At 36.9% G+C, this 54,688-nt stretch overlaps 2 protein-coding genes across 7 annotated transcripts; both read left to right on the forward strand.

Moving 5' to 3' along the window:
- The first annotated feature begins 11,394 nt into the window (after positions 1–11,394).
- On the forward strand, positions 11,395–46,780 carry LOC126374840 (synaptosomal-associated protein 25). 6 transcript variants are annotated; one of them, XM_050021581.1, is made up of 9 exons: positions 11,398–11,745; positions 28,940–29,033; positions 30,109–30,150; positions 34,157–34,205; positions 35,036–35,153; positions 35,535–35,663; positions 36,185–36,329; positions 41,327–42,901; positions 43,403–46,780. In XM_050021581.1, exons 2-8 carry the CDS (start codon positions 28,941–28,943, stop codon positions 41,390–41,392), a joined length of 642 nt encoding a protein of 213 aa, XP_049877538.1. In that variant the 5' UTR covers positions 11,398–11,745; position 28,940; the 3' UTR covers positions 41,393–42,901; positions 43,403–46,780. The 6 variants fall into 6 exon arrangements, with proteins under 6 accessions (XP_049877537.1, XP_049877539.1, XP_049877538.1 ...); XM_050021584.1 differs by lacking the exon at positions 34,157–34,205 and adding exons at positions 32,412–32,460; positions 37,667–39,654 and having other exon boundaries at positions 11,399–11,745; positions 41,327–46,780; XM_050021583.1 differs by adding an exon at positions 37,667–39,654 and having other exon boundaries at positions 11,401–11,745; positions 41,327–46,780.
- A 1,920-nt stretch (positions 46,781–48,700) lies between these two features.
- Positions 48,701–54,471, forward strand: LOC126374842 (synaptosomal-associated protein 25-like). The gene is made up of 8 exons (XM_050021585.1): positions 48,701–48,959; positions 49,263–49,350; positions 50,016–50,057; positions 50,553–50,601; positions 51,378–51,495; positions 51,670–51,786; positions 52,292–52,436; positions 53,249–54,471. The coding sequence occupies exons 2-8, from the start codon at positions 49,264–49,266 to the stop codon at positions 53,309–53,311; spliced, it is 621 nt and encodes a 206-aa protein (XP_049877542.1). The 5' UTR covers positions 48,701–48,959; position 49,263; the 3' UTR covers positions 53,312–54,471.
- Positions 54,472–54,688: the final 217 nt, after the last annotated feature.

Consider the following 54,688-nt stretch of genomic DNA (forward strand, 5'->3'; position numbering starts at 1 on the left):
TATAGTCTTCAATATAGTTCTCTTTTCTTCAACTCTTTCCAGCACTTTTTCATTTGACACCATTGCAGTCCAGCTTATACCCTTCATTCTTCGCCAACACCACATCTCAAACGCTTCCTTCAATAGGAAATCTAATGTACTTACTTAAATTAAAAATGATGATATCATACCACACGGTACACATCACTTCTGACGACATTTTGACAAAGGATTCAATTGCGGTTCTCCCTTTAGCCACATTCTACGCTCATGATATTTTCCTCAAAATCTGTAACGGGAAATTACAATATACTTACTTATTAATGTTTTTTGCTTTGACAGATGTTTGCCTTTTGACTAATAAAAAAAAACACTATTAAAATTCCACTTGATATCAACTCAGAATCAAGGTCTGAATCATCCTTCAGAGTTGTCGAGGTTCTTCTCTCGTGGGTTCTTATCTGGCTACTCATAGCAAAGCTGCAAATTGTTTTGAATGATTATATTGGGTGGTCTGAATCATCCTTACAAGTTTTCGAGGTTCTTCTCTCGTAGGTTCCAAATCTAGCAAAGCTGTACACAGTTTTGAATAGCCGATCACATTGGGTACAGAATAACTGTCCATCTGAATTAAATGTGTTATTGTAGGAGGGTTCGGGACGAGTCTTACGTCTTTTTCGTCAAGTATAAGTACGAGTTTAGTTTGTGTGTATGTAATAAATGATGTATCCGACCCTGGGATCTCACCGGACGTTGGTCCGCCGGTACCTAGCCTGTCTGCAGCTAAATTGGTCAGGAATCCTGCTTCAAGTCAGGCAAGTTTTTGTCCAGTCCTCATTTTGGCCGCAATTTTCCTGATTGCATACAACGAACTCTGGTGCGGTTTTAAAACTGCATTTTACCACTTTTTTTTGAGTTGAAGGGTGTCTTTAAACATAAGTTTAATATACCTACAAGATCTTTACCTATATAATTTTAGGTAGGAATGGGCAAATTTCAGAGTACCGGAAATTACCCGTTGGGGCCCGTTACGTAAGTTGTAACCAATTAATCAAAAAGACTAAATTTTTTACGATATTTTTGAATGATATTAAAAATTTTCAGCGAATCACGGCTCAGGGCGGCGTTATAAGAATTAGTCGACCCGGAAATCCGAATCGTGTGAGAATCGCCTAAGTAATATTAATAATACATATAATAAATCTATTATGTTACTCAAGGCGAATTGCGTTTGACAGGGATAATTATCTTCTTTATTCACCCCTTTCCACGGATAGAACACGCATTAGAGTAGAACCGATTCATCTTTTTCGCCGGTAGATTAATTATTCTCCCTAAAACACTATGTAGGTTCTTACTGTGTTATTGTAGATATGTTACTATAATAAAATATTATACGTCAATGGTAGACATAAAACACAGAGAGTTCACTTTGTGAGACTGTCCTTTGTTTGGTAAAGACTTTTCAGGCTTGAATCACCAGATTGTCCGAAAAAGTAAGTTGATTCCGTGCTTCGGAGGGCACGTTAAGCCGTTGGTCCCAGCTATTAGCCGTAAAAACACCTCCACCAACCCGCAGTGGAGCAGCGTGGTGGAGTATGCTCCATACCCTCTCCGGTTGATTGAGAGGAGGCCTTTGCCCAGCAGTGGGACGTATATAGGCTATTTATGTTATGTTATGGTAGACATGATCTGTCTTCGTGCCGCCATCGTCCTAATTCGATCTGCTTCCATCTGGCAGCTTCGTTAGAACGGTAAACATTGTGGAACGGATTCTAAATGTATACGTCCTTTCAAGGGCTTGTTAAATCCACGATCTTGTTAGTTACAGAGATGAAGTTTTCAACTAGGTTATAAAGCACACAGACGCAGTATCACGATTGTGGTTGAGCGGAATTTTATTCATCGACCTGAATTTGACCCGGATGTATGTATGTAATAATTATTATTAGAATTGCACAATATTCGTATACTAAAGGTATACGTTGGTATATGTGGGCTAAACACGTGTGGCAAACACAGGTTATGTGTATGTTTGTAAACGCATTTCACAGAAACTACAAATCGTACTGCAATTAATCTTTCTTAGTTGGATTTTGTATTATCTAACTTACGGAACAGTGCAAGTTTCATCAAAATCGGCTCAGTAGTTTTAAAGTTATTTGGAAGGCGTGCGTGGGGCCGAAGCCAACATGTAGAGGCCCTTTAAGACAATTTAAAGCGATTTCTTGCAGACAACCACAAGATGAGGAAAAATGTAAAAATTGATATTGAAAGAATTGCGGGTACAACCTATAAGTATAATATCTTTATTCAGTAGGTAAAATAGTTACACTTTGAATCGTCAATTTTTACATAACGAACGTCTCATCCGCTTAAAGCTACTGCAGCTTCTCACAACCTGTATAGCCGGGGAAAAGAAGTTGCAAGAAAAACCTCGGAACAGGGCCCTAGACGTTCTTTTTTTTTTAAATAAACATAAAATATTATTATACAATTGAGTAATTTAGCTGCCTAGTATCAGTTCTCAGACAGTTAATCCCATGCATTCATACCTTCTAAATAATCACTAACTTTATAATAACCTTTTTTGTAAAGTTTTTGCTGTCTTAAAACAGAAAATTTCTGATTCAACTGTACGAACTGAGCCGAACGTCCTGTATAGGTAGATAAAAGTTTACAACATGAGTAGACTTTATCAACCTGTCAAGACAAAACATGATATAGAAATCTAAAACGAATAATTGGAAGGTTTTTGTTAGAGCACGTGTAACGGATAATAGAAAGTAGGATTACGAAAACGATGTATCACGGAGACGGAGAGACGGAGATTTTCGGAACGAACAAAAAACGAGAATCTGATGATGATGAATGAAGCAGATGAATGTAGGGAAGCAAGAAAAGCTGTCAAGGAAGTAAATGGAAATATAGGTATACTCTCTGATTACCCCGTTGAAATATAAGCATGAGTTTACATAATTATATGTGTGTGTTTTTTTTAAACATAAGCTCACAAGATTCAACCTCATCATGCTTTCTGTTAGACCTACGCAATGGTGTGAACATAGGTTGTGAGCCCTATCGCCGTCTATAAATGTCGACTTAACTGCGTTAGTGAAAACTACAGTTAGGATAAAATTACTAACTCATTGGAGCTGTCGAATTCGTTTTCGAATTCATGTTTGGATCATAAATGATTATCACGTACTCAGCGGTGGAGGAAAACATCGTGAGGAAACCCACATCCCCGTGAAATGGATTTTCGGAGGTATGTGACTTAACCTGTATTGGGTTATATTACGTTCGTATTACTTACATAATAATTGGCGTACATCCTCTTCATCTACCCGTGCTGCAAATGAGAAAGTCCCATTCATTATTTAGCTATTATTTAGTAACATGACTAATATTACACCATGGGCTAAGCACAAACTTGCCACTAAATAGGTACCTTACATAACGGTCCACTAAACCCTTTTTGGACTAGAGCCAAACTCAATAACATACACATACACACATAAACTCACGCCCGTATTCCCCGAAGGGGTGGGCAGAACTACAAATAATCAAGAAACTATTTGCAGCCACTTTTGATACACAGTCCTAAGGTGGTTAATGATAAACCGTATGATGATAGGTGATCAGTCTATCGCTCTTACAGATGATCCATCATGTTCGACAGGACGCTGTTCCTTCGGTTTACGACATGCACGGAAAGATAGGCAGCTGAACGCATTCTATGTTTTTTTTTTTACTCCCAGTCCAGCAGAGGAGTTAATTCTCAATAAGACTGGTAAGATAAGCATAGATAAGCATAGATTTACTGCATCGCAGAAGACATGAGTCTAGAAAAGTATTGACGTTTCATCATGTAAGTAAAGCCTACAAGCTTACATGGATTTAAAATCTTTAATTAGGTACGAGGTTAAACAGATTTCTATCGCATAATTGTATTTCTTATCAAGAAAGTAAAAATTCAAGTAAACAAGTCATTTAAAATGACATTTATCATGCTTAGAATCACGCATAACGACTGCAAAGCCGCGTGCACAGTCACGGGGTGTAAAAATGTAAAAAAAACAGTCTGATCACGCTCGTTATCGCCCCGTATCGTTATCATTATCACTGACGTCCGTTACCGCGGCTAACGGCCGTTATGCGGATAACGACGCAGACGCAATCGTTATCAGATAACGCCGTTATATCAGCATATCGCGCGACGGTATCAGTAATCCTCCAAGTGTACTGTCTGATAGCGTTCAATGGCACTCCAAAGATAAAATAACGAAAACAATTCTCGTCAAATCGTATTACAATATATAGGCGTTATTAATTCGCTGATAAATAACGAACGTTATACATATAGCTAGTTTATCTAAATATATAAAAAGAGAAACTGTCTGACTGACATATCAACGCACAGCCTAAACGGCTAAACGTAGGCACTTGAAATTTGTAAGGGACATAGCTTAGGTACCGTAGAGATGTACTAAGAAAGGAATTACCGGAATTCCCACGGGAACGGGAATTAGCGGAAAAAATCCTTCCACGCGGACGAAGTCGCGGGCAAAAGCTAGTTTTATATAACGGATTATCATCATCATCATCACCAGCCCATTAACGTCCCCTCTGCTGGGGCACGGGCTTTCTCTATGGATGGATAGGAAGATCGGGCTTTATACCACCACGCGGGCCCAGTGCGGATTGGTGGTTATTAACGACTGCTAATGCAGCCGTGACCAACGCCTTAACGTGCCTTCCAAAGCACTGAGGAGCTCGAGATGAAAACTTTTTTTTTGTTCACCCATCCTATGACCGATATAACGGATGTGTAGTCAATATCTTTCGACGTTAAATATAAGAAGCGTTATCAATATAATTACACGGTTGCCTAATGATTGGGTAATTTGCATGTTGTTAATTGCATTTTGTCTGTTTATGTACCCACCTTATTTAGGTGGTGTGAGAATTCAAAGTGGCGACCCTTAGCCCTCAAAATACAAAACCCAGTCGCTCCCCTCTGGATACAGGGCTGCTGGCCAGGGTGGACCAGTCTATTTCACTTTGGCGCCAAATTATAATAGTACAAACCTAATTTATAATTGGTAATCTCTAAGGTCAATGATAAATTATGAAATTCTGATTACTAAATAAAGGCAAAAAAAAGTTTTCTTTTTTCTTATTTTGATTTTTTTTAATAAAAAAAAATATAATAAGTGCAACATTTTGTCACGTTGTTTATGACGTCATAGTGTGCTTTTTCGTACAAATTCCACAGTAATTTCGTGTTTTGACGTTTAGTAAAAAGTAACTGATTTGACTAGTTGGAAACTGCGCTATTACGTTTTAACGTGAAAATAGGGTAGTTTCCAACTAGTCCAATAGTTGGAAACTACCTTATTGTCACGTTACAATATAGGGACCAGGGGCCTGTTTAATAAAACTTACAATTGTAAATTACAATGACAATTTGATGTACATTGCGGAGTATGTGATTACGAATATTTTGGAGTTTCATATTAGCTACGCAATGAACATCAAATTGTCGTTGTAATTTACAATTGTAAGTGTTATTAAACAGGCCCCAGATATCTCCTAAATAAGTATGTAAGTAAGTACTCAGGTTTTGAGTATGTCAGGATCGTAGCAAATAGAATTCCATAGTCTCTGCTTACACCCATGGGAAAAGGGTATCAGTTTATGTATTTGTACTTACATTGTGTATAGGTACCTACGCTATTTTACACGTGCACCTAATTACAATATGCTCTGTAGTTTCAAAAACTTCATAGTTTACGTAGAATGGGATTAACTGTCTGAGAACTGATATTAGGCAGCTAAATTACTCAATTGTATAATAATATTTTATGTTTATTTAAAAAAAAAGAACGTCTAGGACCCTGTGCCGAGATTATTCTTGCAGCTTCTTTTCCCCGGCTATACAGGTTGTGGGAAGCTGCAATAGTTTTAGGCGGATGAGACGTTCGTTATGAAAAATTGACGATTCAAAGTGTAACTATGTTACCTACTGAATAAAGATATTGTTGAATTTTAATTTGAATTAGACTACTTAGGAAAATAAACTTAGACTTTAGACTTTTCGTCGGCTGGTCTATATCTTTAGTTTATAACGCGTTATATTGTAAAGTTGATAAAATAACGACTTGAAGAACACAACGGGCGTTCGAGATCTTATCATTTCAAAATAATATTGTGATAAAAGTATTCTGATACATAATATATTTGCACTCAAATGTACCAGAGACGATTATGTCAAATTCGTCTCGCGTTAAATGACGCAATCGTAGACTTTATTTACTTATCAACAGGAAATTCCGAAATTTTCAAGTAGTCTTTTTTTTCTGGAATTTTCTGGCCTGGTTACATAGACCTTTAGGCCACAAGTAAGTAGTCGAATATTGAATTCGTTTTGAAATTAGAAGAGTTTCGGGAATTCGACACTTGGGGAGGCACTTCTTGAATCTCAAGTTCTACAATAAATTTCGAAGCAGCAGGCTACTGAGACAGCGACAACCACAGCAAAGGCAACAGTGGCGGCAGTACAACTTTAGATTTGGAATTATTCTTCTTCTATCGTGTGGGTTGTGAAGTGGATTACCAACCCCATCAACCCTGGTGTCAGGGTACTATTGAGCCGCCAAAGGCCCCTGACATAGCTCATGTAACGACTACTAACTTACACCAGTAAGTAGTAACCGGAACCAACGGCCGGCCGGACAAATGAGGAGCGCTGAGGACTCTCACCTGGTAAGGTGCTTCTTATTTTACAAAATACTCGTATAAAAATCTCTAAAAGAAAAAAATCTTCAATGTCGTATTTGTCCCTAGCAAATAAGAAGTAAAACCCTTCATTGACTCCACTATTGTGGCATTGTCCGGCTAAGTAGTTAATGCCTCATGCAGTATATCTACGATAAGTTACGTCATCATGATCTCTCTCTCCCTGACACCAGGCAGGTCTGCATGACAACCGCGCCGCGCGCGGCGCGATTTATATTGAGCGAGCGCTTAACGATACGAATGCTATCTACGTAGATGGATGTCAAACGGCTATTGGTCGAAGGCCATATATAATTCGCGCCGCGCGCAGCGCGGTTACCGTGCAGAGCCTACAGGGTTGATGGAGTTGGTAATTCACCTCACAATCCACACGATAGAAGAAGATGATCTCTATAGCTATATCCCGTTTTTATGGGATCCGCTTACCTAATTGGCCGATCAGGGTGGTTAAAAAGGCGACATCAAAGCAATTTATTTAAGCTGTAGTTTTAATTAATGCCGAAAGTAATATATACTATTACCTATAGGTACATCTACTACTTAGTTCAAATTTGTAACAAACACAAAATAACACAATGAACCTTCTATTCTATATACTTAATAAAATAAAAGCATAATAAAGCTAAAAAGCAATATTGTAATTTGACCTTTGCAAAAATAAATGCCCAATGTCAACATGGTTCCTGTGAAAAACGGAATAAAGCTAGGAAGATGATGATAAGTCACGTCAAGTAATAAAAGCCGAGAGAGGCGCGTCGCAGCTTCACACTCCATACAAACTTCTTCAATTGCAACGCTTTGAACATTTCTAATATGAATATTAGTGTCACGTTCTCAAAATGAAAATAAAAAGACGCATTCAATATTCCAAACATTTCTCACGGCCCGAGCCTCTTGGCACCACTACAACTGTGTCATAGTTCACACGCGAAATATTAATCGTATATCGATCGAATACAAATGTATTCAACAAAAACAATTCCCAATCGTATTTACATAATGTGTTGAAAACCATACCCGCGTATATCTACTTTAAATTGTTCTTCGTCTATCGTGTGGGTTGTGAGGTGGATTATCAACCTCATCAGTCTTGGTGTCGGGGTTATTTTTTGAGTCAAAACGGGAATACGTACTTACATCAATAAGCAGTGACCGGGGCCAAAAGCTATTGAGCTGCCAAGACCCCTGACATGGCTCATGTAACGACTACTTACTTACATCAGTAAGTAGTAACCGGGGCCAAAGGCTTAGCGTGCTTTCCGAAGCACGGATCATCTTACTTTCACAAAATCAGGTGATCAGCCTGTAATATACTAACCAAACTAGGGATCAAAATGTAATTTTTGTGATATTTCCTCACTGAGATTCGAACCTGGGACCTCTGAGTAGTGAGCTCAACGCTCAACCACTGAACCGCGGAGGCCGTTAACAAATTGTTAATAAATAAATACAAATAAGTAGTAGGCAGTTTCTACCTACCAAATAACATGACAAGCAATATGATGACTAGTTAAATATTTTAAAGCCGTATTTGCAAAAGAATGAGGACATCTCCCGTACCCACTCAACTCTTAAGAGGGAAAGTACCTATCTACTAGCAACTTTGAAGTGCGGAAATATCTTATCTAATAGGTAAATCAACAAACTGCCTACCTACATTCAGACACATAAACTCACCCAGTTTAATTAAATTTGTTCTAGAAAGGTACTTAAGTATTACATTATCAGATGTAAAAATAGACCGTCACCGTCTTTTTTTACATTCCACATACATAAGTACCACTTTTTTTTGTAAGTACTGTCCGACCAAGATGTTAATTCGGCAAAACAATAAGTTAGGTACGTAAAAAGAAAATGAATTTGTACCTAGTCCTTTCCAAGCACGGAATAGAAGAAAGAGGTTGGAAGGGCCAAGTGAGCACGAAACGCGCGCCATGCAAGTATGAGCAAATAGTTCATACTCCAACTTCGCACTCCACTCGTCCGCAAACTTTACGACGCACGGAGCTGCGCGATAGTATATTAAAAGGTCGTCTTATGGATTATGACTTGCTCGGCAAAAAATCAAGTATCGACGATCATGCAAGTAGATACCTACTTTTCACATAAAAGCTAAAAACCTTAGTAAGTATGATTTATTTGTTTATAACTATGATTACAACTGTAAGTTACCATACAGGCATGCGCCCAAGGCGGTAACTTAGACTAACATACCTACATAAACTTAGAAAATAACACATATTCACATAATAATGAAAACATAATTAACAATTTAAATTAACACAAAACACAAACCATAATTTAATTACCGACTTCAAAAAAGGAGGAGGTTCTCAATTCGACCGTATATTTTTTTTTTTTTTTTTTTATGTACACATGATCGACTATTTATCAAAAAAATACTGTTGTATACAGTACCTATCTTACGAAAAATAATAATGAAATTGCAGCCTTTCACATAAAATATACATTGCCGGTATAGTGGCTAGAAGCAGTAGAGCTATCGTAGTTATATGTTTGCAGGAGTAGAAGTAAAAGAGAGTGCGGTTGAATCGGCGACAGCGGTTCTCATACAAGATGCGCGTTAAGGCCTTTCCACTATTTCTTCTATTCCGTATTTTCACGTATAATAAGGCCGATAAAGCTAGTATATGGGCGGAAGGCAAGAGGGAAACCACTACCCTATTTTTCCCTAAAAAAGTAGCATGAAAAATGCTGCACCGACAAGAGCGTGGCTGTTAAATTGATGGTGATGATGATGAATAAGGCCGATATTACCGCCGACGTATTCTGAGAAACAGACATTAAGAGTTGCCATAAACCTAAATCCATTTGTAGGCATTACGTTGCATAATAACAATGAATCATAACATGACACAGAACTCGAGCAAGATCCCGCTTTCACACTCTCAGGGATTCCCTTGCGCTAAACTAAAAGTGAAGTGAACGAACACAGACTGGCTCAATGGCATCAATATGCATGAGATCATTGTAATTCTGGACCTGGTACTTCACTAACCAGGCACTACGTTATCAAATACACTCGAATACAACTTTATAATAATAATAATAAGTCACCGCCTGCTCATTGTATCCATGTTACCAACATTGGTCGGTGCCATAGTCCCGCATAGCCCCAGTATCCGGTCCACTAACCCCCAACCCAATAGCCCAGTTCCCTTTGTTCCCATAATCTGCAATAGTCCTACACGAACCGAGGATTGTCTTTGGGTGCACTCCCATAGTGTATACAGGGATAATCGCCGGTTGGTGTCACTTCACATTTAAGTAGATTAAACGACAATGCCGCCATTTGCCATGTACCTAGTTAAGAGTCTTTTGTAGGTAATGATTTCTTTTTCTTTTTGTGCAATAAAGTATATTTGTATTGTAGAAGGTATAAGGTAACGTCTGACTGCCCCAATCGGGGATATAGTCGTGAGCTTATGTTATATTATGCTATTCAATTCAAATTCAAAAATATATTTATTTAGTAGGTAACATAGTTACACTTTGAATCGTCATTTTTTACATAACGAACGTCTCATTCGCCTAAAACTACTACATTAAAAAAAAAAAGTTTATTCAGGTAAAATCCACGACACACATATACATTTAAAACATGAAAATATACACACATTACATTAATATTTAGTTGGAAAACATAAAGGTATATGGGTGCCGCAGCTCACCAAAAAAGGCCAGGGTTCAGTGAAAATTTACCCAGAGGGCAACACTGATTTTCAACCCACGCCGATCGGTGAAACGCGAGCTTCTCACAACCTGTATAGCCGGGGAAAAGAAGCTGCAAGAAAAACCTCGACACAGGGCCCTAGACTACAGTATTTATACAGATAATCATATTATAGCGTTCATATGTCACTATATAAATTCTTCTCTACAGCGATTACACTTACTCTATGACACACCACATCTGTATTAGAAATATCGCCACAAAGTAGCTAGGTACCTACTTAGAGGAGTACGTTACAAACCTATCGTTACTTTACATAACGTAACGGCTAATCTGTAATCCTTTAAAACCTTCATAATATATCAATGTACTTACATACAGATTAGTATATTACATTGAACTAATATAAAATACGTTTTTATTGGTGTTATATAAATTCGAGGATTTATTGCGCTGAATTGAACAATGTACTTACATAATTATTTATTATTACCTACCTTACAATCGATAGTATATTTGTACCTACCTACCTTTGTTTTCGTAATAATAACTACGTACCTCTCTATAAGATAGTCGTGGTAAAGTATGATCGAATGCAGAGATCGAAGAGATTCATGCTCTGGGTCCGGTTGCTTGAGGGCTGAGGGCGACCTGTGCCCGGCAGTGGGACGTATATAGGCGGCTATATTTTATGTTATGTTTATAAATATGTAGTTATGCTGTTTAGAGTGTCGAAATCCCAGATCTTGCGCCATAAAATGTAAAGTAAGCTACTATATTTTCTGGACAAATTTTGAGTAGCGACATCTAGTATTGAGTAGCTGAAGTTCTAAACATAATGTTGTTTTACGCATGGTATCATGGTTTTGCGGTTAGACTAAAGTTTCATTCTACCTGATAACAGATGGCGCCGATACAGTATTTCAAATGTCAAAAGTCATAATAAATGGCCCTTCCTTTAATTTTTTATCAGTATTTTAGGGCGTTTTTGCTTACATTTCGTGAAACAAAAGTATCTTTTTAATTTACAACATAGTTAGGATTACACAATTATTTCAAACTATTGGCGCGCATGCTTATTCCTTGGAAGGTCAATGCGCATAGTCAAAACATTGCGCATTCCGTTCGTGGCTAACCTCATCAACTCGATCGACCTGCTACCAGCCTGCTGTCAGTGCTCGCCAGTGCTGTATTTTGGTGCCTAGTGGGAGTGCTAAGTGTCTTCGACGGCTTTTGTTTTACTTAGGTGCTAGTTAAAAATAGAATTTCAGGTGAGTGAACTGTTGTTTTGTTTCCGGCATTTTATTTCATTTCTTTCACCAGAAACTTGAAATTATCTTACATTTTACTTTTTCTCTTGACGTTTATTCTAACTGTAATGTATGAAAGTCTTATGTTATGTAGGTATGTAGAACGATAAACTGCAGAATTTGTATGTTTAGAGTGTGATGTCATGGAACTGTTTGTCTGCTTTCTATGACGGTTCTCGATTTCCACTTATCTAAACGATATGCTCCCCTACTTTGTTATCTAGAAATTGATATTCATCTTTAGATTGAATCCATTACAGAAGTAACACTCATGTATTTTAAGAATAGAATACAAGTAATTTATATAGGTACGTAAAAAGATCCTATAGGTACCTACCTACCTATGTATTTATTTATGTAGAAGTACAACTAGAATGTAAGACAACTTTTTAGGTTTATAAAATTGAGACACTAAATATAAATAAAGTACAATAGGTACAATACACTATTCTTTATTGCACAGACAAACAAAAAAAATAAATATACAAAACAAGGCCTTATTGCTAAAGTATCAATTTTCCAGACAACCATTGGGTGGTAGGATATAATTAATTAAATAGCATAAAAGTGCCCGTTTGAAATATTTAAAAAAAATATGTTTCAACACAATTAGGTACCTATGCGCAGCAACGCTCCTTTGTTTAAGAAAAGACTATAAGGTGATGAAAATATTTCCCATTTGTTCAAACTAGGTAAGGTACCTTTATATTCCCCCTTCAACCTTAGTCACTGACCACATATTTTCCTGATAGTATTTGTGTTTGATTACATACAGCCGTAAACATTCCTGCCAAGTACCTAATAATGCCATATGAGGCAAATCCACAATAAAAAAGAAACATACCTAACAAACAAAAGAAATGTAACAAAATACTAATTATACTCATAACACCTCATAACAGAAAAAGTCATTCAGAATTATTTATTGTTTAAAGTTTATTTATTTTTATTTATTAGGCACATAAACAGTACAAACACACAACAGTTAATATAACTTTCTTATAACTAGTGCTAGTACTAATTTATTTTGTTTATGTAAGTACTTATTTGGTAAAAATAACCAAATATGAAGTGGTCTAAAATTCTGCACTCTTAAACCAATAGAAAACCCAGGTTACAAGCCTATACTGTTTATAAAAAAATATACCTATGAGTAAGAACCGTCCGAGATGAATGAATCACTGATGACGTCAGTAGGTATTCAGTATGTTCACTCTAATTCCATAAGGACAATGGTACAACATTTTTCCAAATAAGTAGATTGGTGGTATGCTTTCATCATTAATTTTTACCATTACTAACCATTATGGTAAATAAAATATAAAATATGCAAAAAAAAATTCTAAAAAAATCTACATTTTTAATATAGGTTGCATAAATCGATTATATTAATAATAATCTAATCATAAATAAGTTTATAATTTAATAATAATAAGTGCTTAAAATTTTTATAAGCAAAATACTGGAACTAAAAGAAAAATTAACTTTCTAAAAATTATCTTTCTAAAAGAAAAAATACTCATAATAATCATCACACACTGTTTTATTGAAAACATACTTATTATAAAAGTGTTCTCCTTAATTAAAGGTAATTAAAAACAAACCATACTTACCAAAATAAAATAATTACCAACCAGTCTCGAAGCAAAACATGTTATTATAGAGTAATAATAAAATTGATCCGACTTTCTTGGTAAAGTTTTATTTCATCATCATCAGCCGTACGACGCATGTCTCACGTAAGCGTTTATTGCACTACCAATCCATCGGTCATCTATCTCGATGCGTCAAGGTCACGAGCTCGGACATCGGGATCGGGTAGTGTAGCTCATCTGTGGGCCACGATTTCGCCATACATTTTATACCTATGTCAAAAGTACTCTAAACCGGCGAGGGTACATGAAGTCTTTGATGAAAGTGGAAGAAGCGAAAGTGGCGCGTAAGGATCGTAGTAGGTAGAATTACATGGTCTTTGAAAACCCCAACGGGAACTCGACGTGATCGTATGTATGTATGTTATTACCTACACCTGATGCGAGAGCCCACGTCCTTGAATCTTGTGTTTAAACCCTTTAGGGATATTACCTCAATAGGTACAGTTCACAAGTTCTACGGCCGCTGATGATGACTTGACCGGTGAGGTGGACGATTTCTTTCCTTCAGCCTTTATAGGTAACTCTTAGCGCATTCCTGGCTGATTCTCATGAGCAGCTTCACCCTTGAAAATGTCATCTTAAACATTTTACCGCATAAGAATCCTCACCTTTTGACGAAAATCTACAATTAGTCACTTGAAATAATTGAAAATAGTTTATATTTAAATAGAGTTTTCGATGAAAGTTATGAGTATGACGATTGAATGTGCATATATACGTAATATAGGGGTAAGGGACGACCCAAAAAAGTGTGGGTGGATTGTGTAAAGAAGGATATGTGTGTGAAAGGTGTGAGTATCGAGATGACGACTGACAGCTGAATGGAAGAGGAATACACGTACAGTCATGAGTAATATCATGTACCCATCTCGATGCGTCATCTATCTCGATGCGTCAAGGTCACGAGCTCGGACATCGGGATCGGGTAGTGTAGCCCATCTGTGGGCGGGGCCACGATTTCCCCATACATTTTATACCTATGTCGAAAGTACTCCAAACCGGCGAAGGTACATGAAGTCGTTGATGAAAGTGGAAGAAGCGAAAGTGGCGCGTAAGAATTACATGGTCTTTGAAAACCCCAACGGGAACTCGACGTGATCGTATGTATGTATGTTATTATCTACACCTGATGCGAGAGCCCACGTCCTTGAATCTTGTGTTTAAACCCTTTAGGGATATTACCTCAATAGGTACAGTTCACAAGTTCTACGGCCGCTGATGATGACTTGACCGGTGAGGTGGACGATTTCTTTCCTTCAGCCTTTATAGGTAACTCTTAGCGCATTCCTGGCTGATTCTCATGAGCAGCTTCACCCTTGAAAATGTCATCTTAAACATTTTACCGCATAAGAATCCTCACCTTTTGACGAAAATCTACAATTAGTCACTTGAAATAATTGAAAATAGTTTATATTTAAATAGAGTTTTCGATGAAAGTTATGAGTATGACGATTGAATGTGCATATATACGTAATATAGGGGTAAGGGACGACCCAAAAAAGTGTGGGTGGATTGTGTAAAGAAGGATATGTGTGTGAAAGGTGTGAGTATCGAGATGACGACTGACAGCTGAATGGAAGAGGAATACACGTACAGTCATGAGTAATATCATGTACCCACTTTAGAACCGTGTCGCACTATCATATTTGACATTTAGGCCGGTCACATACATGCGGAATTCCGTTTCGGAATTTCGATTCGAAATACTGTTTCGGGATTCCGTTAATATATCACACACATACGTTTATTTCCGTTCGGAATAACAAGGCTCAGTTGAGCGACTCTAGAACTTGAGTTCAGACATTTGGCATTATGGACGACGATTTTCTTATCGCGATAGCACTGTTGCTATACCTATCAAGGAAAAAAAAATATGTCGCCGTTACTGGGCCATGCATAGGCATCATACGGTATTCCCAATCAGATTAAATTTCGAACGGAAAAAAAACTGTAAGTATGTGGTTGATTCATAGATGTTGTATGGATTTAATGCATTCGATATTTCGAATCGAAATTCCGAAACGGAATTCCGAATGTATGTGACCGGCCTTACGGTTTAATTTGTCAAAAAAGTTAATGTAACATGGTATCAAAGTGTATACATATTAGTGCTCGTGACCGTACTGCCGATCTCACTTAGAGTGGGATAAGGGCAGGTGGATGATAATGGTATGGTGATGCTCTAACAATGCTGTATAGTGTACTGACACAAATGAGCTTAGTTATCCGCGCGTAATCGGCTGCGACATCCTAATATTCCTTTCTCTGTCTCGTCAAAAAGTAATTGCTATTGATGACGTACCCACGCGCAGACATCATAGTAATCAGCTCCAGACTGCATTGTCATTCAGTCGCCCTCATATTCTGACGAACTCTTTACCATATTATTATATGCTGACATTACCGACTAGATTCCTTCACGTATCATGATATACTCATATCACTATGAATGATATGTTCAACTAATTATTATTAAGTACCCGCGTGCCTCTTGCAACTGATATTGGTTTTTATTCAAAATGTCCTTAGTGAATTCTGAGACTTCTGAGTCACTATTTTCGACGCCAACGAGATATGGCTAGTTATGAGTCTTTTGGAATTATTTCTTTTTATTTTGGTGCAATAAAGTATATTTGTATTTGTATGGCAATATAAAAATCTCTCTTTATTTAGGAGCTGCGCTCTTGTCGGTGGAGTAATCGCCTTCAATACTCCATAGATAGGGCGTGTAGAACGGTGGTTGCCCCAATCGCCTTCCGTTCCGCAGTACACCGACCAATTTCTCAATCGGTGATGTTCTAGATAGAGCCCTACCAGAATCCATTTCCTCGGCCTCCAACCAGTACTGATACCGCTGCTGCTCGGCATCAGGGGTGCGCTTTTGAAGTAGCGGCGCCTACTCGCTACGTCACAAAATCGTCATAGAACCTAAGTAGCATTTTATAGGTTAGCCCGTTCCAGTGAGCTACCCACTAGGTTAAAAAAATATATAAAAATAAAGAACTAAAATACGCAACTACGTAGAAATCTAGTTGTCTTCTTTGTCTTCTGAACTTAGCGCTTACCGTTTTGAGTCTGCTTATTTGAAATCAATACTTCTGCGTCTTCCGAAAAACAAGCTTAGGACTTATCGATTAGTAAACAAAGCCGAGGATAAACAAATAGGTAGTTAAGTCCAATGGCTGGCAGATCGCCAATACGCTACGGCGGTTCCCGTAACTCGGGACACGAAGTCACATGGACGAACGTAATCCCTACTATAGGTAGTAAGCTATAAGGCTCTTTATTGTGTATTGACAAACAACTTCAAATAACCTTTGTAAGGTCGGAGAATTGTCCTTTTTGTGTGGAATATTGTGTGTGCTGATCCGTATTACGTATATACCCGCTACTTCTAAGCATAATGATGAAGATATCATGGTCCCAAGAGATCGAAATATACTATAGCCCAGCGTTAGATTGTACGCCTCAAAGTGCGTTGTTTACAGTTTTCACATCCCCGGCCTTAGGGCATTTCGCTCGACTTAACTACCAACAATTACTTTTAATAGCATGGAAGGACAGCGCAGCGGTATTACCTCGTGAGTACCTATACAGAGTGTTAGTGACATCGTAACGAAAACTTCTAGGGATGATTAAACCCATGATTTTGAGTCACAAAAGTATGGAACTGAAAATAATTTAATTTTTCGACAGGAATTTCCACTTGATACATAACAGTAAAGTTGATATTAACTCAGAATCATAGCCTAAATCATCCCCCTCGGTATTCGTTACGATTTCACTAACACCCTGCATAGATATCCCTAGAGCTCGAATCGAGCTAAATGACCTATCCCGGAAATAAATGACCTATCCAAACGTCATAGAAACAAGTACAGGATGCCTGTCTCATCGATCGAATGGATCAGGTGCTTTATCCACCATTTCAATGCGGGTTGTTGGAAATATTCCTCCCGTTTAGGGACGGCACTGAAAAGTATCGGCGCCCGAAGAACCTAAGATACTGATAATATACGTGGATGTATGTAGGCGGCCAATCAGGTCGCAAGAACAAACCTTGAAGACACCGATACTGCCCCTGTCAGCGGGGTCCATAATTTATCGTTCAGCGCTTATCGCTATCGGTCCACTAAGAGTCGATTAATTCTTTCTTAAATATAAGTAATCCGCTCAGATGACGTCCTGAGCCGACGTTCGCGTCCAACTGGGCACCCTCAGGCCTGTTGTGTTAAAATTTGTACCGCGTGAGAGCCCTCAGCTACTACTATTTAGTTCGCAAGACATGCTCCTTTCGATTTCCTTTTTATACCTAATAAAGCCAGTCATACACGCATATTCCCGGTACGTGGGTAACTAAATAAGAATCGAGCGCTACTCGCCAAGATACTACCAGCTTACGAGGATGTTTGTTAAATTACGTCTTCATTTATTTGTTTATTTAATTATTGTGCACAGGATAACACGGAAACATTACTACAACACAATATTACAACATGAAGGTGCAACTTCTTTCCAACAGATTTTTTTTCCAGTAGGCCTGTGAATGTGAAAGATTAACGAAGAGGGCAGATACCGTGTAGAAGCATACATATTAATAGATACACTAATAAACAAAATACGCTATACATACTAAGAATAAGTTCAGGAAATTGATGAAAAAACAAATATTTCCCAGAATTTGCGTCTTATGTAGAATCAAGCAGTCAAATATAAATCTGCAAAAGGTCACACTTGATAAAACTCCCGTCCGGATATTGGTGTGGGCGGCATACAATCACGACGACAACTACGGTCACTAAACTTGAAATCACGCCTCCTTTTTTGCTTTTGCCTTGTTGAACGAGTTTCTTCGAGAATTTGCCATTGGACCGAAAAAAATTCGTTCCCGGGAATGTTCCTGTTGTAAAAAGTCTTTAATAGTATGGAAACAGACTGCAATTTTTTTCAAATTGTTCTTTCTTGTCCTCTGGTCCTATAAAAAGGTCACACCGAAGCAATTGACAACATTTCAAATTTTTAAGCCGTGGTTTTTTTGTGCTATTTCGAAAGTACTTGTTTAAATAGAAGACACGTATTTTTTCTTTTCAAGATTTTTCAACTAGAAGTTACAAAAAATATTTTTTGAAAATTGGATTCTGCCATTGATAGAATGAAGGCAGTATAATGTAATGTACCTTTGCATGCGTATTTAAAACAAGTCGCAAACAAAGTGTCATGTTATGTATGGCATTTACTTTTTTTATAATTTTTATGTAAAGGTCTGAACTTATTATGCCTTCCTCTTCTGACCTCGTGGATTTTTCAATATATTTCTATTATTACTGAATTAAAAAATCTGAAAAAATGTGTTTTGTGTAAATCATAGAAATATCTCGAAATGGTTTTCGATTTAAGGCATCTTAGTAAAAATGAAATGTTGTCAATTAAAAAAAAATGCTATTTGACATTTGCGCATATAAAAGTATGTGCGCAATGCACACAAATGTCAAATGGCAATATTGCTTTTTAGATGAATTGCTTTGGTGTGGCCTTTTTAACCCCTTAGGTCTCTTTAGTAGGGTTCTTTTGCATCATTTTACTGCCGAGAATGTTCCCTCTTTGGGACGGCACGTCATTGGTTACAACTTGTTAGATACGTTCTTCAAGACAATATTTCTGAATAGAAAGTTATATGGAACTTACTTAGAATATGAAGCAAAATACTTGAAAATCCGGAGAGCAACTTAGATCTAAAACCGCTGCGATAGATCTTCTCAAGATGCTTCTTGAACTAATGCATTCTTGCAATCTCGTTCGTCGATCTAGCGATGTGAAACAAACAGTCACTTAACTACATGACTGTGCTATAAAATCATGTAGGTACGCACTACGGTTGCAGTAAACTAAATAAGTATGTTTAAGTATGCTTTATCATAAAAAGACTGCCTGAATCGCACAAGAAGCTCTTTTGTCTTACTGCGTATTTTCTACCTCATACTCTCGAATATAAATAAGGAATTTGGTAAAATACAGACAGGAACATGAGACAATTCATTTACAGTAAATAACAAAAACACACAGCAATTTTCAGCAATTTTATGTCAGACATCTTGTCGCGTCTTCGCATAAATATAAAGTCATATAAGCGTTAGCTCCGTCCTTGGCCGGAGCTTGAATTAATCCAATAACGTCCTGAAGCGCCATAAACAAACTCACATAATGAACCTTCATTGAGGCTGATATGACATGTGATAAGCGCGTAAACGTCCATCTGACGTCACTCTGATATCACGCCATCACTATTGCCACCTTGATTGATTGGATCCGACGAAGGAGAGAAAAATCTCCGATATTCCGTAGTTTTGGTTACGGCTTCATCCATTCGGTTCTCGAATGAGGATAAAAACTAGAAGCTGTAATGTAGACGGCAGCGCCGTTGTTTCAAAATTTTGACAGTTGACTGTCCAGCCAAAATTCAGGATAAATTGCAAGAAACATGGACTGCATCCCGTCTCAACGATGAGTTATGAAAAAAAAGCCATCAGTTGGAAAAAGACAGTTTTGATTGTAAATAACTTTTTCTAAGTTTTCTTCTTTGCGATCTTTAGGCAATAAAATATAACACTATGATTTTGCAGTTAAACGCTGCGCAAGTGTTAAAATATAACCAAAACAATATGTTTGTTTACTCAAATTGTATGGGGATGTAAAAATTTAAAAACACTCAACAGTAGAGACACCTGATGGGAGAAATAGGCAGTTTTTATCCTCATTCCCGAAGCGATTTTCTTAATTGAAATAAAATTTTCGATACCGACATCCGGTTTCCCGACTTTTTAAATTATAGCAAGAATTTTCTCTCGCCGAGAAGACTTACGAATAAATGTTTCTCGTTCACCGCGTGGGAGGAAGTAATTGTTAGAAACAGTTTTTACCGCTTCGAGAAAGTTCTTTTACTTAACTTGAAAGATTAAACATAATATTTCAGTTAAGGTAGAGTCAAAACTCCATTGTTTCTGCCTGGAACTTTTGGCTTACGAGATAAATTATCTTTAAACTTTATAGTTTCCGTTTGGGATTGATAAAAGGAGGCATTTGCATCACAAAGATAGATATATAAATATGTATGAAAATGTTTATACAAGACTTCAGCTAACACAGTCTTGCGTTGCGACAAATCTAAAACACAAGTTACACGGAAATGTCTCAATAAATATACTATATCTTCATATAAATCTGGAGTAGTCGAAATAAAGTAAAATGATAGTCATTAACGGCTAACTGTGTCGTAACTTACAAGTTACTTACCTAACATATTATTAACCTTGTAGCTACGTAACATCTAAATATAGAGCTCATTTAATCCCTATGGGTTACCAAGTAAGACTGCAACCATTGTACATATTGGGTTCAATGTCAAACACAATACGATCAATTTCAGACAATAGAAAGGACCTTTAGCCGCAATGCTGAGATTTGGAGACAGTTTCGATCGATCATACGACTTGACACTGCGAGAATTATAATCAAACAGAAATATTATAAAAAAAAGAGTATAAATACCACAGAAAATTAAAACACCCCTAGAGTGATTTTCACAATTATATTCGCTTTGAAAAATGTAGACCTCTGAAAAGTATAGATGAGATAAGAACCTTCTACTTCAGTTACTTTCCATCGTTCAACCTTTGAAGATACCCTACTAATTAGAAGCAAATATGGAAAGTTTCAAAACAACAGAATCCACAAAAGGCTAACTTTTTAATGGAACATTTCCAAGAATTCAAAGTTAAGAATACGAAAATTAGTTTACAGAGAGCACTGACCTTACTGAGGGATCTTTACTTAAACCCGACTGAGATATGGCACATGACAAATACATGCGGACGAAGTTCGCCATTTCTGTCGGACGTGTGTTTGCCAACGTGTGCCCAACGCGGGACCCTCTTATCGCTCAGACAAATTGCTTCCCTTTGTTGTACCAAACGTATTCACCTTCTATTAGTGCCGCCTATCTGCCCAAATTACATCTCCATAAAAATAGACGTTTAAATTCCTATTCCATTAAAATTGACGCTGTACGGTCACGAGCATTAATATGTTTAACAAATTGAACTGTAAGTCTCACAAAATGTCAAATATGTTAGTGCGACAGAGCCCTAATGTGGGTATATTATATTGCTCATGACTACATATAAACAAACAAAGGATAGGAAAATAAAAGTAATCAATGTAAGAGTTTAATGGAAGCATAAATAATTAAATTACACTCGTGTTACATGCTTGTGTGCTCGGGAATAACTTTATAAAGGTTTTAATTGAGGCATGTGTAAGTACTAAACAAGTTAAAAGTTGCAACGTGGGTAGGCCCTCGCCTACAGCCCGGGCTCGCTGCGCGCGTCTATTGATTTTCCCAGCGTCGACTGCCACATCGTTGAGCGCATATCTTCGCAAAAGATTACTGGACCTTTTAGGATACGCAGAAATCCGACTGTCATTATGACCGCCGAATCTGGTTCCCAAATTAACGCATCATAATAAACGCCTTACCGTGGCCGATTTGCATATGTCCACTATCCAAATACGCATTAGGGTTTGTATTTGGTCGGGAGTAAATTCAATGACATATGGTTTTTAATGCGCAGAAGACAGAGGTCGATGTGACACGAGACAGATGTGTGGAATGGGTTCGAGTTAGAAGGTCTCGCCCGCACGCGCTACGCCCGCCACCCCACAACGTGTCCTATCTCGGTCGACATGCCAGACATGACTTATGGGCTATACGATACGACGCAGGCTCTTCCGAAGCGTTAATTGGACGTGAAAGAGCTGATATAGGTAAACAGTAAATGTTAACAGCAAAGCTTCATTGCACGACAGTTAGAAGTTTTGAAATATTATAATTTAGTTTTTTTATTGTACAAAAATCCACTCTTGTCGACATAGTCATAAATAAACACAACGATTATATTTTGAGTATCTGCCTGTGACAGATCAGTTGACATTTTGCGCGACCAATCGAACGTTAACTCCGGTCGGTCGGATATAGCGATATCCGACGGAGTGGATAGATCGCGAACTTTTAATGAAACGCATTTGGATGGAAATTCAAATTAATAACACCGGTTGTTTTTGCTTGTCAGTGTCAGTGCTCTGGTTATAATTAAAATTACTTCACTTCACCAGCATCACAGGATTAACCTCTCATCTGCCGAGATACCAGACACAATAGACGTTACATTGTGTCCGGCACTCGAAAAGTTAAAGCAAAAAATTATGCTTGCCATATTTTGGTACAAATGGTACGAATGGAACTAACACGAAAATAATAAATAGTGTTTAAAACCTAGTGAAATACATACCTATGTTAACAAAATTCTGACTTTAAAACATGAAAGTTCCTAAATTTTAAAAGTATGCCTTTGTTAGAATGACTAAACCTGAAAATGATACAAGCCTAGTAGCAGCTAGCGGGGCATAACGCGCTAACAGTACGAAGACAAGCTAAGCACCACTGTGGAATAATGGCAGCATTAAAATTCAAAGGTCGGCTGCAGACGGCACGGCATCGCATGTCCAAACAACGTTATATTTCAATATGCAGTACTTTGCAATTTCACTTTCCAATACGTTCATTTATAATTTACATCGTCAATGAGAAATAGTCTGCCTTCCTTCCTCTTTCTACACATGTAATTTTCTTTGAACAACTGTTATTGAGTTTTTCTGATGGTAAACAGAGCACGTCAAAGAATGTAATTGATACTCGTAGTCTCGTCGAGAGTAGAATTTACATTGACCTAAGTAACCTTTGAATTGCCTTCACAAGTTCAATACAAGTCAGTCTATGAAGATGTATTGTGTAGACGTTTGAATGCTGTGGATAATGGACATTTTCCCACAGCTCTTTATTCACAGAACGATTGCTGTTGGCACAAAACGTGAAAAAGCGATGTCATTAAACTTATTGATTTCCTACATAATCGTCGAATGAGGTAGTGTCTAGGTTTTCTTATATTCAGGAAGAGTGATTAGCATAATTGATTTCTTTAAAATCTTTGTACAATAGAGTGAAATTGTTTTTCCGCTCTAATTTTTTTAATATAAGAACATCGTTACCAATTTCGATCATTTTGCTTGAAGAAGAAATCCACGAGGCTAATATTGTTAATTAGGTGAAGTACTAGTTAGTAGTAAAAATGTATTTATAGGTAGTTTTCTTGATTTGGACTTACATTGATCGAATTGGAGATGTCCTTAGAAGAGTTTAGTACGATCTACTCTGAACCGGCGCGGCGGCGTGCGTGTATTATGCGATTGATGAATGTGGAGGAAGCAAGAGATGTGTGTCAGGATCGAAGCAAATGGAATTCCATAGTCTATGCTTACCTCGGTGGGAAATAGGTGTGAGTTTATGTATATATGTGTAGTTTTCTTGATCAAAATATTTAAATCACACTGGTAGTACCAGTGTTGGTGAGTGTACTGGTAGGCGCACTAGAACACCCACGCAAACATGCCATAACTTGTCAGTCTGACTGAATACAACACGAACACGAATAATACAGTAAATATAGAAAAGGAAAACCTTTTACTTTTATTACGTCGTCGTGACGTCCACACCACAGGCTACAACTAGAGCATCTGTTTCTAAATTTATAACAGAGATATTTATCGAGATTATAGATATTTGATAGCAAAATAAACATATTCTATACATTTGAACAATCTTCATCGTTTGCGTGGAGTAACAGAAATATTACGCTACAGTAGCCTGCAGTCATATAAATTCTAAAATAAACATAATAATGTCATATGTAAATATTAGTGCTAGATAAGAATAATGTAGTAGGTATCTATTCTGAAATGTTACTTTTCTTGTTTCTCTCCAATATTCTTTCTGTCACAATTAATGTGAGTTTATGGGCGTTGTTAAGGAAACCAACGTCGGCGTCGCCTTGTTTTGTTATCCTGTGAGATGGCGTTAATATAACGTTTGTAAAGGTTACCTTTGAAACGTATAACATTACCTTTGACATTCACTGTTCTATTTCCTATTTACCCTTTGGTATACACCTATTTAAAACATAGAATCTTCAAACTGGAGGAACGCCATATCTGAGTTTCTATGGTTACAACCCTATCATGTAAAACCCTCAAGAGCTTGGTCAAGTTAGATACGCTTAACTTAATCTATATAGGATCTACGACACATTGAACTTGAAGTGGGTCAGCGGTATCGGGAGAATTGCCAGCTGGCTTCGACTTACACGAGGGCCATCGCTGATCCACTTTATTTTATCCAATGTGCTATTTGTGATTGTGCGTCCTTGTGACAACGCGGTGCCCTTCCAGTAACCTTGTTCTTTGGCACATACTGAGCATGTTTAGGAATCGGAACGCACTTACTGGATCTTCGAATTGTTGACTCCAAAATTTAAAGCTATTTATTACCTTAAGCTGTGGCATGAATAGGAAAATCCTCATCAAATGCATACACTCACTTACTTATATTCATTAACACATAATTATATAAGATCAAAGTAGTTTCCGTTGGGGTAGGCAAACACTACCGAAATCCACTTACTATCCTGACACACCTCTTTCGCATAGTAACTAATAGAAAGTCGCGAATATTTTTTTTTTTCATCAAGCCCTCGCTAAGCGATAAAATTACTTTGTGATCCCTAGTTTGGTTAGGACATTACTGGCTGATCACCAGATTGTCCGAAAGTAAGATGATCGGTGCTTCGGAAGGCACGTTAAGCCGTTGTTCCCGGTTACTACTTACTGATGTAAGTGAGTAGTCGTTACACGAGCCATGTCAGGAGCCTTTGGCAGCTCAATAATAACCCTGACACCAGGGTTGATGAGGTTGGTATTCCACCTCACAACCCACACGATAAGAAGAGAAGAGCAATGAGAGCATGTGACACTTAATGGTATAACTTCGGCACACCGGTCAAATTACTATTCATTACAAAGGTGGAAGTTTTAACAGCGAACCACAACGGCCGGCGGTGGGAGGCCCCTTCTCTTTGTTCCTAGCACTCAAGGTCACCTCCTCACCCCTACGTACCCCCACATTTATGACCCCCAAGTTCATTGTTCACCAAAAACCGTTAAGCTACGTATAAAAATACAATTATGAATTGCCAGCAGAATTAATCCTGAACCAGATGGTGGTGTCATTTTTCACTGAAATACTTCGTCCCGTAACAAAAACTGGTTAAAAAGTTAAATCTGTATTACGCGAGTGCTGTCTTTAGCAGATTCTCAACTCTCGGATGAAGATAAATCTGGGGCTCGCAAAATTAAATATTCTTGTAAAAACATTTACTTTCATAAAGAATTTACTTACTGACTTTCAACTACGCAAAAATATCTCGGCATTTCTTAATGTAAATATTTGTTTTCCCTTTGTGGTTGTATTTCTTACGGGATCTGGTTGTACTTAAAATACAGCCGGCTTTTTATTTAATAAAGGCTTTGATGTAGCAAGGCTAAATCTAACGAAAACTTAAAATCGTTTTGTATCTCGTTCGTCACGTACTTTTGGTATCCGACAACATATTGTCATCGTAATCCATTCTTGTGTTAGTTATATCGATCAGTAATGGGCGCAGGCCTACATTAATATTGATATACGTCATAGAGCACGATGTTCTTGTACGCCCGGTTTCTATTTTGATTGATGATAATAAGGGTTATTTCTGTTCTTCGAAAGACAAGCTGAATAGTTGACTGTAAAAGGACAGTGTATAATTATATTATTTATTAGCCATTACATATGTTGAACTGTGTTGTGTACCCTTTAACAATTTATTTGTCTACCCGCATTCTCCTTCTTGTTTAACATAGAAAAGGCGGGAGCTGCTTTTAATAATTCAACGCGAGTTTCGTAAATATACCCGGCTCCGAACAGTCAGGTGAAACAGAACAATGGAAGCAAGCAACTGCAGACTCAGCCTACGTATTTTCCTTTATGAAAACTTTTCCAATGCATACCAATGAAAGGTTTTCGCTAGAAACTCGACCGTTATTTATCCCGAGAGTCGGATTTAGTTTCCTAACCTTTAAATCTCGGGATATTTACATCAGCTAGTTCGAAAATTGAGTACGAAACGAACCTAATGGAAATTTCTGTCCCTGATTTATGTTTTCTACTTCTGCGTTCTGACTGATGCTGCAAAAACTTGAGCAATAACATAATTTTATGTATCTCCTGGAGCTTAAGAAAATTCGAGGGTCAAAATGAACCGTTATTTCAATTTTGCGAACATACCTCGACCTTCGGTCGTATTTTCATAGAACTTCTCGCGTTCTCTCGGAAAATCTTGAATGGACGCGGTGTTTTGTGAATTTTGCATGAGGTTAATAATTTAAGGGGCACTCGCCTTCATAATGGTAAGTAGTCCGCAGCGTCAACGACCAATTCTCGAAGCATTAATCTGGGTTATACGCTGGCTGGCGATCCCATTTATGAGCGTTGGGGTTTATGACACCGACATATTAACTGCTTGGAACAAACTTTACGCGTTTGGGATAGTTGTGACATCGTGAGATTGAGATCAAATCGCCTTAAAGGCTTTAGTGGAGTGATTAGGTATGTTGATTTGATACCTACGTATTCCTAAATTATTTTATAGTACCTAACAATTTTGTCGAATTATTTTGATTTGTAATTAACCCTCGATATCAAATCTTTGATGATCGTGGAGTAGAGATTTTGCAGTAATTTTTAATGCTCTTAGTATTACAAACCACTTAACATTACATCTGACATAATCACTAAACTAAATGAATCTTAAAAAATATATATTTTAGATTTATTACAGCTGATGATTCGGAGGAATAATGAAACGCCCTTGCCCTTTTGAAATTAATTACTAGAGTCCCAACTAAACACTATCTGAGCGAAGGTTTACATGCTTTAGCATAGCTTGTGCCGTTAGGCTCAAGATAAAACGCCTTACTAAATTATTAAATGAGACTGAGTATTTTTAAGCTACTCTACATACCTAATGGTACCGTAACTTGGCAATGACAAGACCAAAATATAATAATTGATTTTGTCGGGACTAGATAATATTGTCTGGGATTGTTGCGTAAGCAGATAAGTTATAAACTTAGATATTCCTACTATTCTGTCTATTAGGATTGAAATGTTATAAGAGTTCTAGATCTTATCATAACATAGGCGAGTAAGCCTTTGTTGTTCCGTGTAGATAATAAGTTACTTAACCCACAGAATTAATTGCGAATGTAAGGCCGCGCGCAAGGTTACCCCAAGGTTGAGTTTTAGGCCCAGTATTTTATTTCTTTCACGAACTTTGTTCAATTAGAGCTTTTGTTGACGCTTTAGGATCTTATCACGTCAGCAAACTCGTATAAAGATTTGTAAAATGTGAAAGAGTTTGCTCAATCATTCGCTTTTTCTGAAAATGGGAGAAGCTTCATTGTAAGGAACAATGCGGTTGAAAAAATGGAAAGAACTTGCGTACAGGCATGTTTTTACGAGAAAATTTCTTATCTTTTCGCACATTTAGAGAAAATGCTTATTCATTTCTATTTTGAACACCCCAAATGAGATTGCGAAACGTCAGACGATTTAAACAATGTGTTCAAATAACGAAATGAGATGGCTGTATCAGACGTTACGTCACAAAACAAACTGTCTGAAAACTGGAAAATGGCAGTGGAAACTCAACATCCAAGACCTCTCCAATATTCCCCGAAGTAGTGTGCTAGTTTCAAGTTTATTTACAGTAAGAGTTCAGTTGCTCTGGATTGAAATTACTTAAAAGGAATGGCAGATATTTGATATAGTAAAATTCTATGGATAATAAAAATATATTAGGATAATGATCGATCACACACAATAATGGGTGATTTTCTTTTCTTGCTGAAAACATCAGACATTAGACCATATTGTCACTTACCATCAGGTGAGATTGTGGTCAAACGCTAGCCTATATTATTTAAAAATAATAAATACAATTTGTACTGTATTCAATAAAGTGTATTTGATTTTAATAATCAATATTTTATCGTAATTTCTTTTACGGCACACACTGAATAGGTACATTTTTCTAAGTCACATAATATACAGTTTATTATCCACTTCCAAATTTAGAAATTATATTTATAAATACCGATAAGATTTTCTTTAAGGAACAAAATGTTTACTATCGTAAGAATTGAAGAATCCTGATCTTTACCGAACTTGTCCCTTTTCTCAGTAGTTTGTCGAATTTATAATTATGAAAAAAAAAAAACACTACTCTTCAGAGCACGTAACTGTGGAAGATTCCTTTAATTAAACTGAAAATCGTAAACCATAACTTGACCTTACTAAAATGAACGTTTCTTTAACCTCTTACGGCTGAAATTGTCAAACACAATAGTTAAACAATGGGGTTTGGATTTTATAAGGACATTCGGTCTTACGGCTTTAATGCTTTGAAACTGATTTTAACTTTTTTAAGTGTTTTGACAAATGTTGGTATTGGTTCCAGGATGCCTTCAGCAGCGCCACCCGCCGAGAATGGCGCCGCGCCGCGCAGCGAACTCGAGCAGCTGCAATTACGCGCCGGGCAGGTCACCGATGAAGTAAGTACTGTAACCATAACAACATCTTGGGTTGGCATCACTTTTACGTTGTCGATTCTATATACCGGTATAGATATTTGTTTGATCGTCTACTTCTTTCTTAAATATCATACTTACAGGTACAAAATATAAGGAAATAAGTACACATATATTTTTTAAAGAACTTTTTATGAGACATTTTAAAGTCTTACACTTATTTTTTGATTTTTGTCAGGACAACCGCAGATATCGCGGAGTAACTCAAATAAATGAATAAAACTGCTTTTGTATCCAAAACATTACTCTCAAAGGACATTTCTCTCAGTTTAGTGACATCAAAGACCTTTGAAGAAACTCAAATAAAGAACAGAAGGGTCGCCGAATTTTTATTATGTCAAGAGAAATTGACTCCTGGCTTTATTTCGGACAATTGATTGCCGAACAAGGCTATAACATTGATTGACGCAAGAGCTTACGGAGATTCAATTGGATCTTAATTTGTTTCTGAAACAAACCAAAGTTTCAGATCAACTCATTTGAAGTACTTTTCTGGATTGACGGTTTTATTGACATTGATGGTTTTGTGGATACTTAAATATTTAGGTATGTCGTTCAGGAAAAAAGGTTTGGGTTCTTGTTAAATATTTACGTAAACGGATTAGGAACTTTTCTGTTACGGGTTTGAAGGATACACTGTATCAGGTTTAGATGGTAGAGGTATGGTAAATACTTCACCAAACAACATCACTCCGATTTGAGCTTGGTAGTCTTTTGGGTAAAACCTAAAAATATAAAAGTTGAAAAGCTTTTGAAGCCACTCTACTAAAATGCATCCATAGCCGAATCAAATGAAGAAATCAAAATCACTGCTGCTCAACGGTCACACACAGAATGATTATGAGTTTAGGAGTTAGGTTGTTTAGAATCTGTTCACCACTTGTCTGATAGACAGTTGTACTGCTTTCAAACATTTATTGGGCGGATACCAGATGGTTTATCAGCAAGTGGTGCAACAGACCGTTAAGGTTCATCGTGTTCAACAGTCAGGGCACCTGTATTACGATATTTTGCTCAATTTGAATCATTTGTGTTCCAGTCATTGGAGTCCACCCGGCGTATGATGCAACTATGCGAGGAGGTGAGTTCTGTTCACACCGTTATAATTATCGTTAGAACGCTAAGATTATATAAACAATTTCTAACAACTGCCGTAAAGTAAACAAAAAGCCAACTTGGCACAATTTTAATATAAAGCGAATACCTTTTAAGATTTATTTACAAAAAATAATAATTTCTAAAACAATATGAATTTACCTTACCTAGACTTTTTCGCAATATTACCCTACGGCAGTTCAGTAATAAAAAAAAATACGAGAATGGGAGTGACATAATCAAAATGTCGAGAATACCTCCCAGAGATCAGCTCATATTAACAATATTCGTTTAATATGACACTGGATCTCTTCCCTATTATGAAATTGACGTGCACTTGTACAGAGTATTAACTTTCCCGTCAACTTGAAATTGGAATGACTGAATTTTTTGGACCGAAATAAAATTTCTGATCTTCTTTAAGTTGTGTAATATTATTAAAAATGTATTGATTTTCCAAGCGTTCGAGAATATTGGACCAGTCCCCATGTCTTAACTAAATTAGACTTAGACGATAGAAGTGTGCGGATTCGTTGTTAGCCGCGTTTCAGTTGTTGACGTTTATGTTCCCCATAGTTTGTTTATGTTGAGTTGTTCTGTTGTTATGTTACTTGTGATCATCTGTGAGAGAGGTGTTCTCGATGCGAGGGAGTGAGGGGTATAGCGGAAGTGTCCTGGATAGCCCCAAGCTCGGTTTGGTCTCCGACGCCCGTCCCCGTTACCCCCTAGGGCGCAGCCTCTGCTATCCCTGGCTGTTGTGTATCGATGTCGCTAAATATTTTTTTATTTATTATTAAATGTATATGTATGTATATTGTAGCTGTCCAGTAACCCGTATTTATATTTTTTATTTTTTCCTGTGGATAATACCTTTATTTCAATGTATTATGTTACAATTTAACCGTACATATGGGTGTTGCATGATCCGTGCCTTATGTGCCCGAATATGTTAGAGACCTCTATAGCCCTTTGTGTTGTTTGTAGTAACTGTAAATTTTGTGTGATCAAATTTAACTTCCTCGGCAATCCCGAACTCGACGCTGACGGTTAATTACAAAATTAATTACTCGGAAATACAACTTTGTTTGATAGAATGATCTATTTAAGCAGTGATAACAAGATAAATTAACCCTCAGCTTTTGGAGAAATCAGCTCTGCGCTGTTATTGGTTGTACCGCATGAAGTCATTGAGGACTAGAACCACCCCAGCCCCTTATCAGTTCCGAATACTTCTCAGATATTAGTGTTCCCCTTAGTGTATTATTTGTCCCGGTGTGCGCTTCTTGTTGACCAATAGTCTTACTTATCCATTGTGCTTGGGCTTGCTTCGACTTTAACCCCCGTATGACTCGGAAGCCAACTCTCTCCACAACATATCCGCCTGCGAGGCTGTCTCCTTCAACCGCACTCTCTTCTGCTCTCCTTTCCTTTACTCTTCTTAGACTTCCCTTTCTTCTCTCTTCGATCCGTTTCAATGACTATCCAATAATTTGAGCTCGGACCCTAACACGAACCGATGATGTAAAGGTACCGATTGTCACCGTTAATGTTCTATGTTTCGTTCTATATCCTCTTTAGTTGACTCTGTTTGTATCTTAGGTCTCTGTGTAGTGGCTGCTCTCTGTTGTTGACTGTAAATCTATTATGTTGTATGATTTCATGCCTTCTTCGAACATTCACAATACTGCCAATGTGGGCGTGAACACACCCCGTACCTGCCACTTAACTCCAACAAATATATCGAGCTACACCTGATTCCAACTCTCACAACAAATACAGACTAATTAAAATATTTATTATCTGTATTTACATACTTTCAGTTAATTAAGGCATTTACTTTTATTTATTTTTAATACGTATTGATAACATTTCAATGCGTTACATTAGTTTATGTGATAGTGTATAGTTATCTGTTTTATACGTTACTGATATTATTTTATTTACAATCAGATGAGGTTCACGCGAAAACTGGTCTATTCAATATTGTAACATCAGGAACAAATGAGATATGTGACACAGCACAGACAGACTCAACACGACTCGCAACACAGTTCAGACATCGCGGAGGACATGGCACGGCGCAAGGCGCGTGGTGCGTGGTCCGCGTCAGTGCCAGCCCGCAGCCAACGTGCAGCCAGCCGGTGTGCCGTGTGCTCCGCGGCGACACTGTATCTCGCGACACCGCACACTCCACTGTACCCCTCACAACTAACATGCTCTCTGACTTTTTGTTTCTGCGGCTGGTAGAGCAAGGAGGCCGGCATTCGTACTCTGGTCGCTCTAGACGACCAGGGAGGTGAGTGATCTGCGAGATTTGCAACACTACATTATTTACAATTTTATCTATTTTACCTTTTTGAATAACTTTTGAGCGACGTAGGGTTTTCAGCCGACTCGAAGACGGGCCCGACGAAGTAGAAGATGCAAGGGGGTATCGCATTGATTATGTATTAAATTTCGTCACTGCTAATTCAATGCAAAGGTGCGGGCATCCTCTGAGACTTGGGCCTTTGACCATATATGACTCACACACCGAGATCACGGAAAACCCACATCTTTGTATATGTATATCATTCGTTCGTAGATATATACACCACTTTGCACAACTTAATACAGCGAGCGCCGGGCGAAGTCGGACGACCGACATACAGAACTGATCCCGAGCGAACGATACCAATACATTGCGCATTTCAGATGTTTGTACTCGACTCTCGAAAATTTAACAACTTTACCAGAATCACATAACGTATAAACGACTGAGCGAAGTAAATTCGAAACGCTTCTCTTCAACGCACGACTCTTGACATCACACAGAATAATCATGAATCATATAAAACTGAGCACAGATGAAACTGAATCTGGTTTACTTGCAAGCTTCACTGCATGCATGTGGTTGTATGGAGTAGTGTGTGTAGCCGCCGTGTAGCCGTACAGCTAGCGCCGTAGCGCCCGCACCGCCGCACGGCACGCCGCACGCACGCCGCCGCCGCAAGCGGTCCGCACCCCGCCACCCACCGCCCCGATACTCTCCTCTACGATATATTATTTTGATTTGTATTTTATGTATAGAGCGAGGACGCCGGGGGGCAAGCGCTTCATATGTTGAGTCACCAGGGCGGTAAGAGTTAAACTGACACGTGGGTAGTCGAGCCGTGAGAACGTCTGTGTTGAATGTGCAGTTGATTAACATATATTAATCTCTTTGTTTTTCTTTGACGTTTCTCTTGAATAACGACTTATCTGAGATCGATGTTGCGTGTGTTTCTATGTTCGATGGGGATGACTTGAAAATATAGTGTACATAGAGCCCGATGGCCGTTCGTTGCTAATTGTCGCAAAAGACTGTTACTCTATCTTTTGCTGAAGATTTAATTTGAATGAGCTGCGCAAGATGTTTAGTTCTTCCGTTGATCTTGTCGACCGGAACGCTTTTTATAGGTATATTTAGTTATCTTTCCGATCTACTATACTCTTCTCTTACTGAACTGCGGTACTATTGAATGCGCGTTATCCGAGTGTATCTGTTGACGTATAGTGTGGTACGCCTCACCTCCATGGCTAGCGCGTTGTTCATGTTAGCGTACGTAGGTGTGCCACTGTTAGCTCGGTCTGTGTCGGCGGGGGGCCGCCTGCGCCCCTCGCCTCTACATATTAGTTTGTTCATTTCTATCTTCAACTCAATTAATACTTTGCTACATTCACGTTTCATTTAGGAATGGCTTTATGGATACGCTCATTTGCTAATTGTTTTTTTTTGTCATATCATAAACGGGGCCTCGCGGCCTCGACGCGGATCATCAATGTTTTTGTTTTGTTTTTAGTTGAGTTTGAGTTGTGTCGGTAGGGAGCGGCCCCGGGCCGCGCGCGGCCCTGGCCGGGCGGTGCCTCGCGGGCCCGCGGCCGTGCGGCGCCGCTCGGCGGGGTCGCGCGCGCCTCTCCGACCCTCACGCATACGTTTGGCGAGCTATAGTGACATCATTATTGTGTTGTAGAGTCACGAGGTGGGCATGAAAACCCTGGTCATGCTGGATGAACAGGGCGGTAAGCATCCAGTAGTTCTACTTTACATCACTCATATTTTAGTACAGCTTTTGTCTGAGATGCCAGTTCGGATACTTACGAGAACTCGTTGAATGAAAATGATTTAACTTAAATGTCGATTGACGATTTGCTAACAGTTTATTTAAATGGATAATATGCAAGGTAAAAAGTTCATGATCATATATTAAACTAGAGAATAAACTGCATCAGGCGAGCCCCGCTCCCGCTGGCCTGCGAGTCGGGAGGGGACGCTGAGATATAAACTTACCATTGAGTTCACACTTTCGACTTTTCATTTAGTTTTTCTCACGCATCTAGCTATGCACGACTACTTCAATTTTGCTGTTTAATTGCATGAGTTTTAGAGTTTATGAATTTTTGAATTCTAAATGTTAGCAACTATGAGTATTGTATTACTGTTATCACTAGTATCAGCACATACATCATGTTGAAAGGTAAAGATTATGTTTTAATTAGTATACCAGATAAAGTGTAAGACACCAACCGGAAGATTTAACTTAGAGAAAATGTTAGAGACGATGTTCATTATGAATAAATATTAGATGCTTAACCTAGTGCGCAATATAATAGAATCGCTGTAACTCTTCGTATGCATGAGCATAACTAGCCGTATTAAAGCTACGGGGAAACTTGTCTTACACTTAGCTCTGGTTTGTCGAGAGCGTTGAGAATTTACAAAAGGCGATTTGAAATCCGAATTAATTTAAAAAAGAGCTCGCGTGTTAATAATAAAAGAGTTAGGCGCTTAAACACATTGTTTGGGAGTTGTGAAGGGTAGTTGATATAACGAGTTGTGTGTGTGTGGACAGAGCAATTGGACAGGATTGAGGAGGGCATGGACCAGATCAACGCGGACATGCGCGAGGCTGAGAAGAATCTCTCCGGTATGGAGAAGTGCTGCGGCATTTGCGTCCTGCCCTGCAACAAGTGCGTAACATTTACATACTTTCCAGGGGATTTGAAAAGGCCCCATCGAAGCAACTCATCGAAAAAGCAATATTGCTATTTGACATTAATTGACTATTGATTGTTTTTAACCGTCCAGTACTTTGTTGTTTTGACTCACGTCACGCCTGTTTTACCAAATGGTCAACTTTCCCTTAAGATCTTTTAGAGAAGTATTCAAAAATTGCAATTTTAAGACCAGTCGCTTTATAATTTTAAAAAGCTGAGATGTTTAGATTTTTAAACTTTCTTAAGGGATTTTACAAAGAAAGTAATTCACATTACTAAAGGACCTGTAAGACGCCTGAGTCTTAGGAAATCTAGTGAAGACATTTACTTTCATGTGAATGTAAACACTTTCAGGGGAGCGTCGTTCAAGGAAGACGACGGCACGTGGAAAGGCAATGATGATGGTAAGGTGGTGAACAACCAGCCCCAACGGGTGATGGACGAGCGCAACGGTATAGGACCACAAGCCGGATACATAGGCAGGTTAGTACGAATTCTTGTTATACATAACATAAACAGCCTATTTACGTTCCACTACTGGGCACAGGCCTCCCCTCAATCAACCGAAGAAGGCACATACTGTCACAAATACCGTCAACCTCAGAATTTTTCAAATTCTTCTACTTCTTCTATCAAGTCGACAACAAATCCTTGCGATATAAAACAGCAACTTTTACAAATTGGCATTGTATAAAATATAAGAAATTATAATTATCAAAGAGAGAAAAGTCGTTGAAGATATTAGCAGTACAGATAGGTATTCCTCAAATTATCATAACATACTATTTAAGATGCTCTTAGAAACCTACCTGGTTGGTGTTTATATCTATAAGAGCAAGCTTGATAATCTTATCTAGCTTTAAATACAAGAGAAATATATTATTATTGCAATATTGCTACATTTCACTCTTTAAACACAGCGAGAAAACCAGAACCCTTTACAAATAAAAATCACCTCACGGCAAAGCAACTGGACACAAACGCAAACCACGTAAACTTTGCAGGATAACAAACGACGCGCGCGAGGATGAGATGGAAGAGAACATGGGCCAGGTGAACACGATGATTGGCAACCTGCGCAACATGGCGCTGGATATGGGATCCGAACTGGAGAACCAGAACCGCCAGATCGACCGCATCAACCGCAAGGTAACGCTTCAGATGCTGGTCGCAGCACTGATTCCAGGGGGTTCGTTGACAATAGGAATGTCGCATTTTTACATTGAAAAGAGAAACAACCTACCTATTTATTATAAAAGGACGATACTAAGACTTAAAACTTAAACAAAATGTCAATTAAAAAGAAAACAAAGGTGCAAAGCAGGTGTTATTATAACTGCGAAATAAATAATACAAAAAAGGAAGATATATGAGAAAAAGGATTGCAAAATTCTGTAAGGAGATACTTGGCTATAGAATAAATTAAGTTCTATTCCATCACTTGTAAAATTGTGATCAATTGCGAATCTATTGTCTATAATAAAATAAATCAACCTATACTTTTGATTATTAAAATAGTCCTTGTATTGGTTGAAATAATAGATGCTACGAGCAATTGTGACCGTCGTGCTTAAAACACGCTATAGCATGAAACGAATTCAGAGTAACTAGTAGACTTACAGTGCAGACCTGCAATTAAAATAATTAATAGCAACGAACCCCCTAAAGCGTTTAAATTTTATTCATTGGTTGGTTATCACGAAAATTTTGTTAAAACAATTGGACTTGATATTCTATTTCACAGTTTTAAAATGCATTTTTATATCTCCCGGATATTCTTTCATCATTTCGTTCATTTAGAATAAAGGCTCTCATCTTTAGGTTGGAGTTAGATAGCAAATTCATTAGCAAATGCGTCATGGAGAGATAAAAATGCATTATCTTTAATGTTTTCCGAGGCACAGTAAAGTTTATCGCGTGGACGTAAATTTAGCTGTGTCTCCAGTGTTTCACTAACATCTTCACCATCAAGTGTTTTGCCTGTCACCTTAGCAGTGAAAATGTGGTTACTACTATCCTTGTCTATTGTGCCGTCTGTATCTAATCTTCTGTAGCTTATTGGCCTTCAAAATTTTCGGTCACTGCTTTCCTAAAATCCTATCTATCATTTAGTTCTATCGTTTCCACTCGAGCATGATCTGTCTGTACCTTTGTCCTGTAGTGAATGCGGTTAGAATGATTGGTTGTTCTTTCCTGATCTAAATGTTGTCTCGAAGTGTTCATATGACATGTCCACTGACTACCCACAACACATTTACACTGTCATCGTGTACCGAGTGTTGGCTCACATCATCCGACTGACTAACATATGTCCAGATTAGACGTCATCAGTAACACTGTCATTTACATAACATGTGTCTGTTTCAAAAGACAGCGACTGTAGCATACTGCCGTAACTGGCGCACACATTGGCAGACTATTTCGGAATTGAAAGTACAGTCGCTGTGGATTGAAATATGGAAACAATACGGGTGTTCTGTATCTAGGGGGAATCGAACGAAACGAGGATAACGCTGGCGAACCAGCGAGCGCACGAGCTGCTCAAGTAAACGGCGACGGCACTCCTCACACACACACTCGCGGTCTCGTGGTCGCTGACGTCGCAGCTGCGCCACCGCTTGCAGCGCCACCACGCTACTTGCTCTCGAACGTACAACACCCTCAAACTCTTATATTGAATTTCTTTAACGTTCAATTGCTGTGCTTTAATTTATTTATTTTTCCAAAGTTGATAGTTCGACAGCAAGTGCTTGGCTCTGCAACCGGACGGTGTTTAACAACTACATTATTTCGCTTAGTATCTCCTCAACTTTGAGATACTTATCTACCTATTTATTCAAACGTTACATTAAGATCTTATACTCCAATCTATCGGCATGCTACTGTATTAAGTGAACACTCCGTAATTTTCCTAGAAAAGTATATCTTATTCGTTGTTTAAAAAAAATGTTTCCTTACTATTTACATCGCTCAATTCCCGTAGATTTTATTAAAAATATTCAATAACGACAAGCAGTTTTTGGTGCTCATTTTGTGCAGTAGGACATGTAAAGTTACAAAATTATCTAGTAATAATCATCTCGTATAATTATAATATCTTAACCTCTCATATAATTTCTAAATTATAAAATAGTTCTTAGGAATTTGAAACGGCGAGATTTATTATTTTGAGAAAATGCATTTACCCGTTGTTAAAACATACTAGTGTAACTGTTACATATACTAGGGAACCGAGTTTTGAATTATCGCTTCGACACATTCGCAATAAAATAACGTTATTGTTACAAAATTGTTATTTACTAGCGTTATTCGTTAAGTCATATCGCCCTTCACCGTATAGTTTGCGTCTTTAGAAGATCATTGTTAATTTTTACACTGTTAAAAGTAACGTAAGAAGAGGACGTATAAATGGTGACTATGTGAGGAGCGAAAGGGAAGAAGTGATATGTGATAATAGTTCGGAATTAAGCGTTAGAGGTAGTATTGAGAAGTCTTCTATAGCATTCATTGAATCTGCACTGCAAAAGATTTCATCGTTTGATGCCTTTCATAGAAGCATTTATGTTTTGTTTGATAATAAAGTTTACACTAAGCAATAACTTGTTGAACTATATGAACATGAGATTAATGTTACTTATTTACATTTGTACAACAAAAAAGCAATACAATAAACAATAAGTATTACACTATTTATTCATTCCCATTTGAATTCAAATTATCATAATACTAGTTGATATATCAACAAACTAAAATAATTATAATTATTGAGGTCCTCGATTAATGCGTATATAATTCGATGTTCTTCATAGGCCAGTAAATAGAACACTGATACTAGCTTGAGCACATATCTATACAATAACATATCTGCTTCTACGGAAAGTACTGCAGTCACTGTAACTAGTATTTATAATAGCTAAATATTATAAACTTAGAAATAATAATACTTATGTCTTAATTACTTAGTATTTTTTATTTATTTCAACAATAAATCTTTTCATTTATGAAGGTTTTAGTTTCTTTATTACCCCTGAATAAAAAGTTGAATATATTTTTGGTAAATAAGTTTCATTTTTATCGAACGAATACTTTGGGAGTAGACTAAGGATAATAATAATATACTTTAAGTAATAAACAAAATCTTAAAGACAATTTTTCTTTATAAATACACTTATATATTATTTTATTTAACAATATAAAAGTACAAACAGAAATAATTCATTATAATAATTTTCATAACTAATCCAATTCTAATACAACCGCCTGCACTAAGTTGCACGTATATTTTTATTTTTTTATGTAATAAATAAATATGAAATAAATCACATTAGAAGGCTAAGTAAAGCTAGCTAGACGTATTTTATAATGACTATAGTACAATTTTATATAAGTCAGGAATAACGAAATACAATGTGTGACGTCACTACCACGAGACTTACACGCACACAAACAAACACTCAACACTTCGGTGAAAACCGTGAGTATATACTTTTTTATAAACTCTTTAAAGCAAAGCACAGCTTACTATAAAGCGAGATATTGCACAAGGTACGCTTTTGTGTACAGTCCAGTACAAAAACTACTTAGGTCACTTTTTGAATATTAAAGCACGGCTGAAGCCTCAATTAAGGTCATCACCCATTTAACGTCTTAATACCAGCATCAAAATAATGCAAACTGTGCACAGAGCGGGGAACGAGAGGAGGCGCGCGGGGTTTTGTATGAAACTGCTAATGAAATCCCGAGCTATGGCCGCGAGTTTGAATTCATGTTTGGATATCACATGCTTTCCAAGATGTGTGCCCGGTTAATATCAATAGGCTCACCTCCTACCTATTACGGGACCTAAACATAGCTGGTGAGGAGAGGGTGTATACTTATACTTCCTATCCATCTCTGCCTACCCCTTGAGGGATATAGGCGTGATATTATGTCTTATGTGCCCCACCGTCTTGGCCTGCTTTCCGTGCTCTGTGTGCATCAAGTTTATTGCGCGACTTTTAAATTGTTTCCCATAGTCATCATTTTACTAAGAGTAAAAGAGTATGTTAGTACGAAATCTTAACATTAACATCAATCTTTGGTGACAATTCCGGCGGAGAAAATTATTTGGTTTGACAGATATAAGAAGTAGTGCTGTCCTTAACTTACGCTACGTATTAAAAAGAAATAGCGTTACTTTTAAAACTGTCAAATGTCAGGAATTGGTACCGTTGCGAGGCTAAGCGATGCTGTTTGATTAAATGGGAGGTGAACGTACCTCGCTGAACATTAGGCTTATGTGGTTATTTACTTATACCATTCGACGTTGATTATGTATATTGACATTCTGATTGCCAAAAGAGCCCTGGAGGATTAAAAAGGCTATATCAAAGCAATTCATCTGTAAAAGCAATATTGCTATTTGACTTTTCTTGAAATTGCGCACCTTTATATGCGCAGATGTCAAATTGCAATATTGCTTTTTACATGAATTGCTTCTATGTGGTATTTTTAACCCCCCTATTTATGTATATGGTTAATTTTAGTACTTTGGGAGTACTTACATAAGACAGTCTCGAATCGTCAATTTACATAAAAATATTTGGTTACTTATACCACATTGTGTTACCCTTTTCTTCATTCTTTCTTATTCTTCTTTTCTTCTTCCTTCACCTTGTCTTCTTTTATTTTATCTTTCTTTTGATTTTCTTTTTGGTTGTCTGTCATTGACTTGTCATATTTTTTTCTTAAGGTTATCTTTTTCTCTTCAATTTCTTACTTCAATACTGTCTAAGTCTGTAACAAGTGGTATTTCTCAAAAACAAAAAGACGTGCTTTTGAGAATTAATAAAATTATATTTGTATTAATTAATTAATATTTGTATTATTAATTATAACTAAATCCAGATTTTACAGATTTTGACGCATACCTACTTATTTATTGAAATCATCATAAATAAATAACTTTCCTATTTATAGGTATTTGGATTATAATCTGTGAAAACATAGTCATTTGCAAAGAAAAGTGTACACCAATACATTGGTTATTATTCTATGAAGGTTAACTTTTTTATGAAGAATGACACAGAATTGTCACAAATTACGATTCAAAGCGAATTCATCAAATTGTAAAAAAGAGTTTAAAAGTTATTTATGTGACATTATAGGGCGAGAGCAACGAAACACGCATAGCTGTGGCGAACCAACGGGCAAACAAACTTCTCAAGTCTTAAGCTTCTTAAAACATCTACATCGTGGAATGACGCTTACCAACCACCAGGTTATTTAGGGTATTTGACTGGGTCAGAGATAAATTATAAAATGCTGATCTAGAAATAGAAGCCAGTCTAAGACGATCAAAAATCAATCTCATTTTGTTTTTCGATTTACTTTCGAATTTTATGAATAGTAACAATGAGTACCGCTTTTATTGATGACGTCACAGGACAGTATTTTTTCGTTTCGACATTTGGTAAAAAGTATCTTATTTGACTAGGTTGTCAAGTAGCTTATTATTACACTTTATTTCATATCAGCCGATATTCGAACTTGCTGACATAGAATCATATTGGCTATTATTGCCAACGTGTCAATAGTTCGACAATCGATAGTTGTCTTTAAAAATCATCTATACTATAATCAATCATCTATTGATAGCTCATTTAGATCAATACTATCGTCACAGTCTAAATATTATTATTAATTAATATTGCTTAATATTCGACCTAGAAGGACGCACATTGACCAAATTGGAGATGTCCTTAAGAAGCAAGAGAAGTGTGTCAGGATCGAAGCAAATGGAATTCTATTGTCTCTGCTTACCCCGGTGGGAATAGGCGCGAGTTTATTTATGTGTGTTAATTTTTTCTATTTTTTTTTAAAACTATCGATAGTAGCATATCGATAGGCAGCACTAAGCCTATAGGCTCTTAATCGCTTCGATGTGTCGAGAAGAATTCAAATTTTGCGGTAGATAAGAATTGACTAGGAAACTTTAATTTGATCTCGAACGCATTTGAAAGTAACTTTCTTAATTAAATGCTCAAGTGATTAAGTTAAGTGCGTCTACATTAAGTTTGTCAAAGACAAAACGGCCTATGTTATGTAACATGTTATGTTAAAAGGGCCCATGATCATCATGAAATGTAGAAGTGTAATGTATGAAGTTGTAGAATTGTTGTTAAAGATGTAAGGAATATCGACAGATGAGTTGTCTACCTCATTGAGTAGATACATAAGTATCTATTGATAGCAATAAAACTCAAGTTAGGAAGTTGTTAGTGTTTTAGAAAAGCGGGGGTTGTGCTATTAGTCTTAAGTTTGCCTCTGGAATGATGGGTGAGAAGAATGCAAAGGCGTTTTAGTTTAAATGCTTTGAAACGTGGTAAGGATTTGGGGACCTGGGGGTCTAAAAGGGCAGTTCATCTAAAAAGCAATATTGAAATTTGACATTTCAATTCAATTCTTGATTAATGGCTTTTGTGTGATTACAAGATGAATGATATAAAATAATTAGACATTTGCGCATATAAAAGTAAGTGCGCAATGTCTACAAATGTCAAATATCAATATTGCTTTTTAAGTGAATTGCTTCAACATGGCCTTTTTAAACCCCCCTGTATTGTAAAGGGAAAAGTTTTCTCAGTAAATTCTTATTTCAAACAGTGCAAAGCGATACATTAATAACTCTTTTTAAATCAAAAGTAATATGAAAGAAAGTGTAAAAAAAATGAAAATAGAAGGTCAGTAAGCGTCATTCCACGTAAATTCTACAAAATATAATCGATTAGTATTTATCGGTAAGTACAGTTCTTATAAAATTAATACTGTTATTATAAATACATAATTATATTAAACAATATCGCAATAATGTCGGACTGTAGTAGTTCCTAGTCGCATTGCAACGAGTTTCCCGTCTATATAATATAAACTGTACTTACCCACATATATTTATGTAGATATAGTGTAATTTAACTTTTGTTTATTGTATTATCGCGCGGTGGCTCTGAAACGATAATTAATATAGCCAATACTACTTTTATAGAATTTATTCCATGAACTTTAGGAACTAAAACTAATTTTCTGGTATTTCTGGAAGTTAAAAGTACCTAAATTACTGAAGTAATTATTAATATTTGATAAGTAAGTGGGTCCTAAATCTAATAAATGAAGAAATACCGGACTAAGTATTTAGAATATAGTTCATTTTTCTTTTTATAAAAAAAATAATATTTTCATTTCAGAGCTGTCGTCTTAAGCCAGTCTTGCCTGATTTAAAAAAAAATGCTTAATTTAATGTGATGGAGTGAGGCGGTGGTAGGACATATCAAAAGCACGATTTGTGCTTATTGTATTACGAAATTATATTAGGTTGCATTTTTAGCTTTATTTTAATATATGTGCCAAACAAAACAGACTTTTTTTGCGATTGAAATGGGATTAAAAAGGGTGGATTTTATTTTAATTACCTAATTAAACATTGGTGCCGATTCCAGTATACACCATCTAATCTTATTTTAAGTTATATCTGTCATTTTCTTATCCGCCGAAAAGGAAAGGGACGGGTAATCGACGGGCATAAAATTTATGGAACACGCGTCAATTTTAGGCAGAAATCTAAAACAACCCTCTATAAATTTCACATTGTTAATAACCCGACAGAATTAAATTGACAGCACACTTTATAATTATTATTAGTTCATTCACGCATTAATTTTAAAATTATCATCTGCCATCTGTCATCTTTACGGCGGATAAGAAAATAACAGGTATAACTTAAATAAAATTATTATGGTGTCTACAGGAATTAGCGCCATTGTAAATTGGGATTGTTAATATAATAATGTTTAGGTTTAAGTTGTTCTTGTTGTAGCAAGAAATTGAAGGCTATAGGTAGGCTTACCAAATCCAAAATGACCAAGACCAAATGGTCTTCTTACCTCTATTAACGTTTTAGACATCCCATTTTTCGCTGTTACTTTATCATTAAACTTTTGTTTAGATAATTACTAAATAAGACTTTATTACATACATATTTAAATAAAGATTCTCTGGCCGATAAGTTAAATAACAATTATTTATTAGTGCACGGCACTCACTCGCACCGTCTCGTAAGAGTTATACGATAAATTATAAGCTTTTATATATGTATAGGTAACATTACTTTGCACATCACAATAACGGATGTTGAAGTAAAGAAAAGAAAGGTTTTAAATTAAATATATTTTAATTTTAAATAAAATTCTTTACACATAATTTTCCACCATGAAATGGTAAATGTCATTTCTCAAATAATATTCAAATTGTATTCACTTACACTTCCTAATAAATAATAAATAAATAGTGAGATTTATAATAGTAGTTTTGTGCGTTGATAAATGTTTGTACAATTAATATTACCTATTCTTTTGCGTCAGTGTTACCACTGTAAACATGATTCGTACTGTTTATGTGTTAGATTAAGATAATAATGGTGCCTCAATAATATTTTTCGTCAGATTCTTTGGGAGTCGTTGCGTTTAGTTACAATGAAATTTAGAGCTTTTTGTATTGATTTTATGACATGTAGAGACTGTAAGCCAATTACCATAAGGGGCTTTTCAAGCTGTGGATTTATTTTTTGTGGTCGTTTGCTGTAAATACCTACCAACATTAGTGGCTATGAGGGGTCCTCCCCAGTCTTCCTGATTATAAAAATTATAGACGAATATACCTGTAACCGTAATTCGATAGGTTACAGAGGATTTCGCAAAGAAATCTATTAATTAATATTTCTACCAATTTAAAACAAACATATGGCAACACTCAGTGCTCAAACAGCGCCACCTAATTTAACTTTACCATAAGTTTAATAGTCGGTAGTCTGAAAAGTCCCTTAAGACCCAATGAGGGACTTTCCAGGATACCAGGTTACCAGGATAGTGTTAATTACATATTTTCTCATTACTCGGGTACATAATTATTCAAAAATCCAATGTAATGGCAGAAGCATGTATAAAAATAATTGTTGCTTGATATTTGGATCACATTATGTATAGAATTATGTTGCTACCTATATTGCTTCTCTTTGTTTTGATCAGAATAATAATGGGTGGTAGATGTAATTGTGCGTGGGTGTAATAAAAAGGGTTATCACTTGTACCCAAAAACAAAGATAAAAGAAAAAAAAATGTAAAAAATATTTATTTACCAAATAAAGTAAAATTAACACAAGTTAATAGCGGGCCCTGCACTAAGGTTTCCCCTGTATCGCAGTAGCCCTATGGTATAACAATTTTTGCGTAAAGATTAAAAATACCAAGTCCGGTGGAGACTCAGGTACCTACATATGTCGCAGGGACATGATAAAAACGGGGATTTGATCAATTCAAAGATGCATTATCCATGAAATTAGAAGGTTAAACGAAGGAAAATCTGTACAGCGCCATCTATATTGTTTTTGAGGAACGTAGCCTGGAAAGTCCCTTATTACTAAATATAATTTTAATGTGATTACTGACATAATGCAATAGTGTATTATAGTTGAACGTTTAAAACTTTATTACTTAAAGTATATTGTTGTAAGGGGAGTAAAGTGTACCGGCCTTAGAGTAACGAATAGGATTGTAAAACAGCGGCTTGACAAATTATACTCGTGTCTAGGTGAGGGTCGTAGCCGGAAAGGACGTATTTTTCACTTTTTGGGAAAAAAGTATGTTTCACTTTTTGAATTTTCAAATATCTCTATATTCCCTTAGCCCCCTCATTCCCCTCTCGTCTGTATCTCGTTTTATAAATACAGGGTTTCCCAAACTTTTAAGAAAACGGAACACTTGTGGAATGATTACAAATCAAATACAAGATACAAATCATTTAAAGAAGATATTAAATAATTTCGCGGAACTCTGGTGACTTATCTACGAAACGCCTAGAGCTTAGCATAGGCAAGCGTTGTTCCTGCTTATCCCGTTGTCTCGGCAGAATAATGGTCTATCTTCAGCTATTTGTTTTTCACAGACTTCGGAAAAAAAGATAACATGTCTAAGAAGGGCACATTGAAGCGATTCATCTAAAGAAGCAAGATTCAATGAGACATTTTTGCATTGAAAAGTTTTTTAGATGAATTGCTTTAATGTGGTAATTTTAGACCCTAAGGACTTTTTGTGTGTGTTTTTAATTATTGGCTACTTTCCTAATATTTCTTTAGTGGTATAACTAGGCCATTTACGGCCACTCTCCTTATGTAATTCTAGACCTTTTTTGTATGCTTGCTCCTAATTTCCCCCACAGTCCCCAGTGCTCGGTTACGACCTTACACCCCTTAGTTATAAGAGTTTTCAAATCTCTATGTCTTTTTCTCTCAACATTAGTTTCTAAGGGTTACCGTGTTTAAACGCGCATTTATCTAAGTGCATATTTTAATATTGATATATTTTAACAATGTTATCTTGTATAGTATTGTTTCATTGCTATATCTATCCAATAGATGTCTAACCGCCTGCAATATATCCCTACTCGTTTGATTCAGCCTAATACTAATCATATACTAGATAGAGCCATGTATATTTTCTTTAAGAATAGATAATAATAACGGATAGTATAAAATGTTAATTTCTAATTACATTATTGATTTGTTAATAACACCATGTTTGTTTCATTTCCGCTCTTAACCCCACATAACATCCACATCAAAAAAGACCTGAAGAAATCTCTTTTATAGACAGTTGCCACATCGAAACAATTAGTCTAAAAAGCAGTATAATATTGCTATTTGACATTAGTTGGCACTTACTTTTATACAAATATACAAAACACAAATAAGTATACTTTATTGCACACAACATACAAAACAAGTTTTACACATAGGAACGAAAGATACAATATACAATCGCCTTATTGCTAAGCAGCATTAGCTATTATATGTCAAATAGCAATATTGCTTGTTGTTACGTCTCTGTTGGCTTGTCGTATAATATTATACTAATTATATTATTATTGCATTATACAATATACCGATATTTATATACACTTCTATTTGGTACTATTCTGACACATATTTCTCTAACAGAGCTTTAGAATAAAATAAACCAATTTTTTTTACTTACGTAACTTAAACCATTAAAGACATTTATTAATAAAAACTTAGTCTAATTACACATAGATACAAAATTATAATTAAATGGTTTTTAAATTAATCCAACATTAATGAATTAACGTCTATGGTCTCATGCGTTAGGTTCAAATAATCCACCTCGTGTCATTCCCGGCGCAAAGGTGCCCATCAAACTAGCCGCGTTTCCACGCTGGATAGCGATGGACAACCGTTGCACAAGGTATGAACCTGAGCGGGCGGCGTAACTTACACGATATGTATTATATTACTTATTTATAGGTATACGTCCCAATTTATAGGCAATGGTTGGGAAAAAAATGTGTAAATGTATGACAATTCTTATAACGGAAACAGAAATGCCTAAATTCAACTTAAAGCCATAATTATTCAAAGCCACAGCTCTTCTGGCTTCCCTAGCGACCAATTAAGTACAGTCTAATAAAAGCATCACCTCGAAATAACCGGGACGAATTAATCCCTCCGTGACCTGACACACTTTCCTGACTTTCTGACCCCGATATGAACGCCCTCTGTTGGCCTTCGAAATGAAACGAAGTAAACCACCCCCTTTGAAACTGTGCCAAAGATACGAATCGAAAAGACGCGACCCTGACCTTATGAGTCACGTAAAGTGAACTTGGTTGGGTTTCATGTTCGATCGTAGAATGCGGTCTAAAGTAATGATGGTTACTCAATTATGTCTTTATACATCATATTTGAAGTAGATATTCTGGCTTCCCCGCAAGAGATTTGTCGTAATTTACACAACATAAGAAGGTACTTAATTGATAAGTAATCAAAGAACAATGTCCAAGTCCTTGTCCAGATGACGCGTTTTACACGCGACGGGATACATACGCACATCTCCAAGCATGCAGGAATCTATAAAGTAATCAATTTACTCTGTGGTATGAAAACACGAGTAAGTAAATCGTGCTTTCTGAACAAGGTCTAAACAAAGTTAGGTAGGTAATGCAATCTAAACACGCAGGTTCTGCTATAGTAGTAGGTAGAACTACCCTTGCCTACCTACATCTCAGTATACCCACGTATTTTACATCCACTTATCTTTTTTTATCGGAGAATGTCGAGAAAGGAAAACTTCATTCAATGAGTTTATATTGGAAGTGCTCGACCTTTGTGAACAAAGAAAACGAGGAATGCAATATAAGCACTAATAAAACCCATATTACTTCGCTCCCAATGAAAAACATCCCATATACTTACCAACAAGGATAAACTTCCAATAACTCTAGGGTATTGTGTATATTTAGGTACAGAAGTGAATACGTCATAGATTCACCCCTGCTCCGATTTAATAGAAAGGGCGTCCATTCATACGACGGCTCTCGTAGTAAACAGACGCTTGGCGCCGAGAAAACAAGGAAAATATCAGGTACGTATGTAAATATTCGCATTTTCTAACTTTGTAATCTTTTAAATGTCCAGTAGAAGTATACAGTGACTCAAAAAAAACATTTATTAGTAAAAAGTGCATCCTGAATTAATATTGATAGCAAAAGTCGAGTGTTGAATAATTGCATTCGTTCATTCGCTGAATATATTTTATCTGTACTTGACGTAAGCTGACTCCCACAGATAATCTCCGTTTGAAGCCACAGGAGAGTGCCGTAGTTCTATGAAAACTTGTTTTCAACTGTATTTTCTATCATTGAACATAGACATTATTAAGTATCTATGTTACTTTAGTAAGTACCTACTTGAGCAGATAGGTATGTGAAGAGCTTTCGCACGTGTATTTAGTGTTGATACTTAGTTATCAGGGGACCAAAAAACATCTGAACTTTTAGAAAAAAAAATCTATACAAACTGGTTGAAACTAGATAAGTACCTACTTAGGTACCAAAGACTGGGCTTTAAATAAGTTTTTCAAGTATGATCTAGACTTCTACTGTCTGGATTATATTTATATGTGGTTTCATTCATGTTATCGACTCGTTTGCGATATAGGGTATTGTACCTAATTGAATCAATTAATGTAATGTTTCCAGAATGCCGGGCCCAAATCAAACGGACGACCTTCAGCTGAGCAACAGTGTGGATCTACTGCAGAACCGCGCCAGGAAAATTGCAGACCAGGTGAGAAAACACACAACACGCCTAAAGTCCCTGTGGGGAAGAGCAGTACTACAGGAGACAACTTCTTCTATCGTGTGGGTTGTGAGGTGGATTACCAACCTCATCAACCCTGGAGTCAGGGTACTATTGAGCCACCAAAGGCCCCTGACATGACTCATGTAATGACTACATACTTACATCAGTAAGTAGTAACCGGGACCAACGGCTTAACGTGCCTTCCGAAGGCGACAAATTTACAGACACACTTGTTTAGCTGAGTGTACTACTAAGGCATCTATTGGCTCTATTGCCAAGATAAAGATGCTTAAACAGACTACGTACGGTCACGAGCATTAATATGTATACACTTTGGTACCATGTCACATTAACTTTTTTGACAAATTGAACTGTAAGTCTCACTAAATGTCAAATATGTTAGTGCGACAGAGTCCTAAAGTGGGTACATTATATTGCTCATAACTGTACTTTACATTCATTTGTTTAGACTTGAAACCAAGACAAATGGATCGATGATGCAATACGATGCGACATGATGCGTATAACCTACCTACTACTAACTAAGCAAAAACTGTCTTATTACTGAGTATGAAGGTACTCATTAGGAATTTTCATTTAAGTACAGGAGTTTGCCATTTTTATAAAATTTCGTTTAATTTTTATTTCAGTCGCTTCAATCTACTCGGCGAATGGTAGTTATGGTCGATGAGGTGAGTAGATTTTTTTTATCTTGTAGGTAGGAATGTGACGTCTACAATACAGGGTGTTAGTGACATCGTAACGAATACCAAGGGGGGATGATTCACACCATGATTTTCAGTCTCAAAATTTATGATTCTTTGTTTTTTTTTTAATTATTTTCATTTCTTTACTTTTGCGATAGAAAACCCTAAGTACTTGATATTAACTCAGAATAATGAGCTGAGTCATCCTCCTCAGTATTCGTTACGCTGTCACTTAACCACGTATAAGTTTTACACCACGTTTCCTCTCGGAAAATTCATGGTCTGAATCATTCCTCAAAGTTTTCGTTACGATGTCACTAACGTCCTGTATAGCTCAATGCACATAGAGTCGGAATTCCGAGAGGGATCTTTTGTAGGTAATTATATACAGTTTGTATGTACTCATTTCTATATGCATTGGGCTAACAAAGGCAAATGGTGCCTACATTTTATAATTATTATTTGTTTGTGCTGCCATAGAGCAAGGAGGTTGGACTCCGAACGTTGGTAACTTTAGACCAACAGGGAGGTAAGATTAATTTAACATAATTAGGTATGTAACAATAGTAAACATCCTCCTATAAAATTAATTTGTAAAGGAAGGCAGGAAAGTGTGGCAGAATCTTAGAAAATGAAAATAGGCGTGAGTTTATGTACTTATGTATAAAACATACATACATACATAAATTCACGCCCGTTATCCCTAATGGGGTGGGCAGAGCCACGAGTAATCAAAGACAACTTGCAGCCACTGTTGATACGATGTCTTAAGCTGGATATGATGAACCTTATGGTGATAAGGGATCAGCCTATCGCCCATAACATTAGTCCATCATGTTAGAGGACACAATCCCTCTGTCGGTTTTTACGACATGCCCGGGAAGATAAGCAGCAGAACGTTTTCTATGTTTTTTATTTGCTCCCAGAACAGCATAGAAGCACATGTATAAAATTAACTTCATAATCCCAGAGCAGCCGGGAGGGGTTTCTTCGAGTGCGAGATGGTGCATCCAATTTTAAAAACGACTCGTAAAGTATCGTTTATAAACATCTCGGAATACGTAGATAAAGTACTACATACCTATATAGGTAGGCGAGATATACTTACCTATAATATAAGTATACCCAACTATAAAGAACACCTAACTTATCGACTATAAATAACTGAAGTTTTATTTCATAGGAATCAAGGAAACCACACTAGACAAATCTGTTTGAATAGATAATCCCCGGGCCGCCAAAGACCCTGTTGTTGCTCTATGACTCTATGAGACAAACCTGACTATTTTATTTATTTATTTCTAGAAAAGCTGGCGAGATTTGATGAAGTTCAAGATGAGATTCGAGATGAGATACAGCAGTCAGAAAAAGCTCTCAATGATATGGAGAAATGCTGCGGACTGTTCGCTTTACCGTGGCCAAGGTATATTGTCCATTTTTTATCGCTTGCTTGGGTGTAATTTTGACGGCTTCGGTCTGCTTCGGTCGGCTTCGCTCAACTTCGGTCAACATTGATTATATGTTTCATTATCATTATTCAGTTAAACCGGATTCGCCCGACTGAGAAAAATTACTGAATAACTGCATTTTATTTTAGGTCAAAACTAAGCAAAGCAGACAAGGCGTGGAAGAAAACAAAAGAAGATAAAGTAGTGAAAAGACAGCCGCAGAAAATAACTGATGATACAAGTGATCTGGACGAACATTTGCCCAGGTAAGGTATGCTAAGACAAACTAGTGCCTACGGGTTTCGTGCCGCGCGGCGCGAGACATATCGAGAGCTTTGACCAATACTTACAGCTAATGCTATCTAAGCGGATAAACGTCGTACAGCTATTGATCGAAATCCTCGATATAATTCACAGAAGCCATGTCGCTCGCACAGGAGTCAAAGTCTCGAGAGGTATCTAACCTACTAGGTAGGAAAGTCTATATGTACTGGCTATTAAATCCGGCACTAAAACACTTGGGTCGGAAAATTCCATTTGATATTAACTCAGAATCATGGTCTGAATCACCCTCAGTATTCGGTACGATGTCACTAACATCCTGTATAACAAAGTAATTAAATAGGAAGTAATACCTAGCTATGTTATAATATTTATTTAGTTATATAAATTATTTAATATAAATGCTATAAATACACGTAGACAGCTTGAGGTCACTTGATACGTCACTGCAAAGGACATAGGTCACTAAATCCTGTTGAATGATTATAGGATAACAAACGACGACGGTGAAGTGGAGATGGACAGCAACCTGGCGCACGTTCACTCCACCGTGGGCAACCTGAAGAGTATGGCAGCTGGGATCAACGCTGAGGTCCGCGCGCACAATCGCCAGCTTGACAAACTAAGACAGAAGGTACTACTTTGTTTAATACTTACCTTGTTTAAGGAAGCATATTATATTACCAAGTAACACCAGTTGGTTGAAAAGAGGCATGTGCCCACCAGTGGGTCATGCATAGGCTAGATAACCACTAAGCACATTCGGATGTGAGTTTTGCCACGAAATAGACACGCTAGCTTCAATCTTTCCATTTTTATTCTGCTTGAAATTGATTGAAATAAATCGAAATTTTGAAGAAAATCACATCAAAATGTGTTTTTATAAAAAGACGCTTACGTGGTTCGTACTAAAGGCTATGTTAGGCTAAATATAAATACAGGATGTTAGTGACTTCGTAACGATTCAGACTATGATTCTAAGTTGATATCAAGTGGAGTTTTCCGTCGCAAAAGTATGGAACTTAAAATAATTAAAATAATAATAATAGCACTAAAATTTTCATGAAATTTCCGACAGGAAATTCCACTTGATATCAACTCAGAATCATGGTCTGAATCATCCCCTTCAATATTCGTTACGGTATCACTTGTTAGCTGGCACATGGCTGTGTACAACTAGGTATGGACCTACTTGTATGACTACCTACCTACCTGTACGTACTTGTACGGAGTTTTAAATGACATCGTAACGTATATTGAGGGGGATGATTCAGCTCAAGTGGAATTTTCCATCGCAAGAGAATAGAATTGAAAATAAATTTAAAAAACACGAGTTTTACGACGGAAAATTCCACTTGATATCAACTCAGAATCATGGTCTGAATCATCCACCTCAGTATTCCTTAAGATGTGGTTTTTACTATAAATACTGTATTGTAATTGCAGGCGGACAGTAACGATGAACATGTGATGGCAGCAGCTCAGCGCACTGACAAACTGCACCATTAAACGACTACACACTGGCGAGCAGGAGAATGAAACGCCATCAAACCGACAACAATCCACCAGTTGGAGACTTCTCCTGCAGAGTGTGCGGTAGAGTTTGCCGCTCTAGGATTGGCTTGCACAGCCATGAAAGAAAGTGCATTTCTTCGAAGCAATGACGTCATAAATCGTCTGAAACAGATCTGAAGGCCAATGATGATGAAACGACTACAAATCATATTTTTAAAACTGCAAATCGAGTAGGGATTATTCCCCCGTAGGCCGCTTCCGTGATATCGCTCTTGCATAGTCAATTCATGCGACTGACTGTAAATTAATACTTTCCTACGTAAAACGTAACTACAATTCATAATTCTTGCCGAGACTATCACATTTAAGGCGTGCCAAGTAGAGTAGAACATAGAATTATTTTTACAAAAATATGACTGATATTTGGCCTAACTTTATCATCATCACTATGCGTGGTATTAATAAACTAATCTCAGCTTCGAGACTGCCCTCAAGATCATGTCAATTTGACAGTTCTCATATAAAAACAGAGACTTGAGCATGATCTTGAGTTGTTGAGGGCAGTCTCAGCTGAGATTCGCTTATTAATACCACCCTATGTGTAACGTCCTCCTTGTACTTATCTAGTTTAGTCTAAAAGACAAAGGAACTCCAAATTGGCAGACTGATTGTATCGATTCGTTGAAATTGGACAAAAAATATTTTACGTCCGTTTAAAATTAAAATAATTAGGTAATGGTGCTGATTCTAGTGCATACCATCTAATTTTATTTTAAGTTATACCTATAATTTTCATCCGCCGAAGGAAAGGGACCGGTAATCGACAGGCATATTTATGGAACACATGTCAATTTTAGGCAGAAGTTTAAAAACCGTTCCAAAATTGTATATTGGCCAGCAGAATTAAGTTGCGAGATGCTTATTTCAATTGCCCGGGTTTTCCTTTCATTTTAAAATTAACAGTTGTCAATCATCCGTCCCTTTCCTTTTCGACGAATAAGAAAAAGACAGATATAGCTTAAAATAAAATTAGAATGTGTCTGCAGCAATCGGGGCCATTATAAGTTATAAATACTTTAAGTAGTAGATGAAAATATACATATAGGTACACAGCTTATACTTACCTACTTAAACAAAATCAATGTTAAAGAAAAGAAAAGACATAAGTACTTAGATAAAAAATAAAATCATAATAAAGGGCTATGAACCTTTCTGGCATATCTCAGTGGCGCCACCTAGCGGATTTTTTAAAACTGCGGCGCACGATGAAACCTGTGCAAATCGATAGGGGACACTTGTCTGAACAAAAAAGCTTTAATGGACCTATGCTCTAAAGTGTCACGTTTTCAAGATATCTAGCTTGAAAGTTAC

The sequence above is a fragment of the Pectinophora gossypiella genome, chromosome 18, assembly GCF_024362695.1.
Source record: "Pectinophora gossypiella chromosome 18, ilPecGoss1.1, whole genome shotgun sequence".
Classification (NCBI taxonomy): Eukaryota; Metazoa; Arthropoda; class Insecta; order Lepidoptera; family Gelechiidae; genus Pectinophora; species Pectinophora gossypiella.

Bases quoted from the DNA above. Each gene is read 5' to 3' on its own strand.
- LOC126374840 (XM_050021580.1), top strand. From the start codon at position 28,941: ATGCCTTCAGCAGCGCCACCCGCCGAGAATGGCGCCGCGCCGCGCAGC. The intron at 30,151-32,411 runs GTGAGTTCTGTT...TGCGGCTGGTAG, and splicing joins TGATGCAACTATGCGAGGAG to AGCAAGGAGGCCGGCATTCG. The intron at 35,664-36,184 runs GTTAGTACGAAT...TAAACTTTGCAG, and splicing joins CAAGCCGGATACATAGGCAG to GATAACAAACGACGCGCGCG.
- LOC126374842 (XM_050021585.1), top strand. From the start codon at position 49,264: ATGCCGGGCCCAAATCAAACGGACGACCTTCAGCTGAGCAACAGTGTG. The intron at 49,351-50,015 runs GTGAGAAAACAC...TTTTTATTTCAG, and splicing joins CCAGGAAAATTGCAGACCAG to TCGCTTCAATCTACTCGGCG. The intron at 50,058-50,552 runs GTGAGTAGATTT...GTGCTGCCATAG, and splicing joins TGGTAGTTATGGTCGATGAG to AGCAAGGAGGTTGGACTCCG.